This window comes from Macrosteles quadrilineatus, unplaced genomic scaffold (genome assembly GCF_028750875.1).
Source record: "Macrosteles quadrilineatus isolate MER2022 unplaced genomic scaffold, UCM_ALF_1.0 Scaffold_8__2_contigs__length_117827958, whole genome shotgun sequence".
NCBI classification, from domain to species: Eukaryota; Metazoa; Arthropoda; class Insecta; order Hemiptera; family Cicadellidae; genus Macrosteles; species Macrosteles quadrilineatus.
In genome coordinates this window covers 43,012,921-43,069,982 of record NW_026542601.1, presented here as the reverse complement: position 1 = coordinate 43,069,982, position 57,062 = coordinate 43,012,921, and the positions used below count along the sequence as shown (strand labels likewise).

The following is a 57,062-nucleotide window of genomic DNA, read 5'->3' as shown; positions in this document are numbered from 1 at the left end:
ATCTTGAAAATTAAGAAGTTAAACGGGGCAAAGCCCGCGGGTTACAGCTAGTTCTTTCTAGAAATAGCTACTACCATTGACTACATATACCTACTACTTATATTTTATTCTATCATTTACTTCACATTACCTTTTTTACATTTACAGAAATCTCCTTAGTAGTTATGTTTTTACAACACTGCTTTAATTTGACTAAGGAGAATATCATAAAACTAAGCTTGCGCAATTCACTTTTGTTTCTAAAATCAATATTAAATATCTGTAACACAACTATGTTTCTTTACTTAATGTTTTAAATAATGATGTAAATTAATGCAAATACCTACACGTTTTGAACTATGGAACGATTGAAAATAATACCGTAAGTGTTATTCAGTATGTATTACGTTGTTGATTTATATTTAAATTAATGAAATTTGTGCCCTGATTAACAATAATAGTGGTTGGCTTTCTTACACAAGGTAATACAAGTTTGCCATTACTTTATTTTTGCTTATTATTGTGATACATACACACTGATCTGCACATAAAGATTGAACTTTAAAAAAAGCTCATTAGCTACGGTAAAACATATCAATTATAAGTGAAATCAATCTCAAACATCTTTATTTATGACAGTCGATACAAACTGCATAATAGCGTCAACAAAATTTCTCTTTCAAATAAAAACAATATTTATTATGGATAAAATCTAAAATCTAAAATCATTAATTACTTAAAAAGTCTTCTACGCTGTAACAACAGCGTGACAAAAGAAGACTCTTTGCCAAATTTGTCCACACCATTTTCCATCTTCAGGGGAGTGGGCAGTGCATCTAACAGTTGAATGCCATTGTAAAATAAATGATTTTCAAAAAACGCAGTTTTATGCTTTGGAATGTCCAAATCGGACCGGCTTCTCATACCATAGGAGATAGGGCGAGACTGATTTTGAAAAAGGTTGATATTTTTCTTAACAAATACGAGACAGTTTAAGATATTGACAGAAAAGTAAGAATTTTATAGTTAGAAAAAGTGTTTTACAGGAAAATCTATGTCGCTTCTTAAAAACTGTTCTGATGGCTTTCTTTTGTAGGTAGTTTAAAAACTCTTTTAGAATTTACACACTCATGTCTCCAAACTGCAACTGCATATGAAAGACAAGGAAAAACCAGTCCGTAGTAAGCCACCACTAGAACTTTAGAGTCCAAGAATGTTGCCAAATTTCTTAATAAGAATATATTAAAACTCAATTTATTACAGACATAATCGAAGTGGGGTGTGAATTTCAACTGGCTGTCGATGTGAACGCCATGGAACTTAGTTTCTGAACAGGACGGAATGAAATGATTGTTGTCTTTGGAAATTGACAGGGGTGATGTATTTTCTTTGTTTCTGATATGAAATTCGATCATTTGAGTTTTGGCACTGTTTACAAACAAGTTATTGCAGCTAAACCAATGTAATATTGAGCTGATCTGACCAATTGCTTTCCTTCTGAGGTCGCATGCATGCTGCAGACAACGACAATGAGGGGTCATCAGCAAACAAACATACCCTACCCTCAGACTCAGGCACACAACTTGGCAGGTCATTAATAAAAAGGATGAATAAGACCGGACCAAGCAGCCCTGAGGAACCCCTGCAGTGATTGCCAGGGGAGGTGAAAATGCAGACTTTGAACAGTTGTTGTCATCAATGAAAGGAATTTGAACTGCCTGAGTTCTGCCGGTCAGATAAGATTCTATCCAGGAGTGAGCCACACCTTTTATCCCGAGTGAGCAAAGTTTGTCTAATAAGAAGCCGTGATCTACCGTATCGAAGGCTTTGCTAAGATCGAAGAAGATTCCAGCTGCAGCCTTTCCTGAAATCAAGGGATTGAGTCAAAGATGAGACTAGAAAGTGAATGGCATCGACTGTACCTACTTATATTTTTTGTGAAGCCAAATTGATTCGGGGAAAGAATATTGTGTTTATCAATAAAAGATATCAGTCTAGAAAGAAAAATCTTTTCAAATATCTTCAAAAAGGTTGAAACAAGGGAAATAGGACAATAATTGTTTATATCAACCTTATTACCTTTTTTGTGAAGGGGGCGAACAATTGCATGTTTTAGTTCAGTTGGAAACACCCCTTCTTCAAACGAGGAATTGATGAGATGAGTGAGAGGAGAGCATATAAGATCGCTGATTTCCTTGAAGAGTTTTGAGGAAAATCCATCATACCCTGATGATGACTAAGATTTTAATCCCATAATTTCATGCATTACTTCTGTCTCAACTGACAATATGCAGAACAAGTAGAAGTAGAAGTAGTTTGTTCTGTGCAGAACAAGTAGAAGGAGTTTTGTAAGATTGCAGAGAAGGAGTATTGGAATTCTCTAAAAAAGTCCTGGTGGTAATTTGAGAAGTAACCTTTGAACAACTGTTGATTAAAAATTGTTGAAAATACTTGCAACCTCAGATGGCTCATCAACGACAATGCCATTCTCATCCAAAACAGAAATTCTCAGAGTTTTTCCTTATCAATCATATATCAATAATATAAACTGTTTTAATACAGTGAGCTTTATGTTGTGCAATTATTTTTCCTTATTTACTTTATATGTACGTTTTCAAACGAAATAACTGTTTAAGTAACCTTATCATTCGAAAGTTGAATCGTATGGGTACATTATTTCCATAAATGCATCAGCGCCTCATATCATTTGTACTAGGGAGCCTTATAAGTTAGCCTAGCCTTAAACAAAGATATTTTTCAAACCAAGAGTTTCAGTTGAGTTATGTTCCTGAAACCAAAGGGGAATGTGTAACTATTTTATATAACAGAATTCAAGATCAAATATTTTCGCTTCAGTGTCCTCTCCGTTGCGAAGCACGGGTACAACAGCTCGTATGCTACAAAATCTTTGTGCAGCACATCAAGTTGATATTAGTGATGGGACAAACGACTGATTTCAACCATCCGATGGTTTTGCTTTCATCCGATAGTCTTCAGATGGATGATTCATCCGATGGTTTTGAGTGTAGTGGGGTGCTTCCGGACTATTCCGGAGACAGATAAAACTATCCAACTAGAGAACGAATGGATAAACCATCAGTTCGCGCACCTGATCAGGTAGATAGTTTTGGTTATGTTGGCATTTGGCGTTCCTATCCAGCGCCATGTTTCAGAGGATTTACCCGTGCATGAACAAATAGATAAACATATGTGTTGAATTAATGTATTGTTAGAAAATTATTTCCCTCTTCCGTTTTATTTTTATTATAAATAAAATTAAAATAAATAATTAGTGTTTCCTTAAGGTTTGTTATTCATTTAAGTTACTGTTGTTCTGAGCATGAGCAGATGATTGGATGATTCACCTGATAATGGATGAATAAATAACCCATTAAATATCCCTGCGTAGAAAAATAAGTTAAACAAATTAACTCATCGGGCAAATAAACAAATATTCATTTCACCATTAAATAAAGAACAGTTTCAGTTGTCAAATAACTAATTCGTAGTTTAAACGAATGAAAATGCGACACGGATAGTTTTACGATTAAATGAAAACGTGGAACGGGTGGTTTTACAGACAGACTAGACTAGATAGTTGATTCAGCTGGTTCACCTGTGATAGAATGGATGGTTCATCCGGATGAAAATTAAAGTAACCATCGGATGAATCGGTTGGCGCGCAACAACCGGATGAATCGTTTGTTTCTATCGGATAGTTCCCATCACTAGTTGATATACATAGTCAGTCGTTCTAGAGACTATAAATTCACAAAGAGATGCATTTTGTACCAGTATGAGAATTCACTTCGTTCATTCAATTATAGGTCGACAAAATTTATAGTTCACATAATGCAAAAAGTCTGAACGGATCAACGGTTCCAAGTAATTTTTACCGTGGTGTTCTGATCGTACCTGGTATTGAAAGGTCTTATAGTTCCAGCACTAATGTAATGAATAAAATATAAACTAGTAAAAGTTAATTTAAATGTACTTACAAACCCCAGATATGCAATAGGTGTCATACTCGCCCGATGTAGTGATAAATTGAACGACTGAAATTGCCACCAGTTGCCGTGCAATTAAATTAATCTTTTAAAGTTTGACAAATGATACAGATCACGTCAATCTACTAATCTCTGGCAGCACAGTACACTTTACTCGTATCGTTTTGAAATCTTTAGACAAAAGTGAGTATGTATTCCTTACTCACCTTTTAGATAAAAATGTTATGAGGACTACCTAGACCCTTTCTCGCTTTCTTTACATGGCCGGGACTGTATAAATGGAGACAAGAAAATTTTTTTAAGTTAAATACCCTCGCCGCAGCAAAACTGCAGACTAAGCAAATTTCCATATATAGCTGGATTTCTACTAAAATATTCCTTAAAATTGTCAGATTTATTTCCTATTTCATTAACATTAATTTTAGTGAGTACTTAGGTTTGCTGCTACAGGGAAGATATTCAGATGTGTTTTTTGTTGCAATGATGATAGCTTAGTATTAAATAAACAAAATTTCCAAATTTAGTTTAAATATATACTGTATCCATAAACAAGCAAACTACAACAGATAATTCATTCTCCATAAGAATTACATGGGAATTTTAAATTTACAATTTTCTTAATTATCTCCGTAAGCGTTGGGCAAACAACAACGCTTCAATATACAAAATTATTTCTTTTTCAAGCTCTACAAAATGGTTTGGAGAGAAATTATGAAATTTTGTGTTATAGGGTCAAAAATGGGAAAAATTATTTTATTACTCCATAACAGCATGTGGCGAATGTGGTTAACATAGTTTGGGTTTCCGTCATGGAGAGAGGTGTATTGGAATCAGTCATTAGAATGCCGCGTCATCCTACGTCATATTCGTGACGTCACGTACGGTAGTTATGAATTTTATATAACTATTATTTTGGTATTTTCCTGTTAAAGGGAACATTATTTACTATCATTATTCATTATTCCTACTTATAGCCTAATAAAAATGTAAAAAATCATGCAATTGCAGTTTAGTAAGTTGCTTTATAATTTTATAGGTCGAAAAAGTTTATAGTTCACTGTGGAGTTGTGATCTTGCCTGGTATTGAAAGGTCTTAGGTCCAGCACTAATATATAATGGATTGAATATAAACTAGTAAAAGTTAATCTAAATGTACTTACAAACCCCAGATATGCAACGCTTGTCATACTCGCCCGATGTAGTGACTCTAAGGGCCGGCGCGCACTATCCCGACCACGAACGATACAGATTTTTCAAACCTCTAAGCAAACCTAACCTACTGGCAAAACACATAGACACATTCCATAGGCCTACAAGTCATAACATTTAGAATAGGGGAGCGAGCTGGCGTAGTGGTTAGAGCGCGGGACTTCAGTCCCTGAGGTCCCGGTTTCGATCCCCGCCAAGTCACCAATGGATTTTATCTAAGTGATAATGCCGCAACCCCTAGGTCTAGTCTGAAGTAATGTGAAAAACAATCCCAGACTCTAATGTTAAACATTTCATAGTATGAAGAAAAAATAAACACAAGCGGACATCACACAGCATAAAAAACAACAGAAAATAACTCAAAAGTCATACAACACGATATTTTATTCCCATATTTAAAGCTAAATACATAATCAACACACAAAGAGGTAAAACAAAATACATCCGCCTCCAACACTTTTATTTCTCTCCAAAAACAAAGCCTCAGTAACCAGTGTATTCTATAAGGAACGTGATAAAATTTGAAAACAGTTCTTATGCGAAGGACGATAAACAGAGGAAAGTCACTTTTGTCTCTCATGGCCACGTTTAAACTTGATTCGTGTCCCGTTCAAACTTGGTTCAAACGAGACACTCACGGGGGTTCCCAAGATGGTTACAAGATGAAACGACGAATATGTTGGTTAATTACTCGATGATGGTTACTTCTTCTTTGACGAAAAATTCAACAACTTCCTCCTCGACGTTCTTGGTGTCTGAGTCCAACTCATCAGTGTCAACGTCTGAAAGAAAATCACAAACTAGTCAGCAACCTAATAACATAGACTTTATAGTAATAGAACAACTTAATAATATTCTTTCACATCAACGCCACTGCCAAGTTTTAACTCAAGTCTGTTTTAACTCCAAACCCAGGATTTTTATCCAGAAAACCCAATTTTCAGTCCGTGGGCAGGGTTTAAATAGGATGCAGAATAATACAGGATTTCGGTCTCTAATGTCTGATTATCAATTTATTTTTTCTTTTCAGATAAAAAGCACAAATAAATTAAATTAGTTTGGTTTTGTACTGCAAAAACACTATTGAAAATATTATAAATGGATACTGTATAAAATATTTAGTAATTACACACCTAACTAAAGTAACTATATTTAAATTTAGGTCAAATAATGGTGAAAAAACAACTGTTAGAGAATGCAAATTTGTGCAAGGATAGGATTAATGCAAATTTTAATGTGATAGGACAAAATATCAATTGTTATAGAACTTGATTTTAAATTACATTTATGCAATTTTCTTGACTCTGCTATCGGAATTTTTACTTTGGGTGAGTTCAAACACTGGTTACACTCACTATAACGCAGTTCCAGACGATGAGGTTTCTGCTCCTTCCAGACCTCCAGTTGTCGATTGCGGATCTCTTCAAAGTCCTTCATCAGCTGTCTGCGCTTTTCCATCAGTTCCTGGACACAGAAACAAAATGTGAGTTACCAACAACCAACCATCTGACAGTCTCTAATGAGTATTAACTTACACTCAATAACATAGTCCAAAATAAAATCCAACCTCCTGCCTAATATAGTCCAAAAGAACTTAAATAGGATAGTTTGGGAGTTAGTTGCTTTAAATATTTTTGATCCATACTCAATGACACCATTCATTGTACAGTACATATTATGAATAAAGAGGTCTTATTTTTCATTTTTTTTGCGGCTTCAGTTAATTGGTTTTAAGGGTTTCAGAGGGGTTTTTTCAGAGATTCTACTGTACGTTCATTTTTGCACTAAAACTGATAAGATAACAATTTTTAACATGGGATTGAAAATCTAGTTCTAAACATAGTCAACGCTTTATTAACCTTCAGTCAAAGTTGGTATACATTACACAATCTATGATGTAATGAAATTGAAAATAACATTCGTAAACAGATTTATCTCCAAGCCTATAACAAACCTTAGACGCCTTGGTCATCCTCATCCTATCCTTGCTCTCAAACTGCGGACTGTACTTCTTGAGGTTCTTCCTGATCTCCTTCTGTTGTTCGGCCGACAGCAAGGTCGGGGGTCTCGGCCGCCACAGGAAGTTACAGAATCCATCTACGTTGTTGCGCTTGATGATCTTGCCTTGGAAAGACCAGATCCAGTAACCTGTGTCCACCTATCACAACACATTTTAACGCTATGAATTTAGTTTGTCAATATGTCTTTAACTTTATTCAAGGGATTAATGCAGAAATTTTCCATGGTGATTAAAAACACTATGATTTTACGATGTTTTGGGATCAGATCCTGCAAAGAACACTAACCCAGCCAAGGCTGAAAAATTATAAACTCAAGAGAATTATACAGTTAAAAAATTCTGAGAAAACACTCTATTACAGTTCTGTGTAACTGTTTTTCTAACAGTGAAAGGCTATTTACTTTTTATTTTTTCCTATCCGATCTTTGGCCGTTGCGAGATTATTTTGTAGTGCCAATTTGAATTAGGTTATTTTGTTTGATTGTGCTATAAGATAGATTGCGCTAGTATCCATCAATGTATTCAGAGCTATACTATTTGTCATAGGCAGGTTATAAAATATTTCATTCGGGTGATTTCAAAAATACAAAGGAGTAAAGTATTAGTTATTTCTTTTATTGTGCCATCAGATAGATTGCGCTAGTATCCATCAAGATATTCAGAGCTACACTATTTGTCATCATAGGGACAATACACAAATTACGTAACGCACTTAGGGGGGTGGGGGTATTGCTCAACATTACGTAACACACACATTTCTCTTAAAAAAATACAAAAGTAATCAAATTGATATTTAGTATCATCAGTTAGTTGTTATATAAAAAGAGAGTCCCAGGGGACTGAGCATTGCTCGTGGCTGCTTAATTTGTTCGAGACGTTAAAAAATAAACATATCTGTAATATTAATGATATTATAATATAACTGTATGACATTGCTATACATGTATTAAATGTTGATGGCAATAAGTGGATTTGATTTGATTGGAGCACAGTCTAAAATATGTCAATATAGGTGCTACCTTGTCATCTCGTCATTGAAAACCGTAAAAGTCAACTTTAATTACCAACACGTAAAAAAAATGCCAAAAATAAAAAGTCTGCATTTAATAATAGTAGGCCTATTATTAACTTAAAGTATTGCCATTTTTTGTAGCGGAGTCATTTTATAAGACTTTATGTCATAACTTAGTTAATCTCAGATTTAATAGTTTATTGACCTATATTTGATATGGGGTTTCCTCAACCAATTAATTGACTTAGCTGTTAGACCCATCAGTTTTGTACTAGGCCTATGAAAATGTAATTTTTATTCTAAACTAATGAACTCTACTGATGAATCTACTCTTAGAAATAAGACCCAAGCATAAAAACAGCAAAATAGTTAGTAAAAACCGCAAATAAACACAGTTATATGTGGTTTTCTTGAAAAAAAAAAAATAAAAAACTGTAATATGTGGTTTACGGCTGTTTTTCAAATAGGCCTAGTTTCAAAGGCAGAACTTAAGGGTTTGCGAGACAAAAAATGTCACAGCTTTTAGTTTATGGTCTACAGTCTAGCTAGAGCATATGATTAAAATGAGTATGAAACGGTTAGTTTTTAAACTGAATCACATTTAGAGCTAATATAAATAAAACAAACAAATATGTTCAAACTAAATTATTACAATGGAACTCTAGTTAACCTATCAAAACATGTACCTTAAACATACTTATTTTACGTGTAAATTTTCTTTATTTTAAATTTTTCCACAGTTAATTAAGTTGTAAAGCCAATTTCTCTTTGACAGATGTTCCCTCATCATTCTTAATTTACTTAACAAACATTTCCATACAGACAAGCAGTCTATATTGAAAATATCTATCTATACTATTATAAAGAAGAGGTGGTGTCTGTGTGTGTGTTTGTATGAGGTAATCTCAAAAACTACTGAACCGTCTGGGCTCAAATTGCACACAAATGAAGCTACAGCTCCGAGGATACATATAGAACTATTCCCGCTTCGATATTGTCCTAGGGCTCTGCCCCGTGGGCTTTCAAATATTTGAGGTGAAAGATTTCAAAGTAAATATTGATTGATGGTATCCATGGTAACAAAGAACAAACCTACAAAGTTTAAAAATGTAAACAAGCAGAACTAACTGTCAAATGAATTTTGATTTCATAATTCCACACAGCTGGTTCAAACATATTAAATACTGCACGAATATTAGAACAGAGAGGGTAAGGATTATAAATTTAAAATAATGATGTCACTAGCGCGAATGTAAACATTAATTAACATTACTAAAATGGAGCTGTCAAACCATATGTTAATGTAATTTGAATTTCATTAGTATAATATGATTCTTTCAGTTACTTCATTTGTTTATGTTTATGATCTATAATACTGAGGCTGTAATAATATTTTACAGGGAATAATTCGTTGTAAAAAAATCGTTCATGGATATAGGAAATAATTAAGATTATATAATCATTGCCGTATCAACCTAGGCTCTTATCGTTAGTTTTATGAGGTTTATTTTTTTTATTTGTTTTTGTGTAAACAGTAATAACCCCCTGCCACAGCAAATCTATAGGTTGAGCGAATTTCCATTTGCCTGATTAAAATTTCACTAAAATATGTTATAAACCCTTATTTTCCATATTTATTTCTATTTTCCTATTTTTTGGTTTGGAACTATGTGATAGCTTTTCGTTTACAGTGCAAACCATGAAATACATTCTTTTATTATACCTTAAAATCTATCATTGGTTTTGTATCGTAGGTTAGACATATTCTTACCTCAAAAGTCCTTTCAGGCTCCGCCCCAGTGGCTCTGGCTCTGGAGTTTCACATGTAAACCTTATGAGTATTTATATTTAAAGAAATTAAAGCATTTTGTCAGCCGTTTCAACTCCACAAATTGGTTCTATGATATTAAATAACATTAAAAAGGTATAAGGCTTACCAACAGAGTGCAGCACTATTATGTTTTTTGCATTTATGACCACAGCTAATTTTAACCAACTAGCAACAAAAAGTTGTGGAACACAATGAGAACTTAACATTTTTTCATGGTTTAGGTGCAGTGGTAGAAAATTAGGGCTATGGTAGATACTGTAGGACATTATAGGATACCGTATAAATTAAAAGACCAAATTTTCTTAAACCGTGTCCTCTCCCAAAACTACAATAATCATTTATACTTATATGCCAACCCCGTACGAAGGACGGGTACTCTGCTAGTTTACAATAAAGTTAAATATCAAACTCGTGAGTCCTGATAACACTTAACATCAGCTGTTGACCAGCATTGTTTTGAGTAGGCCTATTATATGCTCCCTGGTTGCGTCATGTTAGTCATTGGGATCGCGGGCTGGACATTAGTATGGATCAAAAATATAAAAGAATAACATCACTGGATGGAATCTAATACATACTAATAATCTCTACATCTGTTTTGGACACTTTTTGACAGTTACATTGAAATAATATTACAAACATGTTTATTTTCTGGTCATCATTGTTTATGTTTATGATCCATACCAAACAAGAAGCGCATTGTCTAAAACTACAAAACGTCCTTTTCTTTTCCTTGAGGTTTAATTCAATATCAGCGTAGTGTATATTGTTTTGCGGTAAAAGACTCTATGTCGTATTTATCCCTTGCTTAGTAATACACCCCAAGTGTATTTACAGTCAATGCTAAATAGTATTTGTTAGAATGTTCTTTTCTTTTAAACTGTATTTAGTAATTTGCTTCTGTACTGTAGATGATTTCTTACAAGCATATGTTACAATTCATTTATTTACATTTTCTTAAAACTGCCATAGCTACTTGACAATCCATAAGACTAATGTTAACAATTATGAAATTTAATTTTAAGTTTTTAACAAAAAACAAATTTTTCCAGAACAGAGCCTAGAAGGGATATTGTTTTTAGCAAAAAACTAAGATACTGTATTTGTAATAAATTGGAGGAAATCATAGGAGCCCTTTTTGAAATCATTGTGCGCAAATGTTACTCATATTATAGTATAGACACGCCTTGGTCCGCCAAGCTACCTAAATAACAGTAAAACTAAAAAAATGTAAAATTTTATAATCTTATAATATATTTTCCGTGGCGGAATTTGTTACCAAAAAGCTCTTTGTCATTTACCGTAAGTTTTACTTCAATTTTATATTATGTTATAAGCTTATAAATCTTTTATTTTGTTTGGTCCTTAACGATGTAGGCTAACTGTTATTTATTTATTAATTTATCTGACGTTTCTTATTGGTTACAATTTACAAATTAAATTAGTTACGTTTTAATCGGGATAATTTATTTTGTAGTTTTATCATATTATTAGTAACAATCTTGTTTGTTTGTTTGTTTGTATCAATTTTGCTTTGGTTGTAGAAGGGTTATCAAACAAAACCCATTAAAAATTTAATGATGAAATAAATGAATGAATTTAAAAAAATGAAATGATTTATTTAAATCCATATTCCACTTGTAAAATTATGCTTAAGCTCTTATTAAAGTGTACTACGATCGAGTTACGTAATGCAAGGAAGGGGGTTGTTCAAGCGTTATGTTGAGTTACAAGGGGGAGGGGGGTTTAAAATGAGGAAAAAGTGTGTTACGTAATATGTGTAGGCAGAATAAACAATATGGTACGAGAGGTTTCAAAAATACAAAGGAATAAAGTTTTCAGTAATTTTGATTGATCTTGTCATCAGGTAGAATGCGCTAGTATCCATCAATAATGTCAAAGCTACACTATTTGTCATCATTGGCTGAATCTAATTTTTTTCATTCGGGTGGTTTCAAAAATACAAAGCAATTTCATCAGATAGAATGCGCTAGTATACATCAAGAATATCAGAGCTACACTATTTGTCATCATTGGCTGAGTATAATTTTTTTCATTCGGGTGGTTTCAAAAATACAAAGCAATGTCATCAGATAGAATGCGCAAGTATCCATCAAGAATATCAGAGCTACACTATTTGTTATCACTAGCTGAGTATAATTTTTTTTCATTTGGGTGGTTTCAAAAATACAAAGCAATGTCATCAGGTAGAATGCGCAAGTATCCATCAAGAATATCAGAGCTACACTATTTGTCATCATTGGCTGAGTATAATTTTTTTTATTCGGGTGGTTTCAAAAATACAAAGCAATTTCACCAGATAGAATGCGCAAGTATCCATCAAGAATATCAGAGCTACACTATTTGTCATCACTATCTGAGTATAATTTTTTTCATTTGGGTGGTTTCAAAAATACAAAGCAATGTCATCAGGTAGAATGCGCTAGTATCTATCAAGAATATCAGAACTACACTATTTGTCATCACTAGCTGAGTATAATTTTTTTCATTTGGGTGGTTTCAAAAATACAAAGCAATGTCATCAGATAGATTGCGCTAGTATCCATCAAGAATATCAGAGCTACACTATTTGTCATCATTGGCTGAGTATATTTTTTTTCATTCGGGTGGTTTCAAAAATACAAAGCAATTTCATCAGATAGAATGCGCTAGTATCCATCATGAATGTCAGAACTACATTATTTGTCATCATTGGCTGAATATAAATTTGTTCATGCAGGGGGTTTCAAAAATACAAAGAAATGCCATCAGATAGATGCTAGTATCCATCAAGAATATCAGAGCTACACTATTTGTCATCATTGGCTGAGTATAATTTTTTTTTTCATTTGAGTGGTTTCAAAAATACTTAGCAATGCCATCAGATAGAATGCGCTAGTATACATCAAGAATATCAGAGCTACACTTTTTGTCATCATTGGCTGAATATACATTTGTTCTTTAGGGTGGTTTCAAAAATACAAAGCAATGCCATCAGATAGAATGCGCTGGTATACATCAAGAATATCAGAGCTACACTATTTGTCATCATTGGCTGAGTATAATTTTGTTCATTAGGGTGGTTTCAAATAAACAAAGCAATGCCATCAGATAGATTGCGCTAGTATCCATCAAGAATATCAGAGCTACACTATTTGTCATCATTGGCTGAGTATAATTTTGTTCATTAGGGTGGTTTCAAAAATACAAAGAAATGCCATGAGATAGATTGCGCTGGTATCCATCAAGAATATCAGTGCAACACTATTTGTCATCATTGGCTGAGTATAATTTTTTTCATTTGAGTGGTTTCAAAAATACTAAGCAATGCCATCACATAGAATGCGCTAGTATACATCAAGAATATCAGAGCTACACTATTTGTCATCATTGGCTGAATATAAATTTTTTCATTACGGTGGTTTCAAATATACAAAGCAATGCCATCAGATAGAATGCGCTAGTATACATCAAGAATATCAGAGCTACACTATTTGTCATCATTGGCTGAATATACATTTTTTCATTCCGGAGGTTTTTTAAAAATACATAGCAATGTCATTAGAATGCGCTAGTATCCATCAACGTATTCAGAGCTACACTATTTTTCATCATAGGCAGAATATTAAAATTTAATATTTTATTTGGTTAGTTTAAACACATTAGGTTATTTTCAATTAGTCTGACCTCTACCTTAATCAGAAACCATTTCAGATTTATATTTTTCACAGCGTAATAGATTGAGTCGTACCTTGACTTTCCAGTAGCTAACGGCTGTCACCACGTATCGTCCCGTTGGGTCCCACTCCACATCTGTCACTTGGAAGTGGTCAGTGGTGTTCATGACAGTAAAGTCGTTGGTATCGACAAACTCCAGTATCCCATTAGCTCGCAGGTCCGCCAACACGATGAACTGACCCATCGGTGACCAGAACAGGTTGTTGCAAACTCTCTTCTCCAACCTCTCTGTTAAATTAAGTTGTATTAGACAAATTAACTTTTGGATACTGAAGTAGACAGTCATTGTATTTGGACCAGCTGTAGCCTATTTTCATTCAAGAAGAACAAAGTTTGATGACTGTTTACAAACTATAAGCAAATCTACATTAGTTTCTAAGCAGTTACAAAAAAATATTAAACCTATTTCCTTCCATTCAATATATTTCCTTCTTGAGAATCTTATCACATTGATATATTGACATTAACCTGTTGTTAATTTTTTTAAACAAACTGCATTTTTACTGGAGCATTTTTAAAATCCTTAATTTTAATGTCCTAAATATATTATATGTACATTTTCTTCGACTACAAACTAGTAAAAATATGTTGTTGGAAAAATAAAAGAATACACATATTACTAAAGCCAAAGAAAATTGAGTTACAAATTGAAAAGCTGAAAATTAATGTAGCCTACAGCACCTAGTAAATTGTTATATGTTCTAATCAAATAAAACAAGAAAAATAGGCTGGAAGTTTGGGATTTTAATTTTAATGAATGATGCTATTCAACCAAAGGTCAATTCAATGTTGGATAGTAACGAGACCATGGTTTTGACGGTTCTCTTAAAAGAAAAGGACAAATTCGAAAGAGGTAGCAATACAAACCATCATCACTCAATTCTACACACATTCTTCACACTTTACTTGGGTTGAGTTTGAGATAGGCCCAATTGTGTCCCCATCTCAATAGTTAATATTATAGGCTTGGTAATGATATGGTACTAATACTTATGGTTAATAGTTCCCCTATGTTTTGTCTTTCAAAAAACATTTGATTAAGAAAAACAAAAGTTATTTTACAGTTCATTCAAAAATATTGGTAAAGATGTAAAGATTAGCATGTATTAAAGAGGCCGCCAACCTCTTTAAAAAAAAAAAATAATGTTTGTGTGTAAAGTTTACTACGGTTCTAATCTATTAAGTTATACGGTAATAAGTTATAAGTTAATATATAATAAATTAAGTTATTAATTTGTACCAGGATTGACGTTTTACAGTGCAAACAATGTAAAGCTCAGATCAGAAAGTCACCTTTCAACATAGCAGGTCAGAAGACCGTCGTGACTAAATCATCATTTTATGAGCGTTTCAGACAAAACGAGCTAAATAAAGTCTAGACTCAGCAGTGAAAATATCATTGAACTTGATTGTAAGAATAATCTATAAACTACTGATTGTGCTGTGGAATTATAATAAAAAGTAAGGTACAAAATAAAAATAATTTACCTTTCCTTCTAAGTAAACTACAAGGTACACTTAGTTTTTATTACCAACCCTTCGTCTGTGACACCATGGAATTTTCCTCCGGGCGCATTTGTTTTTACTAAGAAATATGTGTTATCGCCACTTGGTAACTTTAGGAGTAACAGTACCTAGCTTGCATCTTTCTAGGAACCGATTGAACATTATTTAGATCTCACATTTCCCCCCGCAAAACTTCAATTGATCAGTTGAAGCCCCGAACAGTTGCGTAGCACGGAGACCGGCTCCGTGAGTCACCAATGGTATTGTTGTTTTTGTTTGCTATATATTTTTTATAAATATATAAAGTAAGAGTTTTTATTGATTTCATGAACAATTGTATTTATTATACATGGTTTTTATAAGTTTTAGTGTTAATGTTAACAACATATGTACAAATGTTGTTTGTCTAATGTTTCAACACACAGAAAAAAAACTCCATGTGTCGATCGTGCTGTTTATGTTTGCTATATATTTTATAAATATGCAAAGTAGGTAAGAGTTTTTAATGATTTTATTTACAATTTATTGATTATAAATGGCTTAAATACATTTTTGCATTGTTATATGTACAAAACACAGTTTGTCTAATTTTTCAACACAAATAAGTAAATAAACTACTTACTCAGCATGGTAGGTGTCTGGCCGGTCTTGACACTGTAGAAGCTAACACAGATGTTCGGTGATTCTCCATGAATGATGGCGAACTTGCTGCCTACTGGCTCCCAGGCGAATGCATGGATTTGCTCCTTCACCTCCTCACTATCTTTGGGGATGTTCTTCTCTCTCATATGAAAGATCTCAAAGTTGTAATACATTCCCTGTAAACATAAACACGAGTATAAATCCAAAACGGTAGATCCTATTACTATATTTAAAGTTGTTCACAAGGTTTCTCCTCTAAACAGATATATCTTTCCCAGCAACTACCATATCTTCTTGCACATGAAGTGGTTAGAGTAGTAGCAGTTCTTTGATAATGGAAATTTAAAGATATGGTCACAGATTGCTTCAAAGCCCAGGCAGCAGATTTTTATAAAGACGGAATTTGGAAGTTTATTCCAAAAATACAAATAGTCACAATTATAAGTTGAAAACAATAACAAATAAAATCTAACCAGCTGACATTTAATACATCAATTTAACCCATGTCTTTGGCTCACCTTGTGTATGAAATGATTACAATTTTACTTACACTGTATTTGGGCTGGTCTCCCTTCTCCTTCTTCACCTTGCTGAACCTGTCCACCTTGACACATAAGTAGTCTCCAGACTTCTGCCAGTGCATTGTACAGGAAGCCACGTTGAACAGGTTGTTGGCTCTGATCTCCGTACGGCTATAACAGCATAAATAACATTAATTTGTGATAGTGACAAAACTCCAATTAAGATGTTCCTTTTAACACTTTGATGTGAGAATCTTCTGGAGGTTATATTGATTTCAAACGTCTAGCAACACAAGTTCATATTTAACCAAAATAAAAGAAAAAAATCTTTTTCCTCTAGAAAATTTTGGATGGAAGAAATAGAATATTGGTGCTAGAGGGACTATTACAAAATTTTTTAACGAATTAAAAAAAAATCTTCTATCAAAATTAAAAAATGAAATAGTCATTAAAGTGTTATAAGGATCATGTAAAATCATTCAAAATAATTTATATGGACGTTATTAATCTTAGTTACATATTATTTATTTATACTGTATGATAATTTTTTTTGTTACTGTGTCTAATAGACAAAGTTCATTATAATAAACTCAGTTTTGAAAATAATAAAATTCTTGACCCAAAAGTACAATCCTGTCATCCTTAGTTGACAGTTAACTATCCGTTTGGTTTGGATTAGAAAATTGACGTGTTAGAGATGAAATCATTAATTGACATCAGTGCATCTGCTCGCACCGTGAACACCTGTTTCTGGCATAGTGGCTTAATACATATTACTATTAAAGGTTGGTGTACCTGGGTATCTCAATGAGCACTACTCTAGCAGGCACGTCCTTGTCTTCAGCCACCCAGTAGGCCAGAATGTTATCAGTAGGGGACCAGCTGAAGTCTCTTATACCATTGAGCTTGAAACTCTTCTTGTCCAGTAGACCAAAGGACTGAAAACCACAGAGAAACATTCTCGATTACAACTCAAGACACTTGACTTTTCTTTGAAAATATGAACACGACTTTGATAACTTATTATACAACTTATACCTGTAGGTCTAAGTTTATATGAGCAATTTGGTATTCATGCAAAGGCACCAATAATTGAATGAATTAACCGCTTAATCAAAACCAGTAACTTAAAATACACACATATCCAATCCACCGGGGTTGTTCATAAATTAACGTGTCCAACGAGCTCAAGTCGCTATCAAGCAATATAGTTCAAATCTAACACCAGGACCACATTCTTTACTTATTAAACTTCAGTTTTAATCTGTCCACAATCCTATGCAATGATTAATCTCGTCCTCTAAAGAGAACATCAACACTCAGCATGGATTGTATTCTGTGATTATGTTTTTGTGGTCTAAGGGGCCAGCCACTATCAAACCATGGCTTGTTGACGGACATGAATGGAACAGTGGTCGGCTATGGGTGAACACACACCCTGTCGTGCAAATGTGTTTTGTCTTCTGCAAACTCCTTGAGGTGATTATGCCAATCTTGCTAATCTGAACGTCTGGCTAGTAGACACCTCTTGAGGAAAAAGTTTTCTTATTTAAAAATAAAAAAACAAAGCTGAATTTTTTCAAACAAAAATTAACGAGGAGACCAATAAAACCAGGATTTGTGTGTAAAATTTGATAGCCCAGAAAAAGCTAAATAACTTTTTTGATTAGATCACCAAAATTCAAAACAATCACCAATAGCGTATAATCGGGCATCTATTCATTACAGCATTCTGTTGGTTCTCTTGTCCAAGTAAGAATGCCTCCCTGTGGGAGATGATCACTAGTGTTGCCGCAAATGCAGTTAACCATCACAATTATTTCTTCAATTGCTGAACATAATCACGTTGTTTCTGTAATTGCAAGACATTATTTAACCTTTTTAAATTTAATTTTTAACAGTGTTATCATGGTCGCAGGAGCAATATACAACCATTTCCAATCATAGCAACACATTTTTCAATTTTTTATTTCCGTCTGATACTCCAGTAAAACGAAGACGGTCCAGTCTCAATTAGTTCAGATTAGAGTATACAAATGTTTTACATCCAAACACTAGCATTCGTCAGAGACCTTTATTTACAGACAACCTGGAGTATAAGCCACAAACACTCACAGGAGTCTCATAGACGGACAGGACGTCTTGACCAATACGGGCAAAGTATTTGTCATCCTTGCTCCAGCGGAAGATTGGCCACACAGTGGTGCCATCAATGCTGAAGGATCTCTTCTCCAGACCAGTACGGATGTCCCAGATGATCACCATTTTCTTGGGGTCGATGTTCTCTGCACTGGGAGCAAACGTCACCAGATACCTGTCAAAAACTTTTGTTAAACATGGATTGCAATTGAGGTTAAGGACGTAACATAGAGCACAAGGACTTAAGTTTTAAGGATTTTTGTAAGGATAACAAGCTTGTAGACAATTCACTCCAGAACGAAAAACACAAAATGTTTTACACTTACCAAATTGAGAATGTTACAGTGTCACTGACAGTCTTTTCAACCAAGGAATGATTTGGGGTGGGGAAAAAATCTGGTCTAATATTAGGCCAGGAAAATATTGTTAACACAGTTGCTAATATGCAAACATTTTACCATGGGATTAGGTTATATCTTCTACATGTATAGCCTACACAATTTTGCTGCCAGCCCCCCATTGACTTGAAAAAGCCAAACTCAAAACTTCCTTAAAAACAATATAGGTTAAAACATCTTCTTCAAATGCATTTCACTATGACAACTACTATCAGTGATTTTTTGTTATTGTTTAATTCGGATGTAACAGCCAAACATCGTTAAGGAAGGATCACAATATGTTAAATTCGTGTTACAGAAATTCAAACAAATACAACTTTATACCACCCCAAGCCCTCTTTCACACCAGCGTGGTGCCGGACTTGTTTGTAGACTATTGAATCATATAGGAGCTTTCACACCAGTGCGAGTTCGCCTGGACAGACCTAAACCTCTATCTGGTTTGAAAAATCACCAGCACGAACCTAAACTTCCCATGCGGGATGGGACCGGATGGCTAGTTGTTAGAACATCAGCTCTTATGTACGCTTTCAAACTTGTGCGGAACGAGCTGGTTTTGCCCGGACTTTTGACAGTCTGTGTCTACCAGTGATTGAGTGAGGTTGATTTTGTAGTACTCTTTTTAACTTGATAAGGAAGTTGTTTTCGATGTGGAGGAATTAATTTATATCGGGCACTTGATTAGTTTGGAAGCGCCATAGCAAACCATCCATGGACACAGATAGTCCTGTACAGATTGTCTTATTTATATGGACACAGTTAGTCTTGTACATGGATACAGATAGTTTTGTATATGTACATGGACACAGTCTTGTATATGTGTATACAGGCAGAGAGCGTGAAAGGCCCTTTCAGGACGTTCCGCATCAATGGTACGAGACGGGCCTGCACCACACTGGTGTGAAAGAGGGATTACTTGACCACTAAACCCAAATTTACCATGAAATATTTTCCTGCTTTAATCATCAATCTTTGGTCATTTTATAATACGCATACATATCTTTAAGGGGAGTCGCTACAGAAACTAGTGATTTAAAAAAAATCCTTTTAAAAATTATCATATATACTTTTTTAAGTTCATTTAGTCTTAGAAAAAGATTTACTGCTGTTAAAGATAGAAAAAAAAATTTTGGTACATACTTTTTGGAGTTTTTAAAGTTTTTGGCGGGGAAAAAATGGGGTTTTTTAAATCTCTTATAACTATTTAACTACTGAACCAATTTTTTTGTTTGATATCTCATTTTAAAGAGCAAAGAAAGCACAAACTTTCTCTGCATACTCATGTTATTTTATCAATAAGTTTATAAGTTATGGCTTCAAAAATAAGTTTTAGAAAAATTTGTAGGTAATAAATTTTTAAAAATTTTGTTCATGTACTTTTATTTACCCAATTACAATATCCATGCACAGAAAGTTTATTTATAGTATAAACAATGTTTGGTAAAAATTTCATTCTTATAGCTGTAGTAGTTAAAAAGTTATAAGAACTTATATATAAAAAAAAAATTTTAAAGTTGCGGAAAACAGCGGTTGAAGTTTATACTAGGCCTAGTTGATGCCCCAAAAGAGGTGTGCACGCTTCACTTCAAATATTTTTTTCACAGTGATAAATATATATATATTATACCAAATGTTATGTTTTTCTGAAACCTTACAATCAATAGAACAAAATTAAAAAATAATAAAAAAATCATGATTTTTACAAAATTGGTAATTTTTCAGTAGTGACTCCCCCAAGTAGATTAAGAAATTTAAGTAGTGAGGAAATCTTTACATTTACTAGATAGTCTTTAGAGAAGGCCTATTTAGAAACATTAAACTATTATCTGTGTAAAATCTAAGAATATTTCAAATCTATGACGGACTAACGTAAATCAGTAAATTTTACTCATTTATTGTATTTTGCTTGAGTTAAAACAATTGATGATATCTTGATATCTAATAACAGGCAATTTAAAAATGTTTTTGATTAAAACCTGCCATCAGTTTTACAAAGTGTCATTCAAAAACATTCAGCAGAACGAAAGTTAAATTATCGACATCATGTGGAAGACCCAATTTATTGAACTGTAAATACATTTAAAACTTTATTTCAGTAAAACATGTAACATGTAAATTAGTGAGGAAGTTTTTAATGTAACAAATGGTCAAATGTCACATTTTGAACAATTACTGATATGAATAAATGGGCTGATAGAACAAAGCTCAAGACAGAGCTGATAAGAGCCCAAACACTTCATTAATACATCATAACCCATAGTAATCTTATCATCTAGTGATTCACTATAGGCTATGATTTAGCAGACTATGACGACCAAGCTTCAGAGGTTAATCACCTTAAAATAAAAACAAGCTGTAGTTATTAGACTCTTAAGATTTGTATTTAAAAATTCCGAACTTAAGTAGTAATTCAAATAAAACCACTTTAAAAGCCAAAACATAAGGAATTCTGTGTGAGTTCCTAACTTAAACAGTCAAATAACCCTAATTCCTATTAGATCTTAAATTTTCACCATCAGTGGATAATTTTTCTTTCAAGAGATTTCAGTAGAACGAAAGTTATTTGAACATCATTTGGTGATAAAACTAGCAACATTTTCCATATTTTTTGCTGATTACAAACTTGTCAAAAATATTTTGTGTCGGCTTCTTGAGTCATTGTTTAAATGATAGGTGCTTTAGTTCAATTTATCAAGCTTGACATATAATCAACAGGAAATGCAGACACCTTATAGTTTGAGGATTTAAAAGTAAAATGAACATAGCCTATTTACATCCAAATAGAGAATGTTCAAATTTTCACCATCAGTGGATAGTTTTTCTGTCATAATGTTTCAGTAGAACGAAAGTTGTTTTAAACATCACATGGTGAAATGGTTTGTCATTGAAAAATAACTTTCACCCAGCTACCCATCTACATACCTTTCGCAAGGAGAAAACTCAATGTATGCCACGCCAGTGTGGCCAAACTTCATCGCTTGCTCAAACTTGGGGCCTCCCCACAGGGCAATGCCCTTGTAATGGAAAGTGGCTAGGTACGTGCCCAATGGAGACCACTGAATGAAGGTTTCTGTCCATCGCTGGAAAACAACACTCGTAAACAGATAGACACAATCATTGTAAAGACAAAAAAAAATTATTGTCATAACGGTAAGTAAGGGCCTTGGTGTGAAAAAGGGAAGAAAACCTAAAATGTGCCTATAAAATTGATAAAACTTAGAAATTTAGTTTCACAAGAAAAAAATTACTTAAGATCATCAATTTTATCTTTCATAACAAAAAATGTTACCACATACACCAAAATCGATTCTCGGTTCTCGGTTCCGGTACCATAGATATTTTTTTAATTTTTACTTTTTAGGATAGCCAACTTAATTACTATTTTAAACAGAATATCCATATTTCAATTTTACAGTATTTTGCATAAGTATGGGTCGGTCATACAAAACTTAAGGGATTAGGAAAATAAAACTTATTTGTAAAAAAAAAAACACACTTAAATATCCGAACACATGTAAATCAAAATAATATATAGAGTAGCAGAAGTGTTAAAAATATTTGATGAAATTGGCGATGGGTCGATACCAAAATTTATCGATTCTCGATACCGATAACTTAAAAAAAACAATTCTCAATACCAATACCATTGTTTTAATAGTTTTACCAAGTTTTTCTCAATTACTGAAACATCATCACAGTTTTTCACGGTCACGGCAAGGTCATGAACATCTTCTGCGGCCGCGTAGACATCATCATGAACTCCCACTGTCACGGAATCGTCTTTGTCGTCGTCCGCAATCACGGCAAAATCATAAACATCACCTGCAGCCATGTAGACATCATCATCTTAGTCGTCCGAGATCGCGGCAAAATTATGAACATGTCTTGCAGCCAAGTAGACGTCATCATCGTCTCCTGGGATCGCTGTAACGTCTTCGTTTTAGTCCACGATCGCGTTCGCGGCAAAATTATCTCCCATAGCCATGTAAACATCATCATTAGTGACTCCCGCTGTCCAAAAAACGTCATAATTGTCTTGCGCGGTCGTGGAAAAATCATGAAAATCTCCTGTGGGTGTGTAGACATCATCATTAACTCCCGCGGTCACAAAAACGTCTTCGTCGTCATCCGCGATCGCGGCAAAATCATGAACATCTCCTGCGGCCATGTAGACGTCATCATTGCCTTTGTTGTCGTCCACAATCGCAGCAAAATCATGAACATGTCTTGCGGCCATGTAGACGTCATCATCGTCTCCCACGGTCACGGAAACGTCATCATCGTCTTGCGCGGTCATGGCAATATAGGTAATTTTCCAGCATTACCGGTGATTCGGTGACGATATTTCGGCAACGGTTCTCAGTTATTTTACCAAGAACCGGCGGAACCGTCATTTGACGTGAAGTACCGACCCATCACTAATTTTAAGTATAGAACAGTAACATTTAAAAAGGTTTAACACTATAAAAGTAAAAACCTGATAAAATGTTGAACAAACCCTTGTCATTAGCAGTTTACAAGCTTTTCATATTGCATATTTGAAATATTTTCAAAAGTTAAGTGAAAAATCAATGGCGATTCAAACTCTATGGATTTTAAAACAATTGTTAAAAATGTTGAGCTGGTAATTTTTTTGCCATCAGTAAAATGAGTCTTCTTTCAAAGATTTTTCAGAAGAACGAAAGTTATTTTGAAACATCATGTGGCAACAGTGAACAATGATCAGCTTTTGGTAAATCTGCAGAATGATTTAATTGCAATGTACCGGTACCGATATTTTGCCTTTGGTTCTCGGTTCTTTTGCCAAGAACTGGTGAAACCGACATTTGACGTGAAGTACCGACCCGTCACTAATTTTAAGTATAGAACATTAACATTTAAAAAGGTTTATCTATATAAAAGTAAAAACCTGATAAAATTACGAACAAACCCTTGTCATTGGTACTTTACAAGCTTTTAATATTGCATATTTGAAATATTTAAAAGTTACGTGAAAAATCAATGGCCATTTAAACTCTATGGATTTTAAAACAATTGTTAAAAATGTTGAGCTGGTAATTTTTTTGCCATCAGTAAAATGAGTCTTCTTTCAAAGATTTTTCAGAAGAACGAAAGTTATTTTGAAACATCATGTGGCAACAGTGAACAATGATCAGCTTTTGGTAAATCTGCAGAATGATTTAATTGCAATGTACCGGTACCTATATTTCGCCATCGGTTCTCGGTTCTTTTGCCAAGAACCGGCGGAACCGACATTTGACGTTAAGTACCGACCCATCACTAATTTTAATTTTAAGTATAGAACAGTAACATTTAAAAGGTTTAACTATAAAAGTAAAAACCTGATAAAATGTTGAACAAACCCTTGTCATTGGTACTTTACAAGCTTTTCATATTGCATATTCTAATATTATAAATGTAAAAGTTTGTGTGTTTGTTTGTGTGTTTGAAGTTCAATGACGCATAAACCACTGGACGGATTGGGCTGAAATTTGGCATGATGATAGCTTACATTCCCGATTAACATATGGGCATATAGCTGTCTCCAAGTTCTGCCTCCCAGAACGCAGCGATGTCGGCGAGGATCGAATTGAAATGAAAATGAAATGAAAATCGTCTTTATTCTTGAGCGTTTTTCATATTAAAACATATGTTTTTCAAAACAACTCACGTCAACATAAAGAACGAAAGTTATATTTAAACATCATGTGGCAACAGTGCACAAAATTAAATTTGCATGCAATAAATGAGCAAAATGTTTTCAGAGATCCTTCCCGTAACATGAACATGATAACCACCATGTTTTAGAGACTGAAATGTCTATCTATAAATATAAATCCTATTTACGGATTTAGTTAGTTGAATGTGTCGCCGCCTATACTGCCACACCAGATACAGGCAATGACAGGTGATGTGCGCGCTCCGGTCAACGACCTCACTTTGGCCTACTTAGAGGGGATTTGGCAAGCGAAAGTATGACTCATCTGGTATTGTTTGATTCATAATGAAACGAGGAAAGTCCTACAAACATATTTATGATAACCCAACCGCCGCAGCGTGCTGTATAAGGGTGACCTCCGGATAATACCAAAGTACCAATGGATGTAGCAAACTAAGAGATTAACACTCCAGTATTTTCATGAAAAGGCCATGGGTAGTTGTTAAAATTGGTGCGAAAGGTACCCAAGTATCTTAGTTAAGATATAACTTAAAACTTTTGTTAAATTTTGCGTTCACCAGGAAAAACTACATGTTTAATTACTAGCAGAAGACTGCTAATCAGCTTACCGCCGAGAGTCCTAGGGCGCAATATTATCAGTAACTGATAAGATAGTGAAATATTGGTAAATCCAGGCAATATTAACTCGGAAAATCCCCTTGTGAAGTATCGTTTGTAATTTACATCATTATTGGGATCGTATATTAATTCACAGACATTATAAAGAACTTATCATATGACAGAAACAGTCTAATATAAAAAAAAACCTCAAGACGAGTAGACTTGACTCACCGATCGCTCCTCCAGCTTAGTAGGTTCAGGGGCCGAGTTCTGCATGATCTGCACCATGCTGCCGCGGTTGGTGATGACAGAGAACTGATCGTAAGCGTCAGCGTCCATCAGGAAGCTGTACAACTCTGTCTGCTCCTTGTATGGCTGTGGCTGGGGCGGCTCCCACACCTCAGGAATCTCCTCATACCTGTGCAGATATGTACAACACTGTCAGATATAGGATTACCAAGCAGATAAATCAAACAACTCTAATATAGGTGACACTACTTTGCATTTAGTAAATAAAGGGGTTTTCAGCTAGGTAAATATTTTGAAACAAAAATGCTGAACGCTTTTGCTGAGACTTTTAGTAAAAGTTTTGCGTTGCTGTTTTAGCGTAGCCTAGATAAAAAATATAATGAATGTGCCATGCCATCTTCTCATAAAAATGCCTTTTAATGGAATGATATAGGGATGAATATATGTCCCCATCTCAACTGATGGTAATAATAGTTAATTATTAACTTAGTCCATACGTACACTTGAGCGGAAACTATTAAGGGACACTGGTAAAACTAGATACTGTAGGCAAAAACTCTCTACATAATCATTGCTATTGCTGCTGCTACAGGGCTAATACAATGAATTTCAATCATTACCGTAGCTGCTGGGTGATGACTGACCCCAAATATCTCTGAGGATGGGTAAGTTAAAAAAGAAATGGTAGTGTAGTGGCTAAAACAAAAAAATCAGGGAATTTATAAATAATCGCCGATCTCCTATGGCCATCTTCTGTAAAACAGAAACTAAATTGTGCATCTTGGTTTTATAAAAACTTTCTTGTTTGTATTCAACTGTATGGTGGAATAAAAAATACTTAATTTCTAAACTACGTTTATGTATGAAACACAGGCCTAATGGGACAGATAATGACACAGCCTCTATTGCGTAGAAAAACAAAGCCCAACTGAACAAGTTAGTATCTATTTAGTTTATGAATACCGGTAAAGGTTTAAATATCTGGTAATAACTTAGTTATTTTTAAAAAATCCTGTGAGGTTGTCAAAATGACTTGAGCTTATTTATGTTGTGAAATGAGCACATTAAGTCAGAATGTCAGGTATGGTATTTTATTTACTCTAGGTGGAGTTCATTTCAAGTTTAAAAAAGGTAACACAAAACACACGGAACTTGACACGAAACACGGAATACGACACAAAACAAACACGCAGCAAAACATTAAAAAACTAATCGGCCAGACAGTAAACTACACCTAGTAGGCTATCTAGTTTAATTTACTTATCTGGCAAAATTAAATAATAAATTCATGACAGAGCAAACAGAGTAAATGTACAGTGCCAAACACCGTTAATTCACCGTAAATTTACCTAAGATTTCACTACTTGTCTACCTCCAATTTTAATATTATTTGACAAATAGACACAGCTTAAGTTAACCTACAGGGATCGGGTAGTTCACACAGACTAATTTTTAACCCACATTTTGTTTTGTGCAAGGAGACACTGGCTCTACAATTCAAACCAAAACACAATTTTTTCAGTCACTTACTTCTTGAAATCGGTGAAGAGGTTGACCAAAAATGTATGCTGCTTGTCCAGCTTATGGTTGTTGGCTGTGTTGACAGCTTCAATGGCATTCTCAGGACTGACGTACTCCAAGAAAACATATCTGCAAAAATACAAGATGAAAAACCAGTTAAAAATTGAATAATTTATTGAATAATGTTTAAGACAGTGATTTGTTTAGAACAAGGTGTACCTATACTATTTTTTTTTTTTTTTTTTTGAAATTCCATGCTTTTTCTTAGTTTACAAATGTTTTCCAGGTTCCCACGTGAATGTTTCCCACGTGAACATTAAATTAATTCCCTTATACATGTTTAGTTCCACTTAAACTATAACAGGGTGTCCAGCAAATGGGCTCGGCCAAATTCCCGCATATTTCCCGAGTAACTTCCATTTTCCCGAGGCATTTTTTTAGGGTAAATTTAGCAATTAATGAGTTATTTACAATAACAAGTAAATTTGGAGCAACCTTTGTACACTGTACCATTCACGTCTACTATATTTTACGAGTGAAATCCTATGTTACAATTATTTTGAATATTAAAACCACTATTCAAAAGTATAAGAGCGGGTTTGAAATTCCAAAAAGTAATTTACCGTGAATAACATTATAACATTCAAAACAAAGTTAGAAATCGTTGTTTTGTCAAATTGTACAACAGTAGGCCCTAATGACGTCCTAATCAGAAAACAAACCTATTCTCTCATTCCCTTTTGCTATCTTGTCAAGCGATTCTCGACCTTCTTCTGTTCTATTATGCCAAAGGAGAGTGTAGTGCAAAAAACACGCAACATTCGCCCTTCTGATATTGGACATACGGCTAATATTGGACGAGCACAGTTTGGACAAACGCTGCAGTTCAAGCAATATTAGACCTTCCGTCGGTTATCACACCGCCGACAAAAAAACCTTTTTACTAAATAGAGAGTGTAGGATTCATTCATGGACAAATATTACATTACATTCATACACCAGACATACAAATTTGATTAATTAAGAATGGAAACATCATTGTCGTCTTTCGCGGTGACATTAACGTCATCATATACCGCGATCACGGCAAAATCACGAAAATCTTCCGCTGCCGTGAAACATCATCATCATCCCGCGGTCACGGAAACATATTTGTCGTCGTACTCGATCGCCGCAAAATCATGAATATTTCCCCCGTGTAGACGCCATTGTCGTCTCCCGCGGTCACGGAAAAGTCATCCCGTCGTCCGTGCAGCAAATAAAAGTTGGTATGCGAATGGAAAACTAATTAAAGCAAAGCTGTTATCAAGGAAAACAAAAATTAGAATCAACAAAACAATAATTACACCAGTACTTTTAAATGGAGGGAAAAATTGGATCCTGAGCAAAACTTGGAAAAGAAGATTATAAACTTTGAGAATTAAGTTCTAAGAGCTACATATGGTCCAGTGTGTGAAGATGGAGTACCATGGAGAATGGGCAAAAACAGAAGGCTAAGGTGAGTTGGCCATATCTTGAGAAATGCAGAGAGCTTGTTGAAGAAGATACTAAGGGGAGATCTGAGTGGTAGGAGACCAGTAGGAAGACCAAAGGCTAGGTGGTTGGATGAGACTAGTAGAGGAAGATTTGGAGGTCCGAGAAAAATGGCGACAACTTGTTGGCAAGGCCAAGTACCAGCTTGGGTACAAGTGGCCATGGCAGTAAGTAAGTAAGCCAACTGGTTTGCTTACCTTCAAAACTGGAGTTGTCTGGTTCAATTCTACACGAGATAAAACAAGGTAGGCCTACAGAATGTAACAAAATCGGGATTTGAACAGTTCTCTTACAAACACATCAGAAAATGCCACACGTTAAACTTAGTGTAAAAACAATAAAAGAAGTAGGCAGGCCTAAGTTAATACTAACCCCTTGGTTTGACCAGTCTCGGATTTTGGGAAATACTCATTGATGATGTTCCCAAATTTTGAGAAAAACTTTATAATGACAGAGTGAAGCTTTTCAAAACGGTCTGGACCCACTTGTGGGATACCATCGACCACAATGATAGAATCAACTCCATCCTTCTCCTTTGGCCGGTCTTTCAACAGGTCCCCCAGCAACTCTGAAAAATTTTAATTGATTAGCTCTAGTCTATTTCTGTAGTAAACATTCCTGGCCACAGTTAGGCTATATGACAGATTAGGCCTATACTATACTAGGTCAGTTATGGGAAAGTCTGAATTTACAATTTTAATTCAGAGTTGTCTTAGAAAAATAGGCCTATTTAACCCTTTGCTGCTCTGAATTGTGATTCTAATATTATGAAATTGTGTTAAGTTTGTATATTTATATGTTAAAGTGTGGAAATCAGCCACATCATATTACAAATAATATTCAATCACTTAAAATCTTAGCCTAGGCCTACATCATTAATTGTAAGACTAGATTACTTACGTCAATAGCTCATTGAATCGTGAATTTCACTTCATGTTTCAGTAAGTAGGCCTACATGTTTCAACATATTGTCATCATCAGCTGAGTACTAACTAGTGAAGTTTTTATTCACCATATGGTTTCGTCATTGTTCAATTAAATAAATACGTAACACGAATACGACACGACACGGAACATATACATTTACAACACGTAAAGCTTTAAGACATGCAGGCCTGCTCGAACAAAACACACGGTCACGCCGCGGGTCGGGGACAGCCGGCGTGACCGTGTGTTTTGTTCGAGCAGGCCTGCATGTCTTAAAGCTTTACGTGTTGAAAATGTAGGCTATATGTTCCATATGCACCATAGGCTATCTTACATGGTGCGACTGACTTGAATTTTTTGTTCACTTTAGTGCCTAATTAGAGTGTTGTAATATTGTGAGATAAAGTTCATCTGCGTAATAAAGTGCAAGTTTAGAATCTTATCTTTCTAAAGATATAGGTAAAAATTAACTTAGGCCTAACTAACATATTCAATTTTACAATGGTTTTTAACCATTTATCTGGTTTTCACCAAAACCTTGCAAAACTCAACTAATATAGTCGCTGCCACTACAGAATAGGCCTACACCTAGTTACCGCGACTAGTCGCGCCGCCAGTTGGAGGGTTAAGCCACTGCCTTAACCCTAGCAGTGGCCAATGTTAGAAGTGGGGAATGGCCAACCCATTTTGGCGATTTTGCAGACCTTTTTTTAAAAATCTGTCAAAATTACAAATATGGACTCAACCTATCAATGTTTGTATTCATTTTATTCAGAAAAATCAGGAGAATCTGAATATATAAATAAAAATTGAATCTGAGTTGGTAACTTTTTTGCAAAATAAAAAAAATCATAAAAATTTCAAAAATTCTGATTGAAATTTCAAAAGTAAAGTCTTGTTATTATTACAGTATAATTTTTAGACCAAACCCATTATATACATTTTGTAGTATAGTCTTAGCATTTTGCGAGTGTCCCTGGATGCCAGGTCAGTTCCGCTCTCACGCACGCACACTCACCCTCACGGGCAGAGAGGATTAGGACCGACCCTAGCCACCCTAGGCCGGCCGTACGTTCCTTTCATTAGTTCTTTTAGACATCACTTGTAATCAAAATATAACTTTAAAAAAATTTAATTTTAAATAGAAACTGTTAATACATTTAAATTCCCCTTTAAATTACAATAAAAATGATACCAAACAACCCATGATTTGCATAAATATTCCTTCACATAACATAACTGCAATATATTTCAGGTTTTATAAAGGCACATTGTGTTTGGTATCAATGTTCTCGTGTTGATGAACAGGATCGATCACTGCTAACTATTTTAAGTTTGATATTTAAGTTAACAAATTATACATTTGATAAAGGAATTGCCACTTTTGACTAATTAACGGAGCGCGGGACAGTATGGGGCCGGTCCTAATCCCCTGTCCTTGTGTGAGTGAGGACTGAGTGTGTGTGTGTGTGAGCCTACCTGGCGTTCAGGGACACTCCCGAATTGCTAAAGGTATAAATTCAATTCCCTATATAAAAATGTATAACACATGGGAGAAATATTTTTTTTACAAATGTTATGTAAGAAAATGAATAAAATTCAAATTTTTTCGCATAAGACGAGTAATTAGTAACTCGGAGATAACTCATGTAAGGTAATTATTGATAATAATATAGTACACATATTCTTGTAGGTCATAAACTAAGGAATACAAATATATGTCACATTGTAGGCAGTAAAAAAATGTTGATTACCCGTTTATAATACAAAAAGCCAAAAATTTACGGTTTACATAGAAAAAAATTCAAAGACATTTTTGTAAAAAAATTTTTACAGATTTTTGTAGGCCAAAAATATTATAAAAATGTTATAATACATTCAATTCTCTTTATAGAAATGTATAACACATGGGGAAAATATTTTTATTTACATTTGTTATGTAAGAAAATACGAAAAAATCGCAAGGTTTGTCACGTGAGACGAATAATTAGTAACTAGGAGATAACTCATGTAAGGTAATTAGTGATAATAATATAGTACACATATTCTTGTAAGTTATAAACTAAGGAATACAAATATGTCACATTGTAGGCAGTAAAAAATTTTTTATTACCCGTTTATGATACAAAAAAACTAAAAAATTACCGTTTATGTAAAAAGAAATTCAGATATTAGACTTTCCAGTTTTTATTCATGCATAAAGATTACTGTTAGGCCTAAAACACATAAACATTACTAACAAAAAACACTAGATATATAACTACAATATCCGAAATTATAATGATTCCCAAGATATTCACCGATCAATATTTACTTTCAAAACGTAGTCAGCTGATCCGCACAAAACAAACAGAGTAACTTGGTCAGATGGCAATTTTCTTTTGTTGCTGACAGAACACAGAAATTACAGTGAGCAGGGCTGCCATATCTCAACACTAAATTATTCTACGTTTCCTACGCTACAAAAAGGATATTATATTTGAATAGTTATAAATATTCCATTATATATATATTTCGACTTTAGAAATGGTCCCGGCGGGACCATTGGCCATTTGTTAATTTTTGTAAAATTACGTGTTTTCAAAAAATCATACGTTCTTTGCTATCGATGTATTGATCAAATAATCTATGCCAAAATATTCAGCAACTCTTCTGCTATCTAGTGGTATAACTCGCATCCAGATAGGAACAAAACTAACCTCGCTATGATTTTCTAAACTTTATGTGTTTAGCGCTTGCGCAACACTACAAGTGGAAGTAGATTCGCGCGGAAATTTTCATTCAAATTTAAATTGCAATTGTGTTGACATATTGATGCTAGAAGGTTCGTTTATATAATAAAATGAAAGTTTAGAATGTCATCTTTCGAATGGTATAAAAATTATCCACTTTAAATATAATTATCAATTAGTTTTTTGCGTTAGAAACAGGGCCGGATTCAGCATTTTTGCGCCCCTAGGCCCAAATACTTTTCCGCCCCCTAGTCTGGTCACAGTTACTTTCCTTCAAACCTTTAGGCCCCTATTACACGAGGTAGCCTGGCGACGTCGCCAGCGACCAAACTGGCTACTCAGCTTGTCAAGGGTCATTGATTCTTATGGATGTTATTACACGAGGGTAGCCAGCGACGCAGCCACACTTTGGCGACCGACTGGCTACCGAGCCCCGTCGCCACTGTGGTAGCCACTGGCTACCCATATTGGCGACGCTGCGTTGTAGCATATGGAGCTTATTACACTAGGTCGCCAGTATCACGTCGCCACTCGGTTAGTTCATATCACGGGGGTACTTGCACACTGTTGTGTTGCGTTCTGTTGTGTTGTGAGTATGTGAATTGTTCACTTCAGTTGATAAAATGTCTATATCATCCTTTATGACTCGAAGAAACTGGATTGTGACATACGAAAATAATTGAAACATTTTTTTCATTTTTTTTTTTTTTTTTTTTGCTTCCTTTGCCTCCTTTTCTTCAGAAGTAACAGAAGGAGAAGATACTTATAATCACTCATTATTCACTGTAAACACCGCTCATAACAAGTACAAGTGCAAGACAAGCACTCACAACAACGGCGCCACGGCGGTAAAATTCTGGCTACTCAACTGGCTACTCAACTGGTTATAGGTTTGGTGGCCAGTGCGTCGCCAGCTACTGCCGCTGGCGACGTCGCCAGGCTACCTCGTGTAATAGGGGCCTTATTAAAAACTATATCATGCCCAAACGCCTAAGTTAATTGCTTGGATACCACTCATCTTGGGAATCATTTCAAGTTTTTTTAAGAATTGACTTGTTTAACCGTTACAAAATGCCGTCTTAAACACTTTTAGCAATTTTATGCTTTTAATAAATGCTCACGTTTGTGGCCGTGGGACTGAAACAAAACAACTCAACCCACCGAGAATTCCTGAAAAAAAACATGGCCATTGATTCCAATTCCAGCCCAAAAACATGAACTCCAAACAGGACGTGATACCATATAGATTAAACATACTTCTTTAGTAGATTTGTCATAATTTTGGATTAGCTGAAAACAATTCTTGTTATTTAAGGAGTATGTTTTATCTACGTTTAAACCTAGTTTGTCCAAAATAAAACGATCTAATCATCAACAATAGGTCGTATATTACAAGAAATTAAAACACACATCATAGAACTAACCCTAAAACAATATAAACAAAATTACGTCAAAACTAACGTCCAGTATCACCAACATGAACCAGACATGAAAAAAATTTGAATTAACAATGTCACAAGAAGTTGACTTAAGTTATATTTAATCTATGGTCGAACTGCATCTAGGTTATATTTCCAAAGCAAAACAGAGCACTACTCCTGCTAACCATATCGATCCTTAGGTCTGAGGAGAAAATTACAGCATTAATGGTGCTTTGGAGGGTATTGAATTTTTTTAAAATCTAATGCAAACTGAGATTATTATTTTTTTGTTACTTTTAAACGTAAATTCATCGTTGTTTTAATATTCAACACAACGTATTATATATTTGAACTTAATCCTGCAGATTGTTGTAAACTAATCAACAGATTGGTTAATAACTTTTGTTTTGTGAGGTAAGGGTGGTAACAATGTCTAGCACGCATGCGCCCCTAATCACTCTGATCCTTAGTGCCGAGCCCGAGCCTGAGCCAGCATTGAGCAGAGGCAGTGCAGTGGCAATACGATGTGTACCCCTTGGGCGCTCGTCAACGTCAACATCCCTACAACCTACTCCCGTATAACCAATGTTCGTTAGCAATTTTGTAACGAAAATTGATAAATAATTCTGAAAAAAATATTTTTAATTTCCTAACAATTATTTCTTCTTATTTACTTCAGAATCACAATGCTTTATTAGGCATAGTTTATTTTATCAACTATGACTAATTCTTTTTATTTTTAGATTAGCCTATAAAAATTCCTCTCGGCTGTGCGCCCTCTGAGACCTTGCGCCCATAGGCCCGGGCCTACCGGGCCTATTGGGAAATCCGGCCCTGGTTAGAAAATGTTTGGACATAAATGGCCAACTAAGGGTGCACGGTGAAATGGTCCCGCCGGGACCATTGGCCACTGCTAGGGTTAACTACCTTACGTAAGTTAGGCTAACTTAATATTTAATCGGATAACATATATTTTAGCTCTCTACAGAACTGTACCCCCAAATGACTTGTGAGCTGATAGCTTTAGCAGCATAGGCCCTAGGCCTCGGCTAGGTAACCATCTGTTGTGGTAGGTTAGTCCTACGCTTGAGAGGTTAACCTCATAAATACCGATAATAAACAAAGTAACTTACGAGTCGCAGCATCCAACAACAGAAACGTAAAAGGAAATTCAATAATAATAAAAATTTGTTATAACGTCGTTGAATTGTGTATAAAAATGACATTAGGCCTATTGAAATACAATCATAAGGAAGAGAAAGGGCGTCAAGACGGAAGCTAATACACATTTAAATAATAGTGTTCATAAAATACCTTCATCGGAAACCTGATCCACATAATTTTCGTCGTCACTAAAATTCGGTTCTTCGTCGTCAGCAGCTTCAGTTTTGGTATTTTTATTATAATTTTGGGCACTTTTATCCGTCTCCTTCTTCTTCGCCATCTTGGAACCCTCGTGGACAATGGCCGATGGCGGTGAAAGAGCGGTGTGGTGGCAATTGGCAATCAGTGTTACCACCAACCACTAAGCAGAGCAGACATGTCTTTAAAACTTGAAAGGCTGTTACTAAAATTTCGTAGCCAAAGTTTCCCACAGTACTATACAAAGAACATACAATTTGTACTTAGAATCTGTTAGTGTGAACACTGGAGAAGTATAGAGTAATCAAAGACATTATTGGAAATAAAAAGGTTTTATATGAGTTGTGGAAACTGAACAGTAACCAAGCAGTCTAGTTTAATTTATACTTTAAGTACTGTATTTGTGAAAAATGTGTAATACGAAAAAAACATATTTGCCAATAGATTCGAATAGTGCTCTCATCTGACTGTCATAGATTATTGAAATATATATATCTGATCTCTTGGTTTTGGGTAGATTTTACCCATAATTTTACAAGATAAAACCATCAAATAACCAACACTACACATGGGCGTACCCAGAGAGGGGCAGGGGCAGCTGCCCCCCCCCCAGAAGCCAGGATACATCTTACATCTTACATCGGCGCTCCTCTTCGCAGTCGTGGAGACCGGAGATCTAGGATCTAGGATGGATAAGGTATAACAAATTGAGATCCAAGAAAATGTTATTAGTATGAGAAAAGATGAGTTAGATCATTGACTATATAACCACATATAACACTAGTGTGGGGTGGGTCACCCCATAGATAAAACATACTCCCTTAGTAGATTTCTCATCCTAATGGAACAGCTGAAGACAATTTTATTGTTAGTTCTGTACGGTTTATGTTAGAGGTCGTGTTTTGTTTACAATTTGTTTCCCGTTAATACAGTCATTTAAAACCTCGTTTAGCCAAATAATACGATCTAATCATAAACAATAAATTGGCCCCTAGTTATTTAACCAAACAGTAAAGCACAAATCAAGAAATTAACCCTAAAATAATAGAAACAAAATTTCGTCGACGCTAGCGCCCAGTGTGGCGTACATGAACTAGACATGAAAAACGACCTTCAAAATTTACAATGGGATGAGAAGTCTGCTTGTGTTGGTTAGTCTATGGTCACCCCCAGCGACCCCCTGTTTCAAGTACGCTCTTGACCTCCCTAGTTTTGATCCTGGGTACGCCCTTGCTACTTCAGCTAAATAACTTCTCATCCCATTGTAAATTTGAAGCTTGTTTTCGTGTCTAGTTTATGTCCGTTGACTGACAATGATCATTATAGTGTCAACAAAATTTCGTTTGTATATTATTTAAGGGTCAATTTCATGATTGGTGCTTTACTTTTTGGTTATATAATTAGAGGACGAGTTATTGTGGCTAAACGAGGTTTCGAATTACTGAAATTATATGAAAAAAATTGTAAACAAAACACACGACTTCTACAGTGCACCGGACATAACTAGGCCCTAACAATACAATTTTTGGCTTCAGCTGTTCCATAAGGATGAGACATCTACTAAGGACGTATGTTTCATCATAGATAAAACATACTATAGTTCGGCCGCTTAGAAAACGACCTGCGCGCTAATGCTAAACCAATGCTGGAGGAGGTCGCTTTCTAAGCGGCCGAACTATAGTCTATGGTTTCATCTTATTCTACTCTCTTCTGTTTCGTTGTGACGCTAGACGACAACCAATAATTAATGTATCCATATATATACATCCCAAAGTACCCATGAACTTTTGAGAAAACTATAAGTCACACACCCATAAACCATACATGTTTAAAATGTTCGTCATGACAAGAACTTTGCGCAAAACTATCCATTATTTCATTAATTAATTGCCCTTTTAGGTCGTAATTTCTTTCTAAAGGGAACTTTCCATAACTACAGTTTTAGCAAAACGGGAGTGCTGATGGAGACCAGGTCAAGTCCCTTTCAAACGCACGCACGCCCACAGGTCTCCATCGGCACTCCCGTTTTAATGTAAAAAAAAACCTTAAAAAGCTGTTCTTACTTATTTGTATATGTTATTCTTTCAATTTATTACCTTACTAGCTGGCCCGATGGACGTCGTCCTGTCCTAATTAAGGTGGTTTTATGTCAATGCTCGTTCATTTTCAAGATGAGCTCGTTTGGATGGCCCAATCCTGGTTGAAGTTCTTTTGCTACACTCACCTATAGGTTGGAGCTCCGCGTTCGCTGCGCTCACTTGCCTTCAGGTTAGCTCGTTCGCTACGGTAACTCGCCTCCGGATTGAAGTTCGTTCGCTACGCTCACTCACCTTTTGGTTTCAAATTAGCTGTTGTCGTAAATAAAAAAAAAATAATAGTGCTGCACCCTTTTGGCAAACCTATTAACTTTTTAATGCTATATTGAACATCGCAGAATCAGATTGTTTAGTTGAACCAGCTGTAAAGATTCTTAATTTCCATTTAAATATAAGTACTCATAAGGTTAACATGGGAAACTCCAGAGCCACTGGGGCGGATCCCTTTTGACGGATCTGCACCAAACTTCACACAAACCATCCTTGAATAATGTTAAAAATGCCTGTAAAATGGTTTCGGAGTCCATAAAGGACAAACAAACAAACATACATACATTGGATTTTATATACAGGGTGAGTTTTAAATGAGCTCCCCCCCTACTTTTTTCTACATTTTTTAAGATATCCACTCCGGACCACGTCAGATCATTGTAGAGTCGTTGTAAGTGCTTCATTTTGACTGGGTATACATTTTTTGCCACCATATTGGATGCAAAGTTTTTTCCCAAATGTAAAGGTATAGGGTTGTGACCAATCGTTTCAAACAAATATGTTACGCCAAATACGATGCTGCAATCCGTTTAAAATATCTTGATCCATTCTAAAGTTATGAGGTCTTTATAACTCTTTTTTAGTCCATTTTAACGTTGTGCATTTACAAACTAAGGCCATAATCTCACAATAATGCTAGATAAAGATAAGTATACACCCCCATTGATTGTTGACCTATTTTCACTTGTATGATTATGTATTATTATTGATTATGATTGCCGAACCTTTATCTCAAATTATTAACCAGTGTTTAATACATTGGAATTTTTCCGGATAAACTAAAACTTTCCCAAATCTCACCAATATTTAAAAAGGGCCTACAATCGGATATTAACAATTACCGCCCAATTTCTGTATTGAGTAATTTTTCTAAAATATTTGAGGAGGTCATAAATTTGAGATTGGTTAGTTATTTTGAAAGCAATCATTTATTTTATAACAAACAATTTGGATTCAGGGAAAATTTAAGCACAGGTTTTGCACTAACACAGTTTATAAATGAGGTTACCCAGGCTTTGGACGGGTCCAGTAACGTAGCCAGTATTTCAAAATAGGGGGGGTTGACTGACCGGGGAGTCCAGGTAAAGGGGGGGGGTCCGGGAAAATTTATAAAAATATAAACCCTAAAATAGTCTCTTTTTTAGCTCTCTTGGCATTGAAAATAATCAACCCCAACGTCAATACAGTACGATTATATAATTCTACATTTAATTTAACAAAAAATATTATATTTAAGACCAGAAGGAGGGGTCCGGACCCCCAGGACCCCCCCCCCTCCCTGGCTACGTCACTGACGGGTCTCAGGCTACAGCTGGTGTTTTCTGTGACCTGTCCAAAGCTTTTGACTGTGTTGATCACTCAGTCCTTCAGCTCAAGCTGAGTGATTATGGTATTAGGGGAAGTTGTCACTCTCTATTGAGTTCTTACCTTTCTAATAGAAAACAAAGAACTGTAATAACACTGGATAAGATCAAGTACTATTCACCATGGAAAAACCTATCGGCAGGTGTGCCCCAAGGTTCAATCTTAGGTCCTCTATTCTTTCTAATTTACATTAATGACCTCCCTAAAGCTATTGATCAGGAACTAATTATTTTGCAGATGATACAACAGCCAGCCTTGATAAAAAATAATAGTAGGCCTACTATGTACTTCTGAAATGCTATCTTCTCTTGAAAATGTTGTTCATGACATGGAGGGTTGGTTCTTGAACAATGGATTAAAACTTAATCTTGAAAAAACGCAAACAATAAAATTTTCCGTCAGAAACAATGGTAATAAAATTGAATCCCTTAAATTGGCAACGTCTCATAAATTTCTAGGTGTTTACATAGATGAATCACTTAAATGGGATGTACATCTGAATCAATTAAAAAGTAAATTTAGATTCATGTCAATTGCATTTCTGCATTTAAGGGACTGTGTTCCTAAAGAAACTCTGAAAATGGTTTATCATGCTTATGTAGAATCAGTATTGAGGTATGGTATAATCTTATGGGGTCAGGCTACCGGAGTCAAATCAATATTCAGGCTACAAAAACGCATTATCCGTATTATGACCAGCTCTCATCCACGTAGTTCATGCAAAAACCTTTTTCGAAATTAAAAAATCCACACCCTAACAGGACTGTACATTTTGGAATCACTAAACTACATTCATTCAGCTAACTACAACCTCCCAGAATCAATTCAAATCAACCATAGATATAATACTCGAAATGAAAACATTTTAAGATTTCCAAGGCACCATTTGACCATTTATGAAAAAAGTCCACTATATACTGGGCTGAGGCTGTACAATGTGCTGCCTGCAAACTATAAATTGTTAAATGAAAATAATTTTAAAGATAAAAATAGGTGAAAATAGGCTTGCAGCAATTGACAGAGCCTTTTATTTAATTGCAGATTTTCACAATGCCCCTTTAGTTTAGAATAGTTTTATCATTAAATTTTGTTAATTTATATTATCATCTTGATTACTATTTTATTTTTTATGATAATTTTAACTCTGACAATGCACCTATTCTGTATGTAGGTAACACATGTAAAGAATGTTATGTGCAAATAAAATATGTCTATGTCTATGACGGATGTATTTTTTTCGGCCGCGATCTTTGATCCGCCATTTTGAAATGTGATAAATTATTTTAAATATGAAGGTGGTGTTGTGACCCGTAATTTTGAATTACTTTTTTATGCTGAACTCAATGCCGCAATCCGTTTTTCATTTTCAAATTTGTTTTTTTAAATATTGACTTTTTAAATAAAATAATTGTAATATTTAATCAAGAAAGCTTGATAACAAAAAAAAAAAAAAAAAAAAAAAAACGGATTGCGGCATTGAGTTCAGCATAAAAAAGTAGTTCAAAATGATGGGTCATAACAACACCTTGATATTTAAAATAATTTATCACATTTCGGATCTTGCACTTGTCAACTGGACTTAATTTTTTCTGCAATCAATCAAATGTGGACAAGGCAAAAGAATCTGAAGGTCCGTAAACCTTGCGCTGAATGTGTATCTAACTCTAATCCAAAGATGGGTACCAAAGGGTGCGAGAGACGTTTATTCCGATAATGTTTTCAATGTTCCTGTGTGGGTTTAGTTGTGGTGTAGAATGGGAATAACGGGAATAATTGGGATACAGTAGAACCAAACAGTATTCTACTGAAAGGCACTGATTTTCGATACAGATACGAAATAGATAAATGTTGAGATAACCAGTCCTCGATTTGGGGGAGGGGGACCGCAGCGGAAAGGAGTTCCGGTACAGTCCCTCTCTTTCAGAAAGAAAAAAATTAGCGTAAGGTTTATAAAATACGTTTCATTTACGTTTCAATAGGCTACTACAGTTCTGGCACCTCATTTTTTACAAATCAATCACTGGAGATAACTAACTTATTTATTGTTTTACCTACAGCGGAATTCAAAATTCATCAACAATTTGTGAACTATAATCTAAAAAAAAAAAAACTTGTTTCAAATAATTTTATTAGTGATGAAGGTTAACAGTTGTCTGTTTCACATATTCTACATTTTAGATATTCTATATAAATATAAAAAGGCCGTTTACAGCGAGGAAAATCAATTATTTTACATTTTATGACAGTAGTTACCAATTCTAATGAGAGAAGTAGTGTATGTATAGGTATTTCTTTACTTTCTTTGTCGTGTTTATTTGGTTTTCTCTATAAATTTGTTTATTTCCTCTCCAAGGGTGATGATATCTTGCACTGAAGTTCTACAGCAGCCACTTATATACTTTACTCCTAGATGCAGCCAATCTCTACAATACTCTGCAAGAGTTTTAGGATCCCCAGAAGATTCCCATCTGAAAAAAGATTTGGTTCATGTTGGATTTTGTACAAACCAGTATTCAGCATTTTCAAGGATTTGAGGTAATCAGGAAGAGAAATAGTGGTTAAAAGTATCCAAACTCATATGTATCAAATAAAGTTCAACTGTAATCAGTAGTCTCTAAAACTCCCAACTGTTAGTGTGTGATGAACTCTAAAATGCTTCCGAGAAAGCAAAAATATGGAAAAGATGAAGATTTAGTCAGAAGTTTGGTAAAGCATAAAGTGTAATTTGTGGTGACAATGTATGATTATGAGGTATACAGTCACTTAATTTCTGCAGAAATTTCTTAAACTGAACAATCATACTAGATTAATCCTGTGTGGCATTAACTATGGTACCTAAATTATTACCATAATTTGTAAAATTCTTTAAAGAGGCTGTGCATTTAAATGTTGCATAAAAAGGGCAAAACAAAATGCATACATAAATTAGGCCTACTAGTATTTGTCATACATAAACAAATATCTCAATTCTTTTAATAAATAAATTATTTTTGGCATAAACACAGCAAACCACACAGCCAACATAATCAACACTATTGCTACATATATTAAAACATTTGTATGTTAAACATAATTTAATATTTTAGTGAACATACTGTTTGGTTTCAGTGTTGAATGTCTCGGTTGTGTTGGTCTTTACTGACAAAGGTATTTGAGGATTTGCCTCTTTGACGGAGCGCAGTAGTGGCTCTACTAATCGAGGATGTAGACAGTTGACTCCAATAGCTAGGATCTGGTCTGACGCTAATTGCCAACATGATTGTGCAACATCGCTTAGCTTCTCTCCATGAGATATTGTCAGCTCATTCTATAACAAATACAAATTATAAAGTGTGAAAGGGTCTCTCTACACACACCTTCAATTAGGCATGTCAGTTAAAATTGTCAGAACATCTGATTTGGGAAATGGAACTGATGCTTCTACACACATTTTCAAATTGTGGTTTTAATTCACAACCGAATCAACTTGCAGACACAGTCAAATCGGCTTGTCAGTTCTGCTTTTCACATAGATTTGAGTAGCATAATCAAACTGTGTAGCAGTCTTAAAATTTCTCTGTTTGGAAGATCCACATAGTAAAATAAACGGTATCAGCAATCTGACACATACTTTCTCCCATTATTAGCTTGTCAACAACCTTTATCATGGGTAAGAGATGAAAGTAACTATGATATTTTTTAATAGGTAAAATCACAAAAGTTGCATTAACTTTTGAACAGTAATTTTTACAGGAATGAAGAAGGGATACACTATTTTGTTTAGAACTATAAGGACCGTTACAGACAAAGAAACGTGAGTTAAAAAAAAAACTATTTTTCCTTTTTTTTAATGTTTTAGCGAATTTCCCTATAGGGAAGTAGCTATTACCGTAGGTCTCATGGTAAGACTTAGGCCCGGGACCGATTTACTTTTTCATTTTAATGTCCCCAGAGGCCAAAAACACCATTCGTTCAAATTTTTATATATGTATATATATATATATATATTTATATATATATAGGTATATATATAGATTTATATATATATATATGTGTCCGTGAACACGATAACTTGAGTAATTTTTATCCGATTTTGATGAAATTTGGTTTGAAGGTGTAAGGCGGGATAAACTTGAATGAGTTCGCGATCCAGCATGATCGGACCATGGGAACAGGGTTTTATAGGGGGTTTTATGGGGTAAAAATGGGGTTTTCTCACTTTTTACCCTCAAAACACAAAATTTCCCAATTTTTCTCTAAACCTTCTTAAAGAGCTTAAAAAAACAAACAATTCAGTACATCAAAGTGTTTTTGTACGGTTATTGGTTACGGAGAAAACTAAAAAAATGGTAAATTTAAAATTCCCATGTTATTCTTATGGAGAATATTGTAAAATGTTGAAGTTTGCTTGTTTATGGATATATTTTGATCAAAGTTGGCAAATTTATTTATTTTATAGTAAGCTATCAATATTTTACTAAAAACACACTACTTTATTAGTTTCCTTGTAGCAGCAAACCTAGGTACTCGTTAAACCTAATAATGTTATTTAAATAGATCAATTGAAAATCAATTCGGACAAATGGAAATTCGCTTAGACGGCAGGTTTGCTGCGGCGGGGGTATTTTTTTATGGGAAAGTAACATAAGTTACAATAACTATTGAACCGTAATTTTGAAAGCAATATTTGGGGGGTTACATTTTGTTGTTTGGAATTATAAGGATTATCACATAATAATTTCAATGAAAACCGGTTTTTTCAAAAATATTATTTTCTTTTATTTTATGGGGGGTTTTATCGGAAAAAAACATAATTTACAATAACTTTTGAACTGTAATTTTTACAATAATGGAAGTTCTGCCATTTTTTCATAATTTTAAGAGCTACACCATACTAAATGTTTATCAAAATCGTTCAGGCCATTTTCAAAAAATTTGATTTTTCCATTTTTTTATGGGTTTTTATGAAAAAATCATCATTAAAAATCAAAATTAAAAAAAAAAATTAAAAAGCACCTGGAGATACCGTAGATTAGTACTTAGAAACCAAATTTAATCAAAATCGGACCACAGGGTGTAGTCTGTAGCTCTGTACACATCCAAACATACAGACACATACACACACACAGACATCACTTCAAAAACTACTTTTTGGGTCCAGGGGGTGTAGGGGGAGAAATCATAAGGCGTACCCAGGATCAAAACTAGGGGGGGGGGCAAAAGCGTACTTGAAACAGGGGAACGCCCAACAGTCTGGAGGAGGGTCCGGGGTTTCTCTACTGGGAAAATTTTAAGAGCAATGCTGAAATTAGCGTTTTTTACCCTATTTTGAGACATTAATATAACAAACCTAGCTCGATAATCCAGCCTTTAGCGTTTATAAAGTCTTAGTTTATAAAGTGGCTTTATGTCCGTCAATGGGGTCAGGTCAGGTTGCTTAGCTTTACAATATACATTTAACTGTATTTTTTGTGTCCATGCCAACTTTTCACATCCATTTATAACACCCGAAATATATGGTAACTAAGAGCTGTAAAAGCAATTTCCTTCGTTACATTATTGTTGAAGGCAAATGAAAACAAAATAATGTCACAAAAAATAGGTTTATATTAATTCATTATCCTGCACAAAGTTGTTAGTTTATACATTGCAAGAAATTGGTCTGTTTATTAATACTATTGGAATTTTTATTTTGTTGAAGAATAATTCAGAAACTAATGAAAAAATTGATAACATGTGTAAAAAATGTCATAAAAAATCTGTAAACTACCTATGTTACTCACTCATATTTTCACATAATAAAATTTTTCTTGGATCTACAGTATTTGTTATACCTTATCCTAGCTTCTAGGGGGGGGGGGGGCAGCTGCCCTCCCCCTGCCCCTCTCTGGGCACGCCCATGCGAGAAAGTAAAAAATACATTCTCTCTGCGATTTGAAAATACTTTGTTTCTTAGAACTGAGTACTAAAGTAAATTTTGAACAAAATACAAAATTCACCTTACATTTAAAGTCAAAATTGTTAGGTTCAAATTGTGGTACCTTGAGAAACAAAATCAATCAGTAAAGATTCGGATTACCTGAGCGGAAAAAGAAACAATTGCTTTCATCCCAGGATGTTCCTTTAGCAATGATATAAGAGCTTCGGCTTCCTTCAAGGAAGGGATAGTTGCGAAGATAAGGTAATCACAGCCAGCCTCAATCAAAGCATCAAACCGTGGACGATGCCAGTCAGCCAGCTGCTGTCCAGTCATGTTGTCAGCGTAATTACCTCCTGCGTACTCTGAACCGTCGTGGAGAAATGCACCGTATGGCCCGACCATTCCAAACACGTCTATAGGCCTGGTCATACCTGCAGAGATGTTTATTCAAGAATGGTTAAGACACCATTATGTTTTTGGCTCAGTAATTCTCTGAGAAATGAAATTAAATGAAAATCCTTCTTTATTGAGGAGCACTTAGGACCTCATGGTCCATCCTTAAAGTTAATCTCTAAGAAAATATACTCCGCAGATAACGCTGAATGTCAACAATTATTGTTTTTGTTAACAGTTTACAACCATTCTTTGTTCTTAGAATAAACCACAGATTAAAGACCTAACCCAGAACTCTCGCTGAGCCAATAAAAACGCTGTACGTTTGAATCTGCTAGAGTTCACACCTGAATCTAGGTGCTGCCGGTGCGAGATTTAAGTATACATATTTCACATTTATATGACCAGCTGGAAGCAACAGTAATGAATGAATGAAAAAGTGCTTTTATTTACAAATAAATGTACAACAATAACTTTTTAGCACTAATACAACAATGGACAAAAAGCCCATCTGTTGCGGTTGGCGTACCTGGTTAGCACTTGTACAACAATTGACTAACGTAAACTGTTCTCATAAATCAGATTAAAATAAAATAATAAAACAATTCATTTTTTGGCAGTAGACATATTTCTAATACGGATTTATATACATATATATTTGCATAAATTAAAAAAGAGTAATAATGAAAATATAAGTAAACTTTCCTTTTTTAGAAACAGAACAATAGCCTACATTCTAGCAATATTTAGCAATATTTGATCAAACTAATATATATAGATTTAAACAATTCTTGGTATATAAATAATACATTTTCTAACTTAATGCAATTTTGATGCCTAATGAAACTAATAAATAATTATAAAAAAACATTTTAAAAGTAATGAAATTTGGGAAAATGATTTTCATAGATTAAATTCTTGGATTAACCCCCATCTTTTAAACCATAAGCATCTTTTAAATAATTACTTAAGGCCCGCCAATCCCACCCATTCAAAATCTCTATATATTGTTCCTGTGTTAAAATTGGACTGCCAAAATAAAATTTCCTTATTGAATTTAAAATGGGAAAAACAGATATGAAGTGAAAACATCTTCTTTCTCTTGTAAATTACAAAGAGTGCACAAAATGATTACTGTCTACAAGCCACGGTTTAAAGTTAAGGTTGATAAGCTCAGCTCTTGCCTTGATCGCCCAGGACATTACAGTTATGTCATATCTGTCAACCAGGTATGTCTTTTTAGGTTGAAGTTAATAGATAAGATTTGTTGGTGATACAGAGACGTGCGCGCTCGACCCTCGCAATCACTTTTCCACTCGCAACAGTAACAGTGACATCAGTTATTTCCCCTACCACCTTTATGTCTATGTGGCCTAGCTATAGCCAGCCACGAGTGACAGCAGCTCAGCTCTCCTAGATTCGGGTTAGGCTAGCAGATTCGAACACAAAGATATTTTTACGGTCAGTGGTTCTTGATTGTGTGATTGAACATCTTATCTAAGTTTTGTCGTTAATATTGAACTGTATAAAATAAAGCCTATATGCACTCAAGTCAAGAAATGAAGCAATATGTCATTAAATGTTTATTGAATTAAAAAGAAGAGAGTGATATGAAGAACTATTTAAAAAATCAGTTAGCGTTTTGATGATAATTAATCTAAAAGTGTAATGTGTTCCATCGTTTGAAATGTTCTTTCCTAAAACAAAGCCTTCTATAAGGATCATCCTTGAGTTTCTGTCCAAGTAGATGCATCATTAACTTGATCATATTACCATTGACTATATTTGATACCATAGTTGTATCTGTAGTCAAAGATGTTACTCAAAGAATTTTATCTCAAAGAAAATTATTTTTTCATAAAGGTTTCATCATTTTTACTCAGATTATTCTTGTAGATATTTTTTTTTGTTTTGTTTTTTTGATAGAGGGCTTACCTAAATCATCAGTTGGAGAACCATCTCTAAGGCCAAAAGAATCTAAGCTTCTAGATTCTTGAGTTTTCTCATTTAAAAGCAAAATAAAAAAGATAAAACCTACCAATAGTAAAATAGACTTACTCTATTTTTGTGATATATTACCTGCTGCTCTAGCCAACTCTATAGCTTCTCTACAGAGTGATACAGAACTCTTGATTATGTCCAGTGCCTCCTTTTTTGTGATGTTGTAATGCTGCTGCAGATTGTCGACTGACGTTTGATAAGTATAAGTCAGAAGTATCCGGGTCCCAGCTTCACCAAAAACATATCATCAGACTATAACTGCATTAGGTGCCAAATTATAAATATGTGGTGTAGGCCTAAATCACAAGTTACCGACCAATTCAAAAAATGTTTGGGCAAGTGGCCGATGTTTCAATTATTTACAGACTTCTCTATTTTCACCACAAGTTGTAAAAAAAACATTTAATTGGAATTATTTCTTTTGTTTGTTTTGATTTTCTGTTTATATTTGGTTGTTATTTAGTCACCAGCATAGCAACCCATAAGACCCATGTAATTTTTTGCTTATTTTTTAGCCTGTTTTAATTTATAAATGCTGGATTCTGCACATCTACAGGAAAATATATTTCTAACTGTATATTTTCCCTGTGATGCACACGAGCTGAGAAAAAAGGTTCTAAAGAAACATGCTTGCCTATTTATAATTAAAATATAGGAATTCACGATTGAGCATAAAAATTGTACTTAAATGTTTCTAAATTTTAAGTTGTTTTAGATAAAAAGTACGCTTATTTAATATCTTTTTTTTCAAATATAATTTAAGTGAGTGTACTTGATGTGGTAGACAACACGTTTAACACAGGGGTGGATTCTTTTATTTTTATTATTATTTGTCGAAGGAGCCAAGGCACCCCAACGGCTACCCAGTACCCGTAATTAAACATAACCCGGGCCCCATAGTGTCGGCTGGAGCTTGCGCATCTTAAGGCCATCAAGCTCACCGGCTGCCGAAGCAACCCTTCGGAAAGAGGGTTACCCCTCAATCCTAACCAGGGATACCGGTTACTTGGTCGCACGTACACTCCAATTGGGTTCCACCAAGGCCGAAACCCTGAATGACCATAATGGAATTCCCTGAACGCAACACAGTGCAAGCAACACTCGGGACCTATCTAATCCCTGACAGGCCGAAGCCCGCCATCAAAGCCAGGAGGAAGTGGACCGTCAACTGGAACCCCAACCACCCATTTCCACCACTCTTCAAGGGACAACCCATTCACTGGGAGACCAGGGATAACCAGGGCGATAGATCCCCAGATACCCCTAGCGGGCTTGATCCCAGCACCCGATCTACTTCATTTGCCTATCTAGTCCGACATCACTGCCAGGCCATCAGGGTTTCCCAAAAGGAGGCAGGTATAGAAATGGGAGACACCCTTAACTCAATTGAGGTTCCAGGAAAAACCCCCCACCCTCTAGAGAACCATACCCACCGGGCTCAGTAGGCTTAATGGAGTGTGACCACCGGCCGTTACCCTCACACTGCGGCAGGTTCCGTTCCCCTAGAGTGTTCCCGTGAGCTAATGGGTACTTGCCCATTTTCACCTCCCAGGAAAAAGCTACTTCCAAAGTCAAGGATTTGCCACACTTAATGTCGGTCGCACACAACAAGTGGGCCGAAGCCCATAGAACCACAGGGGTGGATCCTAGGGGGAGCTTCCTGCAGGCTCCCCGGGAAGAGAATAATAGGGGTAGCTGAGTGGTTATATGCCCGACTAACAATCAAATGGTTGCCAAACTGATCCTGGAGAAAAGTCAGTAGCTTTTTGAAGGTTCAAAACTGCACCCAGAGCTGTCTTTGATCATTGGGCGTTAAAAAATAAATGATCCTAGATAATAAAACTGTGATCTTAGTCAGTAAGAAAGCTATAAAGATCATCTCACCCCATTTTAAACTCATCCTTCACTCATATTTGGGTCAAAATAAGCACCTAGGTGACGTCGATCCCCATCTCAAGTGATAGTGATAATAATATTATCTTACTTTGTCTAGCACACATTGTCTAAAAAACCTCCTTTTAATAAAAAAAAACCTCTTATCTGCTTGAGTTATACTCGCATAGGAGTTGTAAGATAAAGATCATGTGTAACACTCTTTATCTGCAATACCTTTGCAGCTAAAAGGGTTTGAATTAGAAGACACCACAGAGATGGAAACTTGCCTGTGGGATGACCATGCGCTTTCAGCTCTAGTTGTGTTGTGCTGGAAATATACTTGTGACAAGCAAGGAAGAGTCTGAGCAGCAAGCATCACTGTGGGGAAATTCCTATCGCACAGGGCACAGGGTCTTCCTCCATTGTGATCGTTGTAGTACATGTGGGCAAGGGGGTGGGGTTGGAGTCTGCCCTAGACAGTCAGCACTAGTGCTAGCCACCACTTAAGCGTACAATTGAATACTTGAAGGTACTGTGTACCTTACTGCTCTGTAAAGATACTTACATGACAGTGTATCTTGAAGTACTTTACGTAGAATATCAGGATCATCTTTTAAATATCTTCCACTCCACAGCCTATGGCTTTCAAAATCACAGGCTGGAGCATACCTTTTTACTGTTTCATCATGGCCGCCGTCCCCCAGCACAAAGTCAACCATTTCCTCATTCATTTACTGCAAAAAAGGGATAACATTTACAGTAAAATTGAGTCATTCAGATGGTATGAATAACAAGATGAGCTGCACAACATAGTGAATTTGCCGATCTGGATGATAACATGACCAGGTACAATGACATCATCCAGGCTGTATTAATCCTACTAATATTATAAATGAGAAAGTTTGGATGTATGTATGGATGTATGTTTGTGACAAGTGAACGCGAAAAATACTGGTCGGATTGGGCTGAAATTTGGCATGATGTTAGCTCACATTCCCGATTAACATATAGGCATATTCTTATTTCAAAAATCCTTTCGGGCTCCGCCCCAGTGGCTCTGGAGTTTCCCATGTTAACCTTATGAGAAATGGAATTATTGAATCTTAACAGCTGTTTCAATTAAACAAGTTGGTTCTGTTCTATGATGTTCAATAGCATTAAAGTTACAAGGATTACCAACAGGGTGCAGCACTATTATTTCTTTTACATTTATGACAACAGCTAATTTGCAACCAAAAGGTGAGTGAGCGTAGCGAACGAACTTCAACCTGGAGGCGAGTTAGCGTAGCGAACGAGCTAACCTGAAGGCAAGTGAGCGCAGCGAACGAGCTCCAACCTAAAGGTGAGTGAGCGTAGCGAACGGGCTCCAACCTAAAGGTGAGTGAGCGTAGCGAACAAACTTCAACCAGGATGTGATTGAGCCATGCGAACGAGATAATCTTGAAAATTAAGAAGTTAAACGGGGCAAAGCCCGCCGGTTACAGCTAGTAGCAATATGAATTTATTACGGTATCTTACATAATTTGTATCTTCCAGCAATAGATGCAGCACCTCCCAATCAACCTGTAGCGCACAATTTACTATTTCCGTTTAGCACTAGAACAAAGAAATGTTACAAACCTTACATAAATAAACTCTATCAGCGATCCGATACATATATACTTTCTCTCGTTAGCTTGTCAACAACCCTAATCATGGGTAAGCTTTGGACCAAGATATTTTATAGGGCAAATCACAAAAGTTGCAATAACTTTGAACTGTAATTTCAACAGCAATGTGAGTTGTACACTTTTGGTTAGAGTTAAAAGAAAAATGTTTAGTCTTTTTTTTTAATCAAAATCGTTTAAGCAAAAAAATATTTTATTGTTATTTATATAGGGTTTTATAGGAAAATATCCATTAAAAATCAAAATTTCTCTCAACAAAAATAATACTGCACCCACATAGGTACTAAATCTTGTCGAAATCGGAACATGGGTGTGGCCTGTAGCATCTGGATACATCCTCATACACATACAGACACAAACGCAGACATCACTTCAAAAACAATTTTTTTGGTTGGTGGTGGGGGGGGGGGGGGGAGAAGTAAGTTAAAAAGTAGTTTTGTTTAAAAATATCATAGCCAAGTCAGATTAAAATAAACACACTATAAACGGGTGTCTAAAATTGCTCATGTACCATTCATGTTTAAAAGTGTAAATGTACTTACAAACAAATTCCAGCGAACTTTGTTATCGAATGAAGCTTTTTACCTCTTTATCTAGTGGGGTTATCTTCTTTTCAAAACTAACAAACACTGATGCACTCTTACGAAATGTCATATATAAAAGAAATACTGTATTGCTAATTGAATATAACTGGTTAAAAGGCTGCAAGGTTTTTATTTTGGTTTATAATTAAATGTTAAATGTTAAACGCTTAAAATGAAAAGAATAGTCAACTATCCTGATGTGAACTTCTCTGACAGATCTTTTAGATTTATTGTCAAAGCCAAAGAGTTTTCTGCTCTTTAATATGTCATGTACAGCAACTTTAAGTCCCTGGCGGGAGATTCAATAATAAAAAAAAAAAACATTATAGACACACAGCAAAGTGTGCACGTCAGCTAGAGAGCTGCTTATGGCACCGTTCTGTTCACGAATGATGCCAGTAAGGGACGAGAAGTCTTGTTGCGGTATACATACGAACTAAGAAGCTATACACGAGTTACGGGAAGACTGCCCACCCCCCTCCAAACAACTACCCCCCAAGCAGGTTCCTACGTCATGTTGACGTCAGAGATTGGGGGTCAATTTTCATCTGGAGCAATTTTCCAGTAACGGACATTCAAGTTTCGTTGTCAAACTGTTCTAAACTAATCCAACCTAACTAACCAAACCTGTTGTTCAAAGGTTTATTGCGGACATTTTCCATCACGATGGTAAAAAACAATACACAACGTTTCGGGATCTGGAATCTGATCCCGTCCTCAGTGAAAAAAACGTTTAACTAACACACATTACAACTAGCAATACACAAACGCCCAACCTAAGTTGGAATACACTACAGAAGGTAGCAGTCAAAAAAACCAAACCTGCTGTAACATTTCGAAATGTTGTTTGATATTCCCCACATCCACACGCCTTTTCTGCGTTATCAAACAGAATTACTCAAATTAAAATTTCGACGATAATTATAACGTATGAAATTAACTTCAATATCCATTTTGCAAAGGGGTAGTATATTCCATTCCTGGACACGGCTGCCTTAATGGTTAGTTGACAGATTTCGTGACGTCACGTTTCAAATGGGAGTGGGAGGGGGTGGTTTTCCAGGGGGTAGTATTCTGCATCCTCATATAAGCAACGACCCTTTTTAATATAAATGGTAAAGTTCCTAAGTGAAAAGGTTATTTTGGGACTATAATGTTTTAAAAAGATCTCCATGATCTTAAATTTACGAAAAGAGTTGATGGAGCTTACCTAAAAAATCTTTTGGATTTCACATACCAAAGTACACACTGACCCAATGTTTTTAACTCCTTAAAAACTGAACACAGATTTGAGTGTAATTTTTCTTTTATAAAAAAACCTGTTTGAATAGAGACTCCATCATAACCCACCAGAAGTTTTGCTTCGAGGCTAGTTGATAGTGTTTTATCCAAATAAAGGCAGAAGTACCGTACCTACACCTTATAAAATGTTGGCTATAAACTGGTTAGTTCTTCCTAAAGTGTTTGGGTAAAATTCCTCACAAGAGCTAATTATCACAATAAAATTTACTTTAAAAAAGAGTATTTCACCAAATGAGTACAACTTACATAACTAGGCCTACTAAAACTGATGTTTAGTTTGGTTAATAATGTATCTTTTAGTCAGAAAACATACCTCTGTCAAAAATAAATTGACAAAATAAAATTGTTCCAATGTAAACCAAATATTAAAATAGAGCAACAGTTAGTTCAGTTCCAGTGGCAGTACCATCATCACAACACAAACAGTCATGTTGGCCTTGGTCAATGCCAACTTGATCACATTGCCATAACCGGTTTTAACAGCTGCTTGAATGATGTTGGCTGATGCTGATTCTAGTGTCTTGAGTTGTCTGACTATTTATAGAGTGGAAATTCAAACAGCTGACTGTTATGTTTTGTGGGTGCCGCTATTAAAATTAACACTATAAATATTACTTCTTTCATTTTTCATTTGTTTGCTCATGTAGAAAAATGTAGCGTATTTATAAGATAGGTATATTATATCTATATTATTTTCTTGCATGTTTAGGGCTACTAATATAATAAAAATTAAAAACATAGTTAACAAAGTACCCTTGTTAAATATTTATTATATATATATATATATATATATATATATATATATATATATGTTTGGAAAGAATCAGCTGATTATTTAGCTAAACTTTTGCCAAAATTCTCACCACAAACCATATTTTTTTGTATTCAACCACTCTTTACATCATCACTGATGCCATTGAGCATTTACACATTACCAAAAATAACCATAAATTTAAACATTTATTTGTCATAGAAACTTTTTAACATTTTTTTTGTCCAAGTGTTTTTTCAACGCCTCAATCATGTCTGGGTTAGCAGAAGTTATAGTGCTTGTTTTCAAATCTGAAAGTCACTGATTCCATCCTAAGTGAGATACTTACTGGAACCAGATGCAATGTCATTGGATTGGGCTATCAGTTCATGATGCTACCTATCTAAAAAAATGTGGTTAGTAAGAATAAGAAGTAGGGTTTATACCTTCCGCAAAGATTCGTGGCGGCTGAGGGATTAGGACGATCGGGTGGTGTCCCAGCCCCTAAATTAGCCCTCGCTCTGCTGCTCTGGGTTTTGACTATGAGTCACCCACTAGGCTTAATACATAGCTGGAAGAATTTTTGTATATCATCATAAAGTGTATTAAATAACGCCAGTTTTGTAACCTGCGTCAAATAACAAGAACATTGAGCCAAAACACGAAATAATTTCAACAATATTAAGTATACTTTTGGTTTTAAAATAATAGACAGTTTTTGTGTTGTGGTATGCTTAATATCATCGCAATTATTTCGTGTTTGGGCTCAATGTTCTTGTTATTTGATGCAGGTTACAAAAATGATGTTATTTAATACACTTGATGGTGGTATAAAAACATTTTACCAACTTTGCATTGAGCCCAGTGGGTGACTCATTGTCAAACCCCAGAGCAGCCGAGTGAGGGCTAATTTAGGGGATGGGATACCACCCGACCGTCCTAATCCTTCAGCCGCCACGAATCTTTGCGGAAGGTATAGACTGGTCCCTTTCAAAACCTTATAAGTGCCAGTGACCATTGATAGAATAAAACATAAAATAAAATTTAACCCAGCAAGAAAAGTTAAATAAGCACATTTATGTCATTTAGGGAGACTAATAGACTGATTGGCTTAAATTGATGACAAACTGTTTTGGCTTACACGACTTTCAATTGTCATAAACCACACTTAAATTTCAACAACATGAAATAAGCACAATATAAGGTTTCAGATTTTGTAAGATGAAAAGAACACCACACTATTTAATGGTATGGTTATGGGAAATAGGATAATAAATAAATCAAGTTCAGACTGTTGTATGTTTCTGTTTATTCAGTTGATGTTTGTCACTGGTTAAGTCACTCAAAGCGGCAGTGAACTTGTTAATTCTAGGTAGGGTTAATGTTTGTCTACAGTTTAGTTTGTTGTATAAAGTTTTACTTTATAATCAAGAGTTTGTCTGAACTACATTCCTCGTTTAAAAAAAATTTGAATTTTAACTACGGTACCACAGAGTTTAAATTCATATTTAAATGTTTGGTAAAATTATTTGTAGGCCTATTTTATCTTTGTACTTTTTTTAACACAATTTGTTCACAATTAATTTTGTTGCCTATGTTCTTGAGCTATTAGTTTGTATGCAATAGGAACTACTAGCTCAAGAAAGCAGGCAAAAAAGAGGTAATTAATATAATTCAAGTTCTTGACAAACCATTATTGTCCTTTTAAATTAAACTCTTTACATTTTTCTACAAATAAATAAGAAATATTTTAAGATTTGTATTAGATTTTTTTTTATCAGGGGTTAGAGTATAAAACTGTAAAGCCAAATCCATACAAATTTGGCAGTGATTACACATACAGTATTGTATTTTAAAGCAGTATTGCGATGGGGGTCTGATTAACATAATACAGATATAGCTTAGTTATAAAGGTACACGTTAAAATACTGGACACCCATAACACGTCAACGTGCGAGCTAACTACGCTACTGGCACAAAAATATGCAAATTGTTCCCCGACTGAGCGACTTACATCTATGGAAGAACGAGAACATGATATTAAGATATGGGAATCTGAAAAATTGACAAAGCATGATTATACTCCTTTTATCTATGGCATGATTAATCTATGGTAAACTTGTTGTTTCCGTGTATCCATTTGTTCTACATGAAAAAGTTACCGTATTGCAATTTATGTGACCATAAAAACTTGTAAAAAGACGGAAAAATTGGATTTTTAAAATGACGGCTTGACCGATTTTGATTAATATTTAGAATTTTCAGGTCTTGTAACTCGCTACAACCTACAACATAGTACAACCCCCAATACTGAAAAATGATGGATAAAAGGTTATTGCAACCTTTGTGATTTCACCTCTACAATACCATTGTTTACTCCTACCACTTGATAATGTAAGGGTTTTAGGCAAGCTAATGGGAGAAAGTATGTGTCACTTTGCTTATACCATTTATTTTCTATTATATAGATGGTCGTGTTATTGTTTTCTACAGTGGATTTATTAAGCACCACATTCTCTTTCGCATCCCCTTTCCATTGCAAATCATAGGTAAACCAACTGGTAATAGTTTAAAGTAACCTGTAGTCACTGAAATTCTAAACGTAATCTATTCTGTATTAAAACATTCAATGTAAGAGTCATAAAGATCATTAATTGCTAAAACAGTTTCCATGTCACAAACATAACCACTCCCATAATTAAACACTTGATGACAGTAATGTTTTGAGTTCGTTAATAAAACTTCATCAACTAGTGATCAAGATCAAATGATGGCCGTATCTGCTAGTTTTTAAAATTGTTTCCCTTGTACCCATTATATAACCGTATATAACGTTGACCCGCCAAAAATGACTGAGGTCATAAGGTTTTTGCTAAACAAAAACAGTTAAATAAAACGTTAAACGTTACACAAATAATAGCGTGTTTGACTGGAGTTATGATCCTTATTGTTATCAATATTAGTACCTAACTAGAATTTTGAGTTTTACAACTACTCTTGATAAAAGCATCATAGAAGTACGGTACTATGAAAAATAGAGTTTGAAATAAAAAAAATAATAAAACATTCAAAACTGCTTCTGAGCATATTTTTGTGCCAAAATTTAAAACCATCTAAACATCTTGAACAACTCATACAGTATACATATATTTTGAGAAAGTAGGAAAATATTCCTATCGAAAACATACAAAATTGCAAATATAACAACAAACATAATCACAGTTTTGCAAACATTCTACAATAAACTTCAGTCTCTCCCGTCCTCTTTAACTACAAAACTACAGTTTAATGGTTAATATATTAGGTTTAGAAATGCTCTGAATGTTTCACAAGTCCTACAGTTAAATAATAATGCTGTTCAATATTAAGTACATCGAGTGATTCACTTTTATTTACATGTCTCACGGTATTTATACATATTTTACAATCGGGAATGTACATCTATTCTACATACAACTGGTTTTCCATGCCACTATCCTGTTCAAAGGTCAGTCTTGTTACATTTTGATACATTGAAATTGTCTTTTCCAATTCATTACCAGTGAAAAACATTTACAAAATCGTTCGAAAGGAAGTATACTGTTGGTCAAAAATTAAAATGAGAAAATAGTGTTTAAAACATTCAATAAATTACATTGTTTCTAAAACATAAACTAATTAAATCTAACATATCACAAAAATTAAATACGATAGACTCCCCAAAATCCGTTCTCAGAAAATCTGGACTGATGAAATGGAATATTTAATTTGCAGGTTTATTATAGTAAAAAAATCTGAAAGTTGATTTTTGTGGGTTGGGCACTTTTGATTTCTGATTATTTTTTTGTGATTT

At 34.8% G+C, this 57,062-nt stretch overlaps 2 protein-coding genes across 3 annotated transcripts; both read right to left on the bottom strand.

Moving 5' to 3' along the window:
- Window positions 1-5,638: 5,638 nt before the first annotated feature.
- Window positions 5,639-35,127, bottom strand: LOC129001342 (eukaryotic translation initiation factor 3 subunit B-like). Its single transcript, XM_054428618.1, has 13 exons — window positions 34,980-35,127; window positions 28,958-29,153; window positions 27,062-27,181; window positions 25,514-25,700; window positions 21,925-22,082; window positions 18,581-18,779; window positions 17,261-17,403; window positions 16,495-16,636; window positions 15,925-16,120; window positions 13,810-14,024; window positions 7,150-7,353; window positions 6,551-6,659; window positions 5,639-5,977 (listed from the first exon to the last, which is right to left on the bottom strand). The coding sequence occupies exons 1-13, from the start codon at window positions 35,107-35,109 to the stop codon at window positions 5,883-5,885; spliced, it is 2,094 nt and encodes a 697-aa protein (XP_054284593.1). The 5' UTR covers window positions 35,110-35,127; the 3' UTR covers window positions 5,639-5,882.
- Window positions 35,128-40,868: 5,741 nt separating this feature from the next.
- LOC129000993 (homocysteine S-methyltransferase YbgG-like) lies at window positions 40,869-52,903 on the bottom strand. 2 transcript variants are annotated; one of them, XM_054428108.1, is made up of 6 exons: window positions 52,793-52,903; window positions 49,492-49,660; window positions 47,130-47,279; window positions 44,817-45,088; window positions 41,854-42,065; window positions 40,869-41,226 (listed from the first exon to the last, which is right to left on the bottom strand). In XM_054428108.1, exons 2-6 carry the CDS (start codon window positions 49,655-49,657, stop codon window positions 41,070-41,072), a joined length of 957 nt encoding a protein of 318 aa, XP_054284083.1. In that variant the 5' UTR covers window positions 49,658-49,660; window positions 52,793-52,903; the 3' UTR covers window positions 40,869-41,069. The 2 variants fall into 2 exon arrangements, with proteins under 2 accessions (XP_054284083.1, XP_054284084.1); XM_054428109.1 differs by lacking the exon at window positions 52,793-52,903 and adding an exon at window positions 51,136-51,203.
- Between the last annotated feature and the right edge of the window lie 4,159 nt (window positions 52,904-57,062).

Coding starts and splice junctions, on each gene's coding strand:
- LOC129001342 (XM_054428618.1), bottom strand. CDS start 35,109: ATGGCGAAGAAGAAGGAGACGGATAAAAGTGCCCAAAATTATAATAAA. Junction 16,121..16,494: donor GAGACCAGCCCAAATACAGT/GTAAGTAAAATT, acceptor TTATGTTTACAG/GGAATGTATTACAACTTTGA. Junction 7,354..13,809: donor TTAGCTACTGGAAAGTCAAG/GTACGACTCAAT, acceptor GTGTTGTGATAG/GTGGACACAGGTTACTGGAT.
- LOC129000993 (XM_054428108.1), bottom strand. CDS start 49,657: ATGAATGAGGAAATGGTTGACTTTGTGCTGGGGGACGGCGGCCATGAT. Junction 42,066..44,816: donor TTGTTTCTTTTTCCGCTCAG/GTAATCCGAATC, acceptor TATTTGTTATAG/AATGAGCTGACAATATCTCA. Junction 41,227..41,853: donor TTCAACACTGAAACCAAACA/GTATGTTCACTA, acceptor ATCTTTTTTCAG/ATGGGAATCTTCTGGGGATC.